Source organism: Rhinolophus sinicus, chromosome X (genome assembly GCF_036562045.2).
Source record: "Rhinolophus sinicus isolate RSC01 chromosome X, ASM3656204v1, whole genome shotgun sequence".
In the NCBI taxonomy this organism is placed as follows: Eukaryota; Metazoa; Chordata; class Mammalia; order Chiroptera; family Rhinolophidae; genus Rhinolophus; species Rhinolophus sinicus.
Window position 1 is genome coordinate 5,926,720 of NC_133768.1, and position 72,089 is coordinate 5,998,808.

The 72,089-nt window shown below is 48.5% G+C and overlaps 1 protein-coding gene across 1 annotated transcript; it reads left to right on the forward strand.

The window, feature by feature from the left end:
- Window positions 1-14,075: 14,075 nt before the first annotated feature.
- On the forward strand, window positions 14,076-41,448 carry MXRA5 (matrix remodeling associated 5). Its single transcript, XM_074323617.1, has 7 exons — window positions 14,076-14,791; window positions 17,347-17,562; window positions 23,087-23,216; window positions 23,647-24,037; window positions 26,724-31,700; window positions 34,964-35,864; window positions 38,423-41,448. The coding sequence occupies exons 1-7, from the start codon at window positions 14,745-14,747 to the stop codon at window positions 40,329-40,331; spliced, it is 8,571 nt and encodes a 2,856-aa protein (XP_074179718.1). The 5' UTR covers window positions 14,076-14,744; the 3' UTR covers window positions 40,332-41,448.
- Window positions 41,449-72,089: the final 30,641 nt, after the last annotated feature.

Sequence of the window (72,089 nt, forward strand, 5' to 3'; positions counted from 1 at the left end):
CTCTCCGAGAAGGACTTTGCACTCATTTAATAACTGACAACTCTTCCTGTCTCATCCCTCGGTCCCTTCTGGGACAGCTTTCCTTTAAGTGCAAGACTGTTACATTCAGCAAACAGAGGATGTCTCCCCCACCCCCTCACCGTGTGATGTTGTAAGAAGTGACCGTTAAGAGGAGGGAGTTTTTATCATGCCACAAAGGCAGTCTCCCCGAAGCCCCCACCCGCACCCCATCCAGGGCTGGCTCCATGTGACGCTAATGAGTGTCAGACATACATTTACACTGAGGCTGCTGCAGGTCAGTCAAGGGTTTTGGAGATCAAAGGAGAAATCCCCACGCAGTGACACTGGGACAGCTTAATGCTTTGAGCAACTCCTGTTAGGGATTCAGGGCATGGATCTGAACTCCAGCTTTCATGAGTGTATTAGTTTCCCGGTCCTGGAGGCTGGAACCTGAGGTCCAGGTGTCCCAGGGCTGGTCCCCCCGAGGCCTCTCTCCTGGGCGTGTGGACGGCCGTCTGCTCCCCGTGTCCTCACACGGCCGTCCCTCTGTGTGTGTCTGTGTCCTCAGCTCTTCTTCTTATGAGGACACAGTCCTGTTGGAGCAGGGCCCACCCTAGTGGCCTCGTGTTACCTTAGTCCCCTCTTTACAGACCTGTCTCCAAATGATAGTTTACTTAAGAGTGAATGAAAGACCTGTTGAGTTTTTACACAGCAGTGGGACAAGATTTCTCCAACTTAATAAGTTGAAAAGGGTTAATAGAAGGTGAAAATGGACTTTCGTTTCACCCTATGGTTATGGACTGAATTGTGTCCCCACAAACTCATATGTTGAGGTTCTCACTCCCAGGACCTCAGAATGAGGCCGTACTTGGAGATGGGTCTTCAATGATTGGGGTTATAGAAACTCTTAAGTCCTGAGCCCTTTTGAAACACGGAGATTGGAACGTGAAAAGGAAATCTTTTTAGAGCATCCACGTAAAGTGCAGTGTGTCCTCTGAGTATTGACACTTCTGGAAAACCCACCCCACCACCAATACATGGTGAGATGTTTACTGTAGACAAAACAACCCAGCAGGTACATACGAGAAAACAGACACACACACACTTGGTGCTTGTGGAGGTCTGTCATTGTAGGTTGCAGATGAAATATCACAGCAAGGAAAGAGTGTTCTGCGCTTCCAAAGAAGGCATTTTAGGTTAGCTCAGTGCATTGGCTGGAGGTGAGATACGGCGGGGGTGCTCTGGTGTCTTACGTTTGCAGCTGGCGTTTCTACAAAGGTTCCTCACTGGTCTAATCAGCAAATTAACTCCATGTCTAGACAGTGAGTTACGCCTGGCCGGGGTCAGCTCCGCTGATGCAGATAGCACGGGCTGCCGTCCTCTAGCCAAGGCCTCTGAGAACCGCGTACTGTTGTGCAGACAGCAAGGAGGACGGGTTCCGTCACAAGAATGGCCCCTTTGAATTCTGAGGGGCATGTTGCATATATTCAATGAAGGACCTCCCACGCATTATTTACCTAAAACACAGCTTGTTGAGATCATTTTTGGCAAGACCAATGCATCATAATAAATCATTATTTCCCAGTCTTCATATTGTTGGCAATTTTTTTTTTTTTTTTTGGCCTGGGTTATTCTACAATTCCCCAAGGCACATTTTCCTATCCTAACGGCCCTCCTTCCCTCCGCACACGAATCTTCAATGATCTCATGGCTTCAGCACGTTGTCAGGAGGTAACATGTCTGGAACGGTAAGAAGTTGAAGAGAGCGCGTTGTCCAATGGGCAAAAACTAAAGGTGATGAAACATCATCGTGAAGAAACAAAAGGATGTGAACTCATCACGATAACACCTATCAAACGCTCGCTGCATGCTAATTGTTGCACAGCCATTATCTTCTGCACCCAGTGAGTCACGACTCTTAGGATTCATTACCCAAGTGGAGGCTGCAGTCTGGACCCATGGTTTGGCCGGTGTCTCTGCCTTCTTACTCACCGGTCCACACAGCAGAGCATTTCAGGGCTCAGCAGAATCATGACATGTGGGTTTTTCGTTTTTTCCTTCTTCTTCTTTTCACATCAGGGATCTTGGAGTTCTTTCAACATATAAATAAATGGGGATTTTTTTGTGTGTGAAACAGAAAACTTTTTGCTGGATTATTCTTTTTTTTTTTTTGCGTTTTCTAATCGCCCTCCAAGCCGAGGAGTATAACTGAAGTGACGATGCCCTCCAAGTAGGTATCGCTTCTTGCGGGTGAGGAGGTACCAGAGCCCTTCTGATTTTGTTCCAACACCAGCCTGGACTGAGGCCATCAGACGGACCAGATCTTAGCTCTCCACTCACCTTTCAATGGAGGGCGTCCCTCAAGGTATAGTTCACTGGTGGTTTCTGGAAGGTGCCAAAGGATGTCTCTCAATGGGAAATTTCTCAACGACACAATCTCTGTAAATCTGTTCCTCATGTTCTCCAGAAGCCCTGGTCACTGCAGAAAGAGACATCTTTTGTTTCCAGAACTACAGAGTTTTGGATAGCCCTGCGCTGCAGAGTGAGAGACGAGGCAGGCTGAAGCCCTCTGCTCTCTCTCGCCTTTCACCCCTGGCTGTTTCACGCCCCCCTTCAGGCTGAGCTCATTTGCAGCTTCAGATATGGTTGGTTCCTATGGCTTTTCAGGAAATTGCTTTTGAAAACAAACAAACAAACACATTTTGATGAGGTTGAGTGGGTGTGTTGGAAATGTAGATGGCAGTACAAAGAATGGTGGTGTCCTCCAAATGCACAGTAGGATTTTGCGTCTTGCGTACGCTGGAACCCAGTGTCACCTTGACCAGATGCTTCTGTTGTCACCACCTGTCTGTTCCTCTTGTCTCTTCCTCCACCTCATGGCCTCGTAATTCGATCAAGGATGAAGAATGGCCTCTTCCCATTTGGGAAGCCACATCAACACCCAAGGACAAATGACAGGAGTGTGTGCTTGAATTCCCTCCACTCTTGCTTTGGGAACATGAGCAGAATGTCATTCAGTCCTAAAAACCACTCGATCTCATTCCCCTCTTTGGAGAACCCAGGCGTCGGTGTCCATGTGCAGTTTGCCATTCAGACTGCATGTTAGAGTTACCCGGGGAGTTCAAAGGCAAATTCAGTGCCAGGCTCTGCTCCTAGAGATTCCAGCCTAACGAGTCCGCTACTCAAAGTGTGGTCCGTGGACCCACAGTGACAGCCAGCCTCACCTGGGCTTTGGACCCCACACGAGAGACGCTGAACCAGAGCCTGCATTGTAACAAGACTCCTGGGTGATTCATCCCCACGTTAAACTTGAGAAGCTCTGGTCTGGGAGAATCTCTCAGATCCTTATATTATGGTTTTTCTTACAGCAAGGCATTATGCATATTGCCACGTATACTAAAATTAGACAGTACCAATTTTCTATTAAGATGTTCTTACCAGGCACATCACCCATGAAACACGTACACCCCAGAACACACTTCTCATGCCTACGCAGCACACCTATGCTTTTAATTATTATTATTATATTTTTAGATTTCTTTAATAGATACTTGCTCTTGCAACCCTTTAATTTCATGTAGGAGAAATTATGCACCAAAGAGGAACCTGAAACCTCTTCCAAGTAAACAGTGTTGAGAAAGAACCCTTTTGATGGCGCATCAAATCTCTTTTTCTGAACCCAAACTAAACCCCAGAAGACTGTCTACTCCAATTCCAGGGCACCATGTGGAATCGTAGAACAAATTATACGTTGAGAATTAGCAACCACAAATTCCCCGGTGATCAGTAACTGGGAGAATGAGCATAACATACAAAGAATAAAGAAGAAGAAGGAAAAAAAAAGGAGACATTTTTCCGGCTAAGGCTTTATTTTTTAATTTGGAACTTGGCTTCCTTCTGCCGCTTGTCTTCCAAGATGTGGACAAACTTAATGAATGGCCACTTGCCACCTGCTTCATTCAATTTAAAACGCCTCTGATCATATGATTTTTCAAACCGCCACTTTTCGCCCCCTATTTTTGATCTACCTGCTCAGTGACAGTGAAAATGTGCATTTGCTCTAAGTGGCTGCAGTTTTCAAGGTCTTTGCCAAAATGATATACGTAGATACAGTTGCTTCTCTTTACTAAGTTTTTAGCGTTTTTCCTTTAGCCACTGACACTCTATAGATCATGGTTTATCTTCCTTTCCAAAATCTGCCTTCTGTGTGTAATGAATAGTCACCATTTACATTATTTAGTGACAATGCGTTATGTTTTGCATTTACCGTATATTCTATTATAGCAAAATAATCGCAGATTTTTTCCCCCTGTGCTGTGGTCTCTATAAGAATTGTTCAAATAAAAATGTCTAAAAATACCAATTGTTTTCCCTTTTGGATGAAGTTGGATTGAAGATCCAAAGGGTTTCTATATCATCAAAGATTACTTCTGACTCCAGCGCCAAGACGAACAAGTATGAGTCTTTTGAACTGATGTCACTTCTTTTCCAAATGCTCGCCATATAATGGTTTGCAAATGCCAAGAACATACTTTAAAAACACCCAGAAGGCACGTGGCTGAAAATGATCAAAGGAGGGTAGGATGAATATTTCAGTATCACATATGGAGATGAATTTTAAAAATACATTTGGTCCACATTTCTACTTTGAAAGAAAAGCCTCTATTTCCTGTGAGTTCAATGGTTCATCTTTGCCTGATAGCATCCTGACCTGGAGAAAGGAGTACAAAAGGGCTGATGAACAAGATGCAGCAAGCAGGCTTGACCGTGGATGGATATTAGAGGTAAGCAGGGAAATTCTCCCACCAAAAGAAACAGTTATCACCATCACCATAACCATCATCACCACCATCATCACCACCATCACCACCATCACCATCATCATCACCATCATCACCACCATCACCGTCATCACCACCATCACCATCACCACCATCACCACCATCACAATCACCACCATCACCACCATCACCACCATCACCACCATCATCACCATCACCACCATCACCACCATCACCACCATCACCACCACCACCACCACCACCATCAGCATCACCACCACCATCATCATCACAATCACCACCATCACCATCATCATCACCACCATCACCATCACCACCACCATCATCACCATCACCACCACCATCACCATCACCATCACCACCATCACCATCACCATCATCACCACCATCACCACCATCACCATCACCACCATCACCATCACCATCACCATCATCACCACCATCATCACCATCACCATCACCACCATCACCATCACCATCATCACCACCATCACCACCACCATCACCACCATCACCATCACCATCATCACCACCATCACCATCACCATCACCACCATCACCACCATCACAATCACCACCATCACCGTCACCATCACCATTATCACCATCACCACCATCATCACCATCACCATCACCACCATCACCACCACCGTCACCATCACCGCCATCATCATCATCACCACCATCACCATCACTATCATCATCATTTTATTGATGCTAAAAGGTCAGATGTTTAAACTAATATCAACTCATTTATCTTTTTACTTCTCTAGATTCAAATAGCCAGTGGTAGGGTTGCCAGATTTAGCAAATAAAAATACAGGATATTTTTATATTGTGTAGTGGAAGGGACGTTTCAGATTACCAATGAGGTTTTTGGTTTTTTTGTTTTTTTTCTCTAAATTTGACCCACTAAACATGTAGGACAGACTTACACTAAAAAGAAACGTTCATCAGAAAATGTAATTGAACTGAAGTCTGGTCTTTAATCAGGAACCCTAGCATGTACAGGGAATGCTGCACCTTCGATGCGTCAGACACGAGGGGAGTGCTGTGTGGTTCTTCCTGAGAGGAAGGTTGGGCAGCCGTCTGCACACATGGAGCTCCAGTAAGGAGGTGTTGCCTTGGGGACCACGTGCTACGAAGAAGGAGGTAGGCAATCAGTCAGGCTCTGCCTGATTCGTGATGTGGCCCTGAGCAAAACCTTGCTGCTGGAGCCATCCCAGCACACGATTGCCTCATCCCCTGGCTAAGGACACAGTGACCACAGAGTGACTTCATTAGGAGAGGCTGATGTCTGTTTGGTGGTTCCTAAGAAGAAAGGCATATGGACTGGTTTATTCCGAGATGTCTTGTAATCTCCTTTCTCCTGGCCACTTAGCACTCATGGCCCTTTCCTTCTGTCATCTGTTCTTGCCTCACCAACACGTGGCCTTCATTGGTCTTGGCTATTCAGTAAAACAAAGTTAAGCAAAAAACAAGGCCTGCATTCTTGCAACAACTCTTTCTTTTCTTTCTTTCTTCTTCTAAGGAGGGCGCAGCTCACAGTGGCCCATGCAGGAATCGACCCGGCAACCTTGGTGTTATTAGCACCACGCGGTAACCAACTGAGCTAACCGGCCGCCCTGCAAATGTTCTTGCTGAGTTTTCTTAGGCTTCTCTTTGATTTTTGCCATCTCCTGTGTCTTCCCTTCTCTCACAAATCTAAGAATACCAATGGAATGTAGACCCTCATTGGTTTCGAGTGGAGAGTTGGATAAATCAATGTACGGGGACTTAATATGAAACTGGGTCACCTCCTCCCCTAATGTAGAGAAGCCCTGATTTCCACGGAGCCTGGACGTCCAGTGAGGAGAAACTTTTCCCTCCCTCATTGCTGTTTGCAGCACTTGGCTGGCACCTGGTTTTGCATTATATTTCCATGGATTTCTATCTATCCATCCGTCCATCGCACTGAGGTCACGTTCTAACGGGAGATTGTTTCCAAAAGTAAATTGGCACAAACAGACAGGAGGACGTCATTTTGGAGAGACAGAAGCACGTAAGCTCCTCTGAGAAGGAGGTCTCTGAATAAACCATTCAGCATCAGACAAAGACGTTTCTAAGCAGAGGGGCCAGCAGTTGCAAAGGGCCTGAGGTGGCTTCATCTTGTAGCGTACGCTGAACGTCAGTGTTTACGTGTGTGAGCCTCCTAGTGTGGCTGTAACAAATGGTCATTCATTGAGTGGCTTCAGCAACATGCATCTGTCCTCTTTCTATGCTGCATATCAAAGTCTTAAAATTAAGGGGAGGGCAGGGCTTCTAAAGCCTCCTTGCAATCCTGAGCTCACATTGCTCCAGCCTCTGTTTCTCTCAACACGTCTCTTTTTTGTAGCATTGAGCACCCCTCCACTCTCCTCCCTTTCAAAAGGAGCACCGTCCACCTGGTTACACCAGCTATCCTGATTCCCTCCACCACCAGCTCATGCCACGTCTGCTCTACACCTGACGGGCAGAGATTTCTGAGCAGCTCTGGAAGCTTTCACAGATATCTACCGTGGACTCCATGTGGGTGGGTCGTGAGAAATACCTGCCCAGATCAAACGCTGCACTGTGACATCCATTTCTATCCCCTGAGGGGGAAACACGGCACTGTCTCCTACCTGGGCTCACCTGGGCAGCCGTGAGCATGGGTTGCTGTGCTGTGAAAGGACATAGGAAAGGAGACGTGGTGCAAGCAGTTAACCACGGCACACACGAGCCCACATTTGCTCCAAAGAGGATAAATGTAACAGATGAAGGGCTGCCATGTAGAAGCACCAGGGGTCTCCCACATGTCCCTTCGGGAGGTACCCAGGACCCAAGGCGATTAGAGAGAGACAGACTCAGGGGGTAACAGCGCTGGCTGAATGTGGGGAGCACCTGCCTCAAGCTCCCGTTACTGGGGGCTGTAAAGTAATTTAATCTGAGCAAGGATGGCATGAGCTTCATTTTGCCATCGGGGAGCTGATACCATTCAAGTGGGGAACGTATAACCCAGCAGGGAAATGCCCCCGCTGAATTGAAAGCACAGTGTTGTCTCTTATTTCGGTCATCTCTTAAATGACACTTCTCTACTAAGCACATCAGCGTCACTTTTTTCTTTTTATATTATAGTGCCCCTCAGGACCAAAGCTAGGAAGGGATCCATTGCATCTGACTTCCGGATCTACACGCACTTTCCCTCCATCAAAATTATACTCACTAGTGCCACCGTATTGGTTTTTGTTTGTTTGTTTGTTTTGTGTGTTTTTTGTTTGTTTGTTTGTTTGTTTTGGGGTTTTTTTTTCAAATAATGTAGCTATTTAGGTTAGTTCACGGAGTGCTGTTTCCTTATGTGGAAACTTCAGAAGAAAAGATATAACTTTCCAGGTGTTTCATTGCTGTTTTGGCCCCAGGGTTAAATTTGATGTAGGAACATGTTACTTGCTTTTTACTTGTTGAGCAGTCCCGAAATGTTTCTTCTTTCTTGGAAGCTGTTACATAACATCCTCGCATGGGTGTCACTTAAGGATACAGGATATTTGGCTAAGTCAGCTCTTCTTAGATACCGAGGCAGGACACCTGGGGAGACTGAGGGTGGTGCCTTTAGAACATTTTACCATCATATTTCAGCGTCCTAATTCAAGTACGCTTGGCACTTTCTTTTTTCTGGGACTGGAAGAAGCAGGGTCTGAAATTATGTGGTCAAATTCATCTTTCTAAGCCAGTTACACAATCTGAGTTGCAGTCAGTGCCTTCACAAGCACTTTTTAAACAGGAAGTTGGAGTGTCAAGTCCCTAAGTGGACGCTATGAGAATTGCATTTATGTTGTCGTGTTGCCCACGTGACCCTCAGATAACAAGCAAGATTGCCATTGGCAGGGTTGATAATTCAGGGTAAAATTGATAAAATTGGGGCCGGGGGAGAAGAAAACTTATGACAAAGTTTCACCTCATTGGACTTGCCAAAGATTTCTTGTATATGACTCCAAAGGCAGAGGCAACAAAAGAAAAAACAGTCAAAGTGGACCTCTTGAAAAATAAGAAATTTTGAGCAGCAAAAGACAAGATCCACAGAGTAAAAATGCAACTTGTACCGTGGCGGGAAATATTTGCAAATCGTGAATCAGATAAAGGGTTACTATCCATAGTCTATCGGGTTCTTATAAAACTTAACAACTATACCAAAAAAACCCAATTTCACAAATAAGCAAAGGACTTGAATAGACCTTTCTCCAAAGACAACGTAAGAAGGGCCGATAAGACTTGATGTCACTAATTATCAGGGAAATGCACATCAAAACCACAGTGAGATACCACCTCACACTATATTTAAAATAAGAGAGAGAGAAAATAATGAGGGTTGGTGAAGATGTGAAAAAATTGGAATCCTTGTGTCTTGTTGGTGGGAATGTAAAATGGTACAAACGCTGTGGAAAACAGTATAAAATTCCTCAAAAAAACAACAATAGAGCTACCATGTGACCTAGGAATTCTACTTTTGGGCATGTACCCAAAGCAATGGAAAGCAGGGTCTCATTTTTTCTTTTTTATATGGAAATGCATTTTATTATTATTTTATTTTAGAAGAAATCATCAGACTCAAAGTTTCATATGGGCCTTTGGATAAGGCTGTTTTGTTTTTTAAATCAAATTAATAGAAATGGGTTCCATATTAATATATTGAGTGGTAATAATAGACAAAATTTCAGAGGAGGTTCTGTGCCGAGAAAAAATGTACCATAAACAGGCCCTTATTAATACTGTTTTTAGTATCTGTCTCTCTACTTTTTCATACATGATGGATTGGAAAGATGTACGCATATGTACGTGAAACGACTGAAACATCAGAACGGGACCTTATCTGGAAACAGGGTCTGTGCAGATGGGACTGAGTGAGGGGTCTGAGGTGAGGTCGTCCTGGATCGGGGGGCCCTGAACCCAATGACAGTGTCCTCATCAGAGACAGAAGAGGAGGGACACAGACACAGAGGAGACACCATGTGGAGATGGAGGCAGAGATGGGAGGGAGGCGGCCACCAGCCCAGGGACGCCTAGAGCCCCCAGGAGCTGGAAGGGGCAGGAGGGACCGTCCCCTGGGGCTTCCGGAGGGAGTGTGGCCCTGGGACACCTTGAGGGCAGACTCCTGGCCTCCAGGACTTGGGGACAATCAATGTCTAGTTTTAAGCAACCTGATTTGTGGTGATTTCTTACAACAGCCCCAGGACACCCATACAAGCAATACCAATGTTTGGAGGGAGTTTCTCCTTCATATTTGCTTTGCATTGTTTCTTCTTGGCCTTTTCTTCTGGAGTTTCCTTTTGCCCCCAGTCTTCCTCACCCTTTCGAATCACGCGTTCCTTCTGGTGCACTCACAAATGAATGACATTTATACCTGTAAACACTGTGTCCCAAAGCATGTGGACACTTCCCGAGTGGAGATTGGCTGTCGGAGAATGTCTCCTGCTCACAAACAGATGCCTGAATTCACAACCAGGCAAATCTCCGTGGTTCTCTTCCCTGACATGCAGGGAGAGCAGAAGGTTCCCGGGCACATAGATTTACTGACTTCAGGTCTCTCCACAAATCATCTTTTGTCCATTCGTGAGGCCACTCCTTCCAATCCAGGAAACAGGCATGTCACCGAAGAATCAATGACTTTACCTGAGGTCCTGAATGCATCCACAGGTAAAACGGAGCCCCCCCACTTATTGCCTTATGAGACCCACGGAAGGGCTGGGGCTCACCCGCCTTCGGCGCTCAGAAACATCTCTTAATGACATGCTTTCGTTCCAGGCTCTATGGCAGCTTCCCGGGAAAAGCCCTGGAAGCCACTGGGGTTTCATTCCTGGAGTCAGCTTGACGGGAGGAAGTGGAGTCAGCATGAATGCAGACCAAATGCCCTGCACGGTCCAAAAAAAGAACACACACAATCAAAGGTCTTGACGCTCTAGGGAATGCCGATGCTTCCTCCTTTGCAGGCGATCTTTCTGAACTAAATAGTCTCATGTTGAAGTGGAGACCTCTGGCAGTTTTTATTTTGCAAAGAGAGACGGGTCTCGGTGTATGCTGCTGAGTCAGCATCCAGCGTTGAGGTCTTTGAAGGGGTGCATACATGGGTTACTATCCATAGTCTATCGAGCTCTTATAAAACTTCCACGTCCATCTCCCTGTCTGCCTGTCACTGGCCCGTGTGGCACCGAGAGAGGACGGTGCTGAAAATCCACGCTCTCATCCCCCAGCAGTTGTTTTTTTCCCCAAGCGGAATGTGGAAAGTACCCAAAGTACAGGAGCACGTGTCTGACACCCCTCGTACAGGGTGGTGATGGATACATAGCTTCCCTTTTGCCCCGAAATCCCTTCCAGCGTGTCCCCCACGATGGGTCACACTAACCTCATGACTTGTCATGCTGGCTGACAGGCGGGGCAGCGTTTTCTCCAGCCTATTTTTGCAGAAATGATTCAACTGTTCTTGGGAGATCTGAAGAGTTTCTTCAACAAGGACCTCTTTTTTTTTTTTTTTAATGCTGTTCCATTTAAAAAAATATGCTGTTGAGAAAATCTGGAAGCATTTTAGGGCACACAACCGAGCAGGAGACGTCTACTGACTGTGGTGTGTGTGTGTGTGTGTGTGTGTGAACAAACCCAAACAAAAATACCCCGTCGTTTTCAGCAAGATTGACGGCAGCCTGTGCTGTCACTGAAGGGTGACATAGACAGACAGGCCTTAAGTTTCACATGGAAAATTCCTAGAAGGCTCTTTCTGCTCACATAAAGATATGGCCTCACAAGCTCTTGTCCACCCCCGGGATTTCCCAGCTGTGCAAGTAGACACTTCCTGTATAGCCTCTCTGTGCGTGTGTGTGTGTGTGTGTGTGTGTGTGCACGCACCACGCGTTTGTCTCCAGTCATCCTAGAGTATTTTGGGGCCACCGTCCGCTGGTGATGCAGGCTGGGCAGCAGCGGGGATGGAAGTCAGCACGAGTCAGAAATAACATGTGCAATCCCTGGTAAGCAGAGAGCCATGCAATTGCCTACAAGTCTGCTTTACAATAGCAAACTCTCCCCCTGAAGAATCAGAAAGCCTAAGACCTTCAGCCCAGGCAAGAAACAGCCAACATATCTGCAGAGATCCTGCCTTGGGGTAAAATTATATACAAGGATGAAAGACACAAGCATGCCGTCGAAATGAATGGCTGTTGGTTCGCGAGGGGTTGTACATTGCATCCTGTTGTCACGACAGCTCTGAGAGGCGGTGTCATTGTCCTTATTTTGTGTCTGGGAACGCACACATCGCCTTTAAAAGGCCAGCAAAAGGCCGCACACCCTCAGTGGCTGCTGGGGTATCTCAGTAGACAGGAGCTGTAAACCGTACCATTGGGCTCGTAAAAAATACATTGGTGTGTAGATCTGAGACCACAAGTAGGCGAGAGTTCAAGACGAAGTGTATTGTCTTCGCTGGGGGGGCTGCTGTAACAAAACAGCACACATGGGGGGACGGGGTTAGACCACAGACATTTAGTCCTCAGAGTCCCGAGACCAGGGCAGCAGCAGAGTGAGTGACAACTGTCCTCCCGGTCCAGGACGGCCGTCTTTTCCCTGTGTACTCACGAGGTGGAGACAGACTTCTGCTCTCGCATCTCCTTATAAGGACACTGACCAGCTGCATGAGGGTCTCGTGGCATTGGGTCCCCAGGAGGAGTCCAACCTCCTGTCAGGCCACCATCACCTCTCTGCTCAAAGCACGTTAGTAGGTACCTACAGAGTCGTGCTGTCTCCTTGGCCTGGCCGTCATTCTCTCAACCTTCCTCAAGCACAGCTACAGGAGCTGGGAGCAAACAGCGGAATTCCATTCAACCAACATGGATTTAAAGCCTTCCCTAGGCAGACGCAAACTCGGTTGGTGCTTCTGGGGATTCGACCACAAGTAAAACAGGGTCTGCTAACCCTGGTGGGGCTAACCAGCCAGGAGGCGGGCGATGCGAGCAGGACAAGTGTCAAAACAAAAGCACTACACACACCAAAATATTGATTTTTTTCCCCCTAAATTCCCAAATCACTGAGCAGCCATAATGCTGTATACGTGGATGTGTCATAGAAGCGAGGGCCTGTGAGTTAAATTTACGCATTTCTTAGTAGACTTGAACTTCATTTGTTCATTCAGTCATGCATTTAACTGAGCACCTAGAGTACGCTAAGCACCCTGGGATGGGCTGGGGTGACACTGGACGGTCATGTGCCACCCAGGACAATGTCAGGACCTGTTTTGATGGGGATGGCAGCTTTGGTGGCCCCCTGGAGGTTGAGTAAAGAAGGAATTGAGGGAATCAAGTGGTTGGCAGAGGCTGAGACAGGAGTTCTCACTACTGCAGTGAGACAAAGGGGGGCTGTGGGGTCCCACAATCCTTAGGAATCAGAAGTCCCTAAGCTGGTCACCAGTTGACTTCAAAGTCCTGAAGGAGAGGCATGCGGGGAGGATGAGCTCCCAGTTTAGTTGAGTTGGTGCATGACTGACACTGCTATTAAGGAGGGTTAGGAGATGGTCTGGGAACAGCCTTTGTTTTGTTTTTGTTTTTTGTTTTGTTTTAATCGATGGGCTTTGGGCTTTCCAAGAAAGTGAAGACCTGAATCACGACCTCCTGGAAATATGTCAACACATGATTGAGAAGCAAAGTTATAGAAGAAGTGAATTGACCCATGAATGAACCCACATCTATGGAGACTGTCCCCTGGGGGCAGCACCCTGGGCGGGGCGATGAGCTATTGCTGGAGGCTTCCTAGGAGAAACCGAGGCACACCTTACTCCATGCATGGGAAGGAACTCGTCTCCAAGCAGGTCTGAGGCCACCTCCTAACAGCCCTGCCAGAGGCCTGAGCGTGCAATATGCTCAGTCAGGACCCCAGCACACTCCTCTCCTGCATGGATGCTGCTGCTTGGGCAGCCCTGTTCTTCCTCTTCACAGTCGCTCTGTCCTTTGGTCCCAGGTGGGTTCAGCTGACGTCTGTCCCCACCTGACCGCTTCCTACCTTTGGTGGGTCTGATTCCTTCTGGAGGCCAGATGACCTACTTCTCTTCCCTCCCTTTCTGGGTTAGCAAAGCACCATCCTCTCCAGCCTCTGTTTCTTGCCTTCTGCAGGTCGTTGGTTCCCATTTCCCCCAGCTAGTACCATGAGGCTCCCCAGTTCCCTGTGGTGGCCCGGCTCCCTCAGGCTCCCCAAAATCCCCTGCTCCCGCAGGCTCCCCAAGCGGGAGGAGAGCCGTTCCACCTTTTTGGCAGGAAGACTCTGGCAGCCGGAGGGAAGCAGGCGGCCAGGAGCCACAGCAGAGGCGGGAGGGCGTGTCCGTGGGTCTCACGTTGCAGCAGGGCCCGCAGCTCGGGGGACGCTGGCGGGGCGCAGCCGGCCCCTGCCTGCACACGGGCTCCGAGGCGCTGCCAGAGGACACTGAGTCCCGCCTAGAGGACTGCAAGCCCTGCTCCTTCTGTTTCCCCGAAAGGAAAGAAACCGTCTCCAGCTCTGCTGGGAGGAGAGCTGGGAGCGCGGACTCTGCAGCTCGCAGCGCTTCCTGCTTCCCCTCTCCACTCGGGTCCCAGGACTTTCCGACCAGCAATAAAACGGTGCGAGTTTGGCGCCTGCCCTCCTTCCAGCGGGAGTGGGCGAGGCGTGCCCACCCGGGACGAGGCGCGATGAACAGACGAGAGGAGGGCTGAGCGCAGAGCGGCGCGGCCAGGGTCCCTTGGCTCCGGCCCGCGCGCGTCTCCCGGGGTGGGGCAGGGTGGGGGTGGGCCGAGGCGTGGACTCTGGAAGCCTCTCGGCGACGGGAATAAAAGGGCGCCGGCTCGCCGTGCCGCGCTGGGAAGCCGTGTCACCTCGCCCCCGGCTCCGGGAAGGGTATGGCCCCGGCGGACCCCCGGCGGTGACTCGTGCGTCCCGGCCTCGCGGATGCTCCGTGCGCACAGCTCCCGTGTGTCGCGGCTTCCGAAGAGCAGGTGAGGTCGGAGGACGGCCTGGGCGGCCGGGGGAGACGGAGGGCGCGGGCTCTGTCTGCACTGAGTGAAGAGAATTGGGGAACAACCAAGGGAAAGACCGATGGGGGGAGGGCGAGGTAACGAGGCACAGTGAACTGTTCCTGGCACGACTTTAAGCGGCCGAGGGGCCACTTAAGATCCAGAAGAGAAGCTGAGGAAGGCTGGCGGGAGGGTGCGTGAGTAGGTCTCAGGAACGTCCGACTCTTCCTCGCTCCTTCGCTCCGTCTCCCTAGCGACTTGTCACCCACCCACCCCTGGTTCCCAGGGAGCCACCTACTGGAACCCCTAGTGAAACCGACTGCGCCCCGGCGTTGGCGGGGGAAGCACAGTGGCGGGGCCTCCTCCCCCGACCCTGAGGCTCCGGTGCTAACAGTCTCCTCCCTCCTCCTGCTCGTCCCCTGGAAAGGGGGAGACCCCAGGCCCCGCCGGCGGCTGCGCGGTGTGGAGCTGGAGAAGTCATCACGTTAGCCAACAGGCGTTCGGCGTCCCACTCCCAGGCAGCAGGGATCCGCGGGGCCACCCGAGCCACGTTCGGGCAAAGCTCTTATTTCACCCGGGCGCGTCCGAGCGGGCGCTGGAAGCCGGCCAGGGACGCCAGGCAGCTCGGGGTTGTGCGCCCCCGGCGCGCACTGCCTCGCACCCCCGCCCAGCTTTCCGGGGTTTGCCAGCCCGCTCCCCGCAGCCTTGCAAACTCAGGGCGGTTTCCCGAGCCGGCCCGGGACTAGGGTTCCCTGGGGCGCGCGCGTGCTTTCGGTGCCCGGGGAGGACCTGGGCAGGGCGGGGCGAGAGCCTGGAAAGGAGGCGTTGGGACACCGAGGCCAGGTCCGCCTGGGGCACAGGGCGCCGGCCGCGGTGCCCTTGGCAGAAGCCCAAGTCGAGCGCGCAGGCGGGGGCGGGGAGGCCCCTCTCTGCAAAGCAGCGGGAGCGCTTCGTTCCAGAGCGCGGAGGTGCAGCCTGAACTTGCTTTTTGCAAAGCTGCTTGCACGGCCAGCTCCTCAGGAGCGGCTGAAAGGCGAGACGCGCACGGGTTTAGGAAAACATGTATATATGTAAAGGACGAGAAAGCTGCGGAGTTTGTCCCCACCCCGCGTGACCGATGTGGAGTTTTCACCAGTCGTGAGCGCTCGCCCGCCGCAGAGACGAATGGACAGGCGTGTTTCTCTCCTGTACCCTTTACTTTCCATGGGTATGACTGGTGTTCAATAAACTTCATTCCAGAGATGACAGAAGTATGAGACGAAGTCATGCCCGGTGCATGAAAATGCAATCACGGGCATTCTAAGTGGGGCAGCTGATGCAATTCTAATATCCATCTGAACTGCTTTCTTTTTCTTTCTTTCTTTCTTTCTTTCTTTCTTTCTTTCTTTCTTTCTTTCTTTCTTTCTTTCTTTCTTTCTTTCTTTCTTTCTTTCTTCTTTCACTCCCTCCCACCCTCCCTCAATTTTCTTTCTTTCTCTCTCTCTCTCTCTCTCTCTCTCTCTCTCTCTCTCTCTCTCTGTCTCTTCCTCCCTCTATTTCTTTCCTTCTGTTTTTTTTTGTTTTTTTTTCACCTCTCTGACCTTTTTTGCTTCCCTGAACATATTTCATCAGGCAATCCTTTTCCTGTTTATCTAATGGCAGATTTTACAGAAATTTCCCCCAAAGTTCCTCCCTGGAAACAAGGAAGCTGCACCATCATCAACCTTTGGTTCTGCCCAGAAAAAAAAAAAAAAAAAAAAAGATAATAAACAAACCCACAAATAATGGAATAAATTTGGCTTTAATGAATGCCCCCTTAAGAAGACATAATTAAAACTTTAAATAGTGTCATTAAAAGAAGGAACGAGTCCTAATAACAATGACCTTCTTGGAAGTGTTTTATTCAAATACATACCGTATATAATGGCTCGGAATGAACGTTGATGGCAGACATATAACAATTATTTTTATTGTTACCTTTATTTTTATAGAAACATAGTGGCCCTCCTCTCTCTCTCTCAATGTCTCTCTGTCTCTCTCTGTCTGTCAGTCTCTCTGTCAGTCTCTCTCTCTCTCTCAATCTCTCTCTGTCTCTGTCTCTGTCTCTCTCTCTCTGTCTCTCTCTCTGTCTCTCTGTCTCTCTCTGTCTCTCTCTGTCTCTCTGTCAGTCTCTGTCTCTGTCTCTGTCTCTCTCTCAGTCTCTCTCTCAATCTCTCTGTCTCTGTCAGTCTCTCTCTCTCTCTCTCTCCTCCCCCCACCCCCACTCCGTATTCCACACCCTCTCTCACAACATAGTGAGATTTCCAAATCCTAGCATCAAAATCAGGAATTAAGGCGATGTCCTATAGTAACGATTAAAGCTAACGGCTAAAGGTCACCTACATATGTTTCGTGGGGTTTTTTTTTTTGCCTTCAATATTTGAAAGGTCGCTAGTGTGTATCCTTTGAAGCCTTGGGATGCTGACAACCGAGACGCACAGTTCAGACCCCGTTGGCTGGACACGAAGAAGCGCCACCTGACAGTCAGCGCATCTCCTTTTGTGCTTGTCCCCACGCAGGTGTCCAGGGACCACGAGCGCCAGCAAGATGCCACCGCCGGCGCCCTGCGGAGCCCTCTCCGTGGTGCTGATCCTGCTCTGGGCACATCCACGCACGGGTCTCGCCTGTCCTCACCCTTGCTCCTGCTACGTCCCCAGCGAGGTCCACTGCACGTTCCGCTCCTTGGCTTCCGTGCCAGCTGGGATTTCTAAACATGTGGAAAGAATCAATCTGGGGTTTGTACCGCATTCTTCCTGCACGTTTCCGCCTGTTTGCCTGTGTGTGTATGTGCTTCTGCCTGTGGGTAGGTGCATCCGTGGAACTGCAAATGTCTTTCTTTTCGGGTCGCTCTGTCAAGCCCTGTGAGGTTCTCTGTGGGCAGAATCGAGGTGGTGACTTTTAACTCTGCTAAATACACTCCCTTTGGGCGATTCTCTGAACGTATCCGTCCTCTGTCATCGTTGTCGTAAAGTTTAATAAGGAAGCCTCATGAGCCACTTCAATTGTCCAGAAATGTCCCTCGACAACAGTTCTTTAATATGTCGCACATAGGAATTCACACAACACACACGTAAATATATGGCTATCATTTAAGTAGATGTCAGAAACTATTCAAGAATAATAAAAAGGACAAGTGGGACATCTGACGTTTTGTAAGCTATCTGGATGAACTACTGTGACTTTGAAAAAATAAAAGAGTTCTTTAGGATTTCACCTATTTAAATAATACAGCCAGGATGCCGGAAAAAATGTGTACAAGTGGACACTTTGGTCAACGTGGCTCAAGCAGTAGTTCGCCGTCATCAGAAGTGTTTGGACGCTGACGGGAACCACTTTGAGCACCTCTTGTCATTGCAGAAGTCACACGTGATGTGTATTCATTTTTTGTTATCAGTATATATTGAACATTACAATTTTAATAGTTTTCATTTCTTAAAATGTGTACACATTTTTGGGGGGCACCCTTTGTATTTTAAGAGATATTTTAATGCAGCATTCTGGATAGAACTTTTGTATTTTAAAATTTCATTTTATACACCGAAATGTTTTGTGTACATAAATGTTAGGTGTTATGAGCTGCAGGTACTCGAGGGCAACTTTAGCTGTAAATGACCATTTGGATTTCTTTAAAAAATATGTTAGCGATATTCTACCATCGAGAAAACAAGAAAAGTAATTTCGGGGTTGATGACTATCTACTGAGGAGACATATTGGTACCATAAGATGGTCAAGCTTGAAACAATGAGCAAAGACTTTACACCTTAGCACGCAGAGTCTTCAAATAGTCTCGCTTTTGTGACTCTATAGTGCAAGAGCAGAATGAGACAATGGGAAGTTAGGACAATAAAACAAACTTCCCTAGGCCAAGGCCCAGACCATTACATCGTTTTCTCAGTAAAACCTTAGGAACAATTTATGACTTGACTGTCTGAAAATCCAACCACAGTGATAATACCTCCGTGGGGAAAATCATTTGGGTTTGCCAGGAGAGGGAATATTAATAGATAATCTGGTTTCCTTTTTACAATCTTACAATTTAGTACGACTTGTTTTTAGCATAGTGTCCCTCTGAACCACTTAATACCTCGAACCTGACCCCTTTATGGGGCATAGAGTTGGGGTTTCTAGTAGACAGGCCCTAAAGGAGCCCCCTGGAAAGTGTGACAATTCACCTGTTGTTATTTGGGGGTCAAGGCCATCAGTTTGGGAATGGGGTGGGGAAGATACTCCATGCATCCTCCCGAAAAGGTCCACTGTGTGATGGCTTTAAACTTGCAACACCCAGAGACGACTTCTTGTCAAGCTGTTTGCATCTCATGTACCCAGAGACGCTGTCCCACTCGTCTGTACATTGAAGTATTTTTGTAAGTGTGGAAGGTAACTAACCTTTCAATTAGAACATCGTTTCTGGTGGTTTCGTTTTGGGCAACTCCTGGTAAACACAGGAATTATGACGCCCTGAAAGCTTTGCCACGAGAATGAAAGAAAGGTAGCCAGTGCTTCTTTTTCCTACTGATGCCAGTGATATCGGAGATGATTTTGCGTAATAGTCAAGATAAAAGAAAAAATAGCTAAGGAATAGCTTCACTGTCTATAGATGGAATATATTGCTTCCATCTGGCTTCATTTGCAACGTGAATGAATATGCCACATTTGTAAGTCATGCTTAAAATACCACAGTGCTGTTCTTGAAAACTAGTCTCGAAGTAGGTTGGGGGGCGGGAAAGAAAGAACAGCGATATGTGATACAGATAGAAATCGGGGTCTAATTTGTCTTTCAGCAGCCTGGAAAGAGCATAAAACTCTGAAGGAAGGAGGGATTATTGACAGAGCACTTATGCAATTTTTCATTCCCACACAGATGTTTTAAGGGTTCCCAGTCTGCATTGAAAGACACGTCTCCTGTTTCCTGTTTGCTTTTCCAAAAAGCTCCCTTCCAAGTATTTTTGAGCAAACAAAATAAAACCGTCCACTTAGTGTCTGATCTGTAGACCTTTAAATAGTTTGCTGCTTATTTCAAACACTAACTTTGATGACATATTTCTGGAATTTCCAAAATGCCTATACAAGTCTTTTTTTTTTAGTTAAAGTTCATTGAGGTGACAGTGGGTAGTAATGTTACATAGGTTTCAAGTGTACGATTCTGTATTACATCATCTATAAATCACATTGTGTGTTCACCACCCAGAGTCAGTTCTCCTTCCATCACCATATATTTGATCCCCCTTTACCCTCATCTCTCACCCCCCACACTCCTTACCCTCTGGTAACCACTAAACTATTGTCTGTGTCTAAGAGTTTCTGTTTCTTTTCTTTTCTTTTAGCCTTTTATTTATGTATGTATGTATGTATTTATTTATTTTTATTTGGGGGAAGGGGAACAGGACTTTATTGCGCAACAGTGTGCACTTCCAGGACTTTTTTTAATTGGGGAACAGTGGTGTGTTTTTCCCAGGACTCTCATTAGCTCCATCCAAGTCAAGTTGTTGTCCTTTCAGTCTTAGTTGTGGAGGGCGCAGCTCAGCTCCAGGTCCAGTTGCCATTGCTAGTTGCAGGGGGCACAGCCCACCATCCCTTGCGGGAGTCGAACCGGCAACCTTGTGGTTGAGAGGACGCGCTCCAACCAACTGAGCCATCTGGGAGGCAGCTCAGCTCAAGGTGCTGTGTTCAATCTTAGTTGCAGGGAGTGCAACCCACCATCCCTTGCGGGAGTCGAGGAGTCAAACCTGCAACCTTGTGGTGGAGAGCCCGCGCTCCAACCACCTGAGCCACTGGGCCGGCCAGAGTTTTCGTTTTTTTGTTTGTCTTGTTCCTTTGTTGCTTTCAGTTTTCTTTGCTTTGTGATAATAACCCGTATCCGTGAAGCAGCTTTGCAAATGTTTCTGATTTAAAAGAAAACATTTCACTTGGTTGGTTACGTAGTCAGTTACTATCAACCAACAGGTGAAGGAGACCCTTTGAAGAGGCAGATAGATTGCAGAGCTGGGCTCCCCCCTCCCCGGCGCCCTTCCAATCCCTCAGCAGCTTCTCTTTCCCGAGTGCCACGTTAACTTCCCATCTCTCTGTGTGTTCCCTCTCCTTCACCCCCCCACCCTGGCATCCACTGTGCAGCTGGATGTCAAATCGGGAGTGAGAATTTCTGGAGGCTAAGATAGGAAACACCGATGAGCGTAGCACACCCTTGGACTAGCGTGTGCCAAGGAACATCAGACTCTTCCTGACCCGGTTTAGCAATTTAGCCTTTGACCTCTTCCTCCCCTGTGTCAAGGCCCACCTGCCCTTTCTGGTCTCTCTACTCTTCGCTGGCTTTGGGGTTTTCTCAGGTGATCTTCACTCCATTAGTCAGTTGGCCAATTCTCCTGAATGTGCACAGTTTGGGTCTGTGTCTCAGCCTTCAGCTTCACCTTGGAGTCTCACAAATATCGTCAACATCACATGGCAACTATAACTGAATCATTCCCCACACACACACCTCTCTCTCTCAGTGTCGCCCATCTTGGCAAATGGCACCACCCACCTATTTGCTCACATCTGGGCAGAAGCCAGTCCTCCAGTTGTTTCTCCGTCTGTAATTCCGTCACTCAGCCTTGCCTGTTGGTTCTTCCTCCAAGCACAGCTGGAACGTTTCCCTGGACCCTTATCTCCACCGTCCCCACCTTGGTCATGGATATCAGTGCCCCTCCCCGGTATTTACCTGGTCTCCTGCTTCTGGGCTTGTCCACCCCCCACCCATTGTCCCTGGAGGCACCAGCATTGTTGTTTTAACCTGTAACTCTGCTCACATCACCTACTTTCTTAAAACCCTCCAATGGCTTCCCATTGAACCTGGAACAACTGACTTCTCATGTCTCCCAGCTCCTATATTACCTGGTCCCTGCCGATCCCACCTACTTCACCTGATACCATAACTTTCCCTACTGTTTCCGGACAAACCTTGGGCTCCAGAAATTGGGTGGGGGAAGGGTTATATGTTGATATCCATTCCCTTTGTGTGTTCACCATCCCCGATGGATTTCCTTGTAGATCCTAAGCAATGGTTAACCAATGAGGCAGACTGTCAGCCCACACACTGTGTTATAGTGTGTGTCAACTGTAATTGGAGAATGCATTAAAAAAAAATCTTAAAAAATATTTATTTTAAAAAAAGAGCTTATAAAATCACACCTGGCTGGCATCGCCTGCATGAAGCTGTGAGTGCCCCATCTGAGTTCCCTGCACACCTGTTTCCTTTTATTTAGGTGACAAGGAGAAATAGTCGATAATGTCAGGCTAGGTGTGTTAAGTTTTAGCCAAAGCACTGATGTGTGCGGTAAGTGCCCTACGGGTTCTACATTCATTTTATCGTTGGTTCTCCAGGGGTTAACTTGGGGGCCTCTTTCTGCCATTACAATGTAGCAATGGGGGCTTTCCAGTCAAGGGAGCATCTTTACCCATGTTGACACAGAAACAAAGCCCCACACATGCCAGAATGTTTACAGATAACGTACGTAATCTATCAGAAGGGACCCCCTGTGCCTTGTAAAACACGGCTGTGCACGTTTGGCCGTCAGCTCTGTAATCTGGTCCTTTACCTCAGAGCCCTCTCCGTCCCTTATGAGACGCACAGCTGCTTCCTTCTGATGCTGTCTGCTTCCTTCCAATGTCGGGGGCCACGTGTCGTTTGTTAGTACTGGTACCACACCGTGCGGTTGGCAACGAGAGGCCATTCCGACCGCTTGCTGTAAGAGGCTGGGCCTTGCTGAACAGCCTCTGACTGGATCAGCGTATCCCACGTCGGAATTCCCAACGAGCACGCCTTCGTTAAACGAGGGTAGGGACAAATGCGTCAGGGTTCTTGTGACACATATGGACAAGGACACAAAGACAGGCCTGTGCTTTGGGAACAGCACCAGTAAGGACCTCAGAATCCATCTCTGCTAAGTTGCTGCTTGGCGGGCTGGGGACTCTTTCCCATGTGGGATTTATGTGTTCACGGTTTCTTACTCCCGTTGTCCATCCACCATCCACCATCCATCCATCCATCCATCCACCATCCATCCATCATCCATCCATCCATCCATCCATCCATCCACCATCCACCATCCATCCACCATCCATCCATCATCCATCCATCCATCCATCCATCATCCATCCATCCATCATCCATCCATCCATCCATCCATCCACCATCCACCATCCATCCATCATCCATCCATCCATCATCCATCCATCCATCCATCCAGCCATTATTTACATATGTATGTATTTATGTATTTTAGGTTTAATAGTATACAAGCTCTGTCCGAAACCTCCTTCGCGGGACTGACCAGGTTGGAGCTGCTCATGATTCACGGCAACAACATACCCAGCATCCCCGACGGGGCATTGAAGGACCTCAGCTCTCTTCAGGTAAAGCTGGGCACGTCACAGCACCCCCAGTCCCGCCTCTGGGACCCATCCTGGCGTCCTGGCTAGCGGAAGGAAATTCTGTTATGCTCCCTCATGATAAAGAACATTGCCAGGTTTGTTTGTTTTTTCCCCAAGAAAAAACAAGCTTCATGCCATCACTTTCCTGCCCTCTGTTCTGCTTTCTGTTCCTGGTTGTGGCTTTTAAGTAATGATCATGATTTTCACTAGCAGTCCCCCCCACCCCCCCTTGTTGTCTTCGTAGGTTTTCTTTTTTTTTTTTAATTAAAGTTTATTGGGGTGACAATGGTTAGTAAAGTCACATAGGTTTCAGGTGTACAATTCTGTATTACATCATCTACATATCACATTGTGTGCTCACCACCCAGAGTCCGTCCTCCTTCCGTCACCATATATTTGATCCCATTCATAGGTTTTCAAGTTCAGCTACAATAAGCTGCGTGTGATCACAGGACAGACCCTGAAGGGCCTCTGGAGCTTAATGAGGCTGCACATGGACCACAACAAAATCGAGTTTATCCACCCACAAGCGTTCAAGGGCTTGACGTCCCTGAGGCTCCTCCACTTAGAGGGGAACATGCTCCACCATCTCCACGCCGGGACCTTCTCCACGTTCACCTTTCTGGACTACTTCAGACTGTCCAACATCAGGCACCTGTACTTAGCAGAGAACCAGATCCGAGCTCTTCCCGCGGGAATGCTGCAGAACATGCCGCTCCTGGAGAACCTGTACCTGCAGGGGAACCCATGGTCCTGTGACTGTGACATGACATGGTTTCTGCAATGGGATGCAAAATCCAAAGGTAAGAAGGGGAGAGTGTCAACGTGTGTCCTCGTTACTCACCTTTCCGGAGACGTCACCTTCTCCGACCTTCTCACATGGCTCCATGTTGAATCGGGTGAAATTGCATCACCACATCAGGAGGGCGGGACACTTACACGTCCACGGTTACAGCTGAAATGTTCCGGCACCTCCACTCCGTGATTCAAATGCATTTCTATCCTTTAGTAGAATGGAACGTCACGGTCACCTGATGGGTTATGCTCAGTTGATGACGGTTGTCGTACAATGGATGTCTGGAGTGTTATGCTCAGCGGGGCTGCAGCTAGATGTGGGTCTTTCTGTGATTCCTTGTCCTGTGAGGAAACACACAAGGGTGCTTGGAAAAAAGAAGGCTGGGGGGTGACTGAGATTATTCTTTTATGGAAGTGGAGAGAGATGTCCTACTGATTCAAACAATGACAACGAGAAAAGGACCGATGTGTAGAAGTCCTAAGAAAGTAGCTGCTGAATCAAAATGAGGAAGTGGTTTGTTTTTCTTTCAGTTTTCCTTTCTTTACCCCCTCCCCCGAGCCCTGCCTTGGAACCCATCCTCAGATGCCACTGGGTTTACCATATCCTGGGTCTCGTGCTCGTCTCCGTGGTCACAGCCACCAGCCTGGGTCCAGCTCCTTCCTTGTCACTCAGGAAGACACTGGAGCACTGTCTGTAGGTCTTCCTGCAGCTTTGCTCACACCCTTTCAACCATCCTCCACAGAACTTGTCAGCACACATTTTCAGAATAAGCACCTGGCCACGCCCCACGCCTGCTTAAGTCCCGCAATCATTTCCCATTGCTTTTAGGATACAAAGCATGTATCCTAAAGGCCTTGCCAATGGTTCCTACACAATGGTGCTTCCTTGCTCTGCCCCCCGTCCTGCAACGTGCTGGCCCCACAGCTTCCCGTATTGACCCAGTTCCAGCTGCACTGCCCCTTCCAAACCTATTTCCAACCTAGTGTCATCGGGGTCACTCCACCTCCTGCCGAGAACACTTTTCTGCTAGACGTTCAAGAGGCTGGCTTCTTCTCAGCACCCAAATCTTTGCTAACAGGTCACCTGCTCTGAAGGGTCTCGTTGTCCTTAGTTTCTGCAAGACCCTCAGCCCGTGGCAATCGAGGAACTTCCCGCACACACACACCGTCTGTCACAACTTGATGTGAGGGCTTTCGGTTGCCAGGTGGCTTTCTTCCAAGGACTGAGTGAGGAACCCAGTGCTTCCCTCTATGGCTCTCCTCAAGTAGGTCCCAGATTTGCTTACGTGGGCAATGGAAGGGGAAAGAGACACATACCCGCTTCGTCATAGTTTCAACTAGAAAAGACACACGTCACCCGCAGTCATATGTCATTGACAGGAACTAGTCCCCAAACAGGGAATGAGAGGGAATGCATTGCTTACTCATTTGCCAGCAGCAGCGCTGCTGTACGGAAGTGGAATGGTGAAGTGTTTCTGGGCAGAGAGCCTTCTCGGCCATAACGGACATGTATGTGTGTACCTTTGTGTGCAGGTGTACGCATGTACGCTTGTTGTCTGTGTACGTGTACGTGTGTGGGGTGTGTGTGTGTGTGGTGTATTCAAGGAGGTGTGTGAAACAATCATACTTGCATGTTGAGGCGTTTACTCTGAAAGTTACATCCAACGCTGTATTCAGGGAGGCAAAAGGACATAGCGTGAAACCAGTGAAAAGGTTTATACTCCTCCAAATCATAGGTGATAATGGTTTGTATGGAGTATTCCCAGTGGGAAACAGAAAGAAGTGGGCAGAGGCCCAGAGGACGGTGCAAAAACATTCCTAGCCTTCCAGGATCCCCATGGGGAGAGTCTGAGGCACCACGTCCTGATATAAAACAAGGCATGAGAGGGCGAGGTGTGGAGCAGGGAGAAAGCATAATATGGTTCCGTATGTGGAGGTGCTTTTGTAACATCTAAATAGACATGTCAAGTAGGGAATTAGGTGTGGACCTCGTAGGGATGTGTTTGCAGTGGAGAAACACATGTGGAAGTCATCAATGCCTAATGCATGGTAATTGAAACCACACATGTGGGCAACGTCATCGCTGGTGGGGAAGAACAAGTAGGAAAAGGGCTTAGACCGAGCTAAGGAACACGCCATCACTAATGCATCGGGCAGAGAAGCGGGAAACAGGAAGAGACGGGATGGTGGCCAGAGGCGGAGGAGAAAATTCTGGAGGATTTCATGTCTAGAATGTGGATCCATAAAGCAAACACTGCCCGAGACAAAAGAAACTGTAGAAAGAGGGAAAACAATGATTAAAAAGTAGATAGGATGCGATTCATGCCAAAAGTTGGTCCTTTACCCTGGAAACACCTTCATGAATTATTTTACGTAGATTCTCTTGGACCTTCACAGAAAGCAACATGTGGAATGTGTGTGAGCAGAATTTTTCACGGAAGACATGTTCGCAAAGTACTCATTACTCATTGTCAAGCAAGTTATAAAACCCTGGTGAGTTGCCACACACTGTGTGCATTAAATTGAACTCAGGTCAGAAGTGACGTCACAGAGGCAAAGCATTGGGTCACCATGGAAAGGCACCCAGGTGGGAACCGGGCGCAGGAAGCCTTTATCCTCTGGCCGCGTGCCAGGCATGCCGTTCCGTACGTAGGTCACTAACTTGTAGCATGTTTGTTCGCTTCTCTGTTGCAGGGATTCTGAAGTGTAAGAAGGACAAAGCCTACGAAGGTGGTCAGTCATGTGCCATGTGCTCCAGCCCCGAGAAACTACACCGACAAGAGCTTCACAAGCTCAAGGACATTCCTTGTGTGAAGCCTTCCATAGAGTCCCCTCTGAGGTCCCACAAGAGCAGCAGCAGGGAGGACGAGCAGGAATCAGAGGACGACGGTGACAGCCAGCTCTCCCTGGAGGCCTTCCAGCTCCCCGCCTGGAACATCTCCCTGAATATGACCGACGAGCACGGGAACGTGGTGAGCCTGGTGTGTGCCATCAAGAAGCCGACGGATGTGTACAAAATTCACCTGAACCAGACGGAGTCTCAGGAGGTGGAGATCAACGCCACCGTGGCCTTGGACTTTGAGTGTGCGATGACGCGGGAAAACTATGAAAAACTGTGGAAACTGATTGCCTATTACAGCGAGGTTCCCGTGAGGCTGCACCGAGAAGCCATGCTCAGCCACGACCCCAGCGTCGGCTACCAATACAGGCAAGACGCTGATGACGGCACGCTCTACTACACGGGCGTCAGAGCCCACATTCGGGCAGAGCCGGCGTGGGTCATGCAGCCGTCCATAGACCTGCAACTGAACCGACGACAGAGCACGGCCAAAACGGTGCTGCTGTCCTACTCTTCGCAGCATTCCTTGACCGTGTCCAGCAAAGACGCGGAGCAGTCTCGGAGCAGGAGCTGGGTCATGATCGAGCCCAGTGGAGCTGTGCAAAGGGCTCAGACTGTCTTGGAAGGGGCTCCGTGCCAGCTGAGCTGCAACGTGAAGGCTTCCGAGAGTCCATCCATCTTCTGGGTGCTTCCGGATGGCTCTGTCCTGAAAGCACCCACGGAGGACCAGGACGGCAAATTCTCCATCCTCACCAGCGGCTGGCTGAAGATCAAAGCAACGGAACAGTCGGACTCTGGTTTGTACCAGTGCATTGCTCAGGTGCGGGATGAGATGGACCGAATGGTATACAGGGTCCTTGTACAGCCACCTGTCACGCAGCCCCCTGATGGACACACAGTGACAATTCAGAGGAACCCAGGGGAGCCAGTGATATTGCCTTGCAATGCACTGGCAATACCTGAAGCCCAGCTCTCCTGGATTCTTCCAAACAAAAGGATCGTTAATGATCTGACTAACACATCACACGCGTACATGCTGGCCAATGGGACTCTGTCCATCCCCAAGGTCCAAGCCAGTGACAGTGGTTATTACAGGTGTGTGGCTGTCAACCAGCAAGGGGCGGACGACTTCACTGTGGCCGTCACGGTGAGTAAGAAAGGATCTGGCAGGTCATCAAAAAGAGGTCGACGCCCCGGCGGGAAGACTCCTTCCAGGCTGAGAGGAGATATTGTAGAGGATGAAGGGGGCTCCGGCGTAGAAGACGGAGACAACACTTCAAGGCGAGTTCTCCATCCGAAGGATCATGACATGTTCATCCAGACAAAGGACGACGCCATCCCCGGAGGGAAGAAAACCAAGAAAGGGAGAAGAAAACTGAAGCCCTGGAAGAATTCTGAGAAAGAACCGGAGACAACCGTCGCAGAAGGCCGCAGAGTGTTCGAGTCCCGACGAAAAATAAACATGGCCAACAAACAGATTAATCCAGAGCACTGGGCAGACATTTTAGCCAGAGTACGCGGGAAAAATCTCCCCAAGGGCACGGAAATCCCTGGGGTCACTGAAAGCACCACTCCTGCATCGGTGAGCCTAGAGGCGACCCCCGTTTTGCCTGCCGTCCCCCCTCCCTCAGTGTCACTGGAACAGGCCATAATCAGTGCCGAAGAGTCCTCTGCAGATGTGTCTTTATTTGGTGAGGAAGAGCAGGTTTCCAGCACCATTTCCTCAACCAGGTTGGGACTGGAACATGGCCACGATGGAGTCATTCCTGCCGAAGCCAAAGTGACAGGCACAGACCTGGAGGAACTAACGGATGATGAGTTTTCCGACAAGGCTGAGGATACAGTTGCAACCGAAATTGACTCAACGTGGGCGACAACCACGACACTGATGTCTGGGCCTTATACGTCGTCTCCTACGCTACAGACCTTGGACACAGTCTACGCAGAGCCCACCAGCGAAATCACAGCCACAGAGGAGGGCGGGCTCGCAGTACACATGGGAGCCGTGCCAGAACCCACATCACCAGACGACCAGTCACCTTTGGACGAGTCAGAGACTCTGCCATCCGTTTACCCACAAGTGGAAACCCATTCACCACCCGATGAAGATAAGATGAAAGAACTGACCCCCAGGCATTTTCCTCCAACCCCGACCCTGTTGGCTGTGGACTCCAGGACATCGAGGCCATTTGAAACTGTCACTTTTGGGGAGCCAGACGTCCCAGCCCAAACACATCGACAAGAAAAAACAGGCAGCCCCCAGCGTGTGAACAACAGTTTCAGTACTCAGGGCAACTCACCGATTAAAAAGAGCAGAGAGGAGAATTCTTTGTCGCTGCGGGAAGGAGCTATGGCAGAGAGAGACCGCGCGGACTCCGGAAATCCTGGGAGGAAGAGGCAGCGCGGGAAGTCGGGCACTCTGCTCGACTCTTCCCCGAGAGCGAGGGGCAGCGTGGCTCCCTCCCAGGGTCCCCGGGAAACCACCCTGGTGGTTCTGTTTGACAAGGACACCACGATGACAACGATGCCAACCCAGAAGGCCACTTCACCATCAGTGCCGCCCACTCACCCTTCTCGAAAGAGACCCAACGGGAGGAGGAGGTTTCGTCCCCACAAATTCCGACTCCGGCATAAACAGACTCCACCCACCACATTTGCTCCAACGGAGACTTTCTCTGACCCACCGACTCGAGCCCCTGAAGTGAAGACTGCAAGCAAAGTGGAGAGTGCACCCATTCCTACCTCTTGGGGTGAGAGCACAGTTGGGGTCCCCAAACAGTTAGAAATGGGGAGGCATGCAGAACCGGTAACCAAGGGGACCCCACGAAGGAAACACGGCAAGAGGCCGAACAAGCATGGTTACTCCACATCTACAGTGAGCTCTGCCACATCTGCGTCCAAGCCCAGCCCTTCCTCAGAAAATCAGCATAAAAATACTGTTACCCCCCGTCCAGAGACTTTACTTTTATCGACAAACGTTTCTTTGCAAACTGGAGAACCACGTCTCATGACTAGAGTGGAAGATTCTACGACAACTGCCACAAACATGCATTTATCTCGCGACGCATTCCAAGAGACAATTCCAGGCACAGAGAAGCCTGCGTCCGCTGGAAGAGAAATGAAGAATAACAGTGTCACCGATATGAATGATGATAAAACTGATGGTTTCGCCCCTGGTGAGTCCGTCATTAAGGTCGAATCAACTTCTGGCTCCGAGGTCTCCACTGTGGGAGAATTGAAGGAAGCATCCCCTCCTTCCAGCTTTCCAGGAGCTGAAAGCAGGAATCCCCCAACCACAGCCCAGCCGGGAAGGCCACACACAGACACAGCTCTCACTAGCTCTCCGGAAACCCTGACAGACACATCTTTTTTCAACAAGTGGAAGGACCTCGATTTTCCCTCTACGGTGTCACCTTCTGTGGCAGCCTCTACACTCTTCCAACAGGAAAAACATGTTGCTCCAACGACGCTCTTGGACATGAACGTAGCGTTATCTTCAAGTCGGGCAGGAACCGTCAGTGCCCAGGATCCTCAAGAAACCACTCCCGCCGTTACCCTTTCCGAAGTCAGACCACCCGGCCAAGACCCCACCCCGGCCCCCATGGGAGAGCCAGCGTCCCCATCCTCCCACACGACCTTCGTGTCTTTGCTACAAACCTCCACAAAACCCACGCCTCTTGCTTCAAGGGTACCTCCAACCCCAGTCGAGTCCAAGGAAAACATTTTATTCAATTACGTGGGGGTCCCAGAAACCAAAACCCCGCCAGCCCACAATGAGGGCACTCGGCGTATTTGGAGGCCAAATGAATTATCCACCCCGTCTCCCGACGAGGATGGGTTTACGTTAACGCCAAAGAAGGAGTTAGGAAGGGAAGCATTTGATGGTAAGGCCCAAAACATTCTCCCACGTGGCCCAGACCGTCACCACCAGGCAGGGAGAGTCCAAGTTTTCCACCAACCGGCCAGAGTTCCCGCTTCACCTGTGCCACCAAGAGGGACTGTACGGCCACCACCTGTGACCACACAACATGCCCTTAGATACTTTGTAACTGTCCAGCCCCCTCGCCACTTGACCAACAAACCGGAAATAACGGCATACCCTCCTCTCAGGGGTTTGCCTGAGAGTCACCACGTCACGACTCCCAAGTTCGCAAGCACAAGCACTGCTGGGGCTCCGTGGCGTACGTCCCAAGCTGGCGTTCCTAGCACGTTTCCCGACCCAGGAGCTGACCGATGGCACGGCAATGCCAAAGTATTTGGAAATAACTACATCCCGGACCTACGAGACCCTGGTGGCAGGCTTCCAAGTTCCAGAGGTCCTCAGTATTCGAATGGAAGGTTCCCTTTCTTTTTCAACAGGACCCTGTCTTTCCCCCAGTTGGGAGTTACTCTGAAGCCGCAGACACCCACCTCTCCTGCCCCAGTGATGGGAGAGAGAAAGGTCAACCCCGGTCCTTACACGAGGATACACTCTCAGAGTATCAGTCATGGAGACTTGGGTCCCCCAGCACCTCCACTCGTGCAACGGCCCCGGAGCACGGCACTGCCTTCAACAAACATGCAGAACATGCCTCTCGTCCACTCCACCCGGAGCTCTGTCTCCTTCGTGACCGCTTCTGGACAGCCTTCCAGAAGCTTCCATCAGAGCGGCTCCAAGTTCTTCTCTGCCGGAGGACCACCTGCCTCCAAATTCTGGACCCTTGGGGAAAAGCCCCAAATTATCACTAAGTCCCCGCAGACCGTGTCTGTCACTGCGGAGACCGACGTCATGTTCCCGTGTGAGGCAACGGGGAAGCCCAAGCCGTTCGTTACTTGGACAAAGGTTTCCACAGGTAGGGGAGTTAAGCATTTTTATCAGGGCTCTTGTAGCATTTTTATCAGGGCTCATGTAGCAGGAGTCACTTGAGTCTGTGACCTCAGGCCGAACCAGAGACTCTGGGAAGGGGACAGGCAGGTAGGGTAGGAGGGAACCCCTGAGAACCTAGGACATGCCCATCCCTTTACAGGGACAGGAAGTAAGGAGCTGAACTGATGTGAGATCTGAATGCAGCCACGGAAACGTAATAAATAGGTCCTTTGCATGGGAAATAAGGTGGGCTTAGCAGCACTTCACAAAGGAGCCCCTGACTTCCCCCAATGAGGTCCACTACAGAAGTTTTCCACTACCCCTGTGGGGTGCAGTGGGGGGGCACGGGAAGGTGGGGGGCAGTGTGAACAGTCCCCTGGTCCTTCCACTGCCTTGCAAAAGTAAGGCCACCAGGTGTCGCTTTGATTTGAACCTGGAGATGCAGTTGTATTTATTCGGTACGGCTGCCATCACCAATACCCCGAAAGGGATGCCTTAGACAACAGATGTTTATTCTTTCCCAGTTCTGGATGCTGGAGTCCGAGATCCAGGTGTCCCAGGGCCGGTCCCCCCTGAGGCCTCTCTCCTGGGCGTGTGGACGGCAGTCTGCTCCCCGTGTCCTCACATGGCCGTCCCTCTGTGTGTGTCTGTGTCCTCATCTCTTCTTATAAGGACACAGTCCTATTGGATCAGGGCCCACCCTAGTGACCTCATGTTACCTTACTCCCCCTTTTAAAGCCCCGTCTCCAACACGGTCACATTCTGAGGTCCTGGGGGTGAGGACTCCGACATGTGAATTTTTGTGGGGACACAGTTTACCCCTAGCGATGGTCTATATGATGAGCTGTACTTGGAATCCGCACATGCCCACAGCACAGCCTGCTGCACAGAAGTGACCGTGTGCATTGCTGGGCAGAGACATGCTTTCCAGGTAACAGAAGAAAGTGAATCTGAGAAGCACAGCCGCCACGGAGTGCCCTTCCCTGTCCCCTTTCTCTTTCCTCCTCTCAACACAGCTGCGTCTTCAGGCCTGGATTCTGATCAGAGGGGTTTCTTGTTTTTTTGTCTCCGTTGTGATAACAGAGCCGTGATTTATGCTAAGAGCACTTGGGAGACTCATGCTGTCTTTGCTCACGTTGAGCTCACAAGTGTTGGAAGCTTGCCAAACGTTAGGTGCTTGGAGCGACGGAGCGTAGGGAAATTGGCTTCTTTGATCAGCTCAGCATTTGATGTCGTATGTTGCGTAATGATTTACGAAGGGGTTTTGCTCGAAGTAGCAAATGGCAGCACCATGGGTTTGTCCTAATGAGAGGAGAGTGTCTTTGATGGAAGGTACATCCCTCGACGGGGAAAATCCATTGATCCTGTGGATCTCGCATGTCCTGTGCCACTTCATAGCATCCGTGGACCAGACGCCCTCCATGCACATCCACACACATTCTTCCATATGTCCAGGAAGCAGCTTCCACTGCCGGCTGCTTCTTCGTTAGCTCGCTCCAGTTTCTAGAACGCTCTTTGGCACAACGTGCCACAATGACATCTTCTCATGTCCACTGAGTGCTGCAGTCGAGAGTCGTGGAGTTGCACAATGCCTCTAGTTTTTTGAGCCTTTCCTGCTGGATCAACCCAATTAGCTCCTGAGGTGAGGGCACCGTATATCTGCCCAGTGGATCAGCAGGTGGACTTCTCAGCTGCAGCATCTGGAAGGCAGGCCGGTGACGCCGGCATCAACCAGTACCTATTCTGTGGGGCTCGGGTGGCTGGGCCCAGCTCTGGAGCCGGGAGCTGCGGTCTGGCAGCGTCGATAGGCCGTTGTTTCAGTGTTCTCTACTGGAGTGTTCTCTACTGGAGTACACCATCCGTGACAATTCGCATGCAGGTCTCTTAGGAGGTGTGTGACCTTGGCAAAGTAATGAGTCGTGTTCGGGGGTGAGGGCTGAGGGGACCTTCCAGCATTCAAAGCTCCCTCTAAAGGAAGGACTCCCGTCTTACACAAAATGATTAGAGGAAGAGGCAGAGTTGTGTGTCAGCCGGGACCCAGGAACCCAGCAGCGTGCGACAGGAAAGGATAATTAAAAATCAGGGTTTCCTTGTTTTTAAGTATAAGACTTATTATTATTCAGGTATGGCGAGGTCACCAGAACAGGGACAATTACCACTGAAAAGATAGTTGGTTCCTAAGGAGGATCACGGCATGAGACACAGGTGTCCCCGGGGCAGCAGCAGGGTTGGTGAGAAGGCAGAGGGGCAGGGGAAACCGAGGCAGGAGATCTTACTGCAGTTTCTGCTGGAAGGAACAGATGAGGCAGAGTGAGCAGACAGAGGACGGGCTGGCTTGAACCCTTTCAGCAGGTTCTGTGGCATAAGGGCTGCCCCTAGTTGTCTGGTACCTGCCCTGAGGTGACAAAGCCAGGGTGGTGTGGGGGTGACCTTCCATGTGACTGCTCTGCAAACGAGGTGGTGAGTGTGGGCTCTGGACGGTGCTCTTGTACATGAAAGGAACACTCGAGCGCCAATTGGTGGCCGGACCTAGGGATTGGCCGGCCCCGAGCAGGACAGTCTCTCCAGGGTCAGCAAGGTCCCCAGATGTCACAGCGTCAGAAATGCCTGGTTCACACAGAGGCTGACTGGGGCAGAACACGAAGAAGACAGGCTATGAAACATGGTGAGCATAGAGAGTGCGGAAGAAAAGAAGCAGGTGTCCCCGATGTGGGGAGGGCATGTGAGGAGCCACCGGGGAGCACGACCTGATGCCCAGCTGCACCGGACTGTAGAGAGGAAAACGCTCCATCTGGCTCTCTTGTCGGACTGAGGAGTCTGGCTGCACAGAGCTGGCTGATGGCTGCAAGCCTGGGGCGTCCCTGCAGCCAACCTGGGGACCCAGAAGGACAGCACCCATGCAGCGAGGCAGGGGCTGTTTGGACGGAGTTTGTGGCTGCAGGACCTGCAGGGAATGAGGTGGCCACCTTGCATGGGCCTGGGGCTCATGGAGGGTTCCAGAAAATTCGATGAAACCCATTGTGGCTGCCCTTTACTTGAAGGTGGCATGCGTCCCGATTCTTGGATGGGTGTTAAGAGTCCGGAAGAACAGTGGAGCCCAACGTTCCCTCGCCCATTCTGCAGGCGGGGATGGGTCTCTGCTTTGGCTCCTTCCCACCTAACTGAGAGAATTTGGTTAGGTCCCTGTTCGGTCCTTATCGAAAGGGCCCCCTTCTCTGTCACCTGACCGTCCCTGTTTTCGATTGCCAGGTGCTCTCATGACCCCTAACACCAGAGTTCAGCGCTTTGAGGTCCTCAAGAACGGCACGTTCGTCATCCGGAAGGTGCAGCTGCAAGACCGCGGGCAGTATATGTGCGTGGCCAAAAACCTGCACGGCGTGGACAGGATGGCGGTGGCTCTCTCGGTGACCGTGCAGCAGCCCCAGATCCTGGCCTCCCACTACCAGGACGTGACCGTCTACCTGGGAGACACGATTGCCATGGAGTGTCTGGCCAAGGGAACCCCCGTCCCCCAAATCTCCTGGATCTTCCCGGACAGGAGGGTCTGGCAGACCGTGTCCCCCGTGGAGGGCAGGGTCACACTGCACGAAAACCGCACCCTGTCCATCAAGGAGGCCTCCTTCGCCGACCGCGGCGTCTACAAGTGCGTGGCGAGCAACGCGGCGGGCGCCGACAGCCTGGCCATCCGCCTGCACGTGGCCGCGCTGCCCCCGGTCATCCAGCAGGAGAAGCTGGAGAACATCTCGCTGCCTCCGGGGCTCAGCATCCACATCCACTGCAGCGCCAAGGCCGCGCCCCTGCCCAGCGTGCGCTGGGTGCTGTGGGACGGGACGCAGATCCGCCCGTCCCAGTTCATCAACGGCAACTTGTTCGTCTTCCCCAACGGGACGCTCTACATCCGCAACCTGGCGCCCAAGGACAGCGGGCGCTACGAGTGCGTGGCGGCCAACGTGGTGGGCTCGGCGCGCAGGACCATCCAGCTGACCGTGCAGCGCGCGGCGGCCAACGCGCGCATCACCGGCACCTCCCCGCAGAGGACCAACGTGCACTACGGCGGGACCCTCCGGCTGGACTGCAGCGCCTCCGGGGACCCCTGGCCTCGCATCCTCTGGAGATTGCCCTCCAAGCGGATGATTGACGCGCTCTTGAGGTACGTGCGTCCCTGGCTGGACACCAACCCCTGGGCTTCCGATGCTGGGGACACTCTGTCTGTGTGTCTGTCTATCTATCATCTATCTATCTATCCATCCATCCATCCATCCATCCATCCATCCATCATCCATCCATCCATCCATCATCCATCCATCATCCATCCATCATCCATCCATCCATCCATCCATCATCCATCATCCATCCATCCATCCATCCATCCATCCATCCATCTATCATCTATCTATCTATCTATCTATCTATCTATCTATCTATCTATCTATCTATCTATCATCTATCTATCTATCCATCCATCCATCCATCATCTATCTATCATCTATCTGTCTGCTGTCTGTCTGTCTGTCTGTCTATGTCTCTATTAACTCTGTCTGATAGATACGTTTCCAACTAGACACATGAGCCCCAGGAGACAATCATGGTGCCTGGAGACATGTGTTTTGCTTGGCACAGCTGGGGGTGGGGGTGCCCCTGCCCAGCGGCTGCAGACCAGAGGTGCCCCCCACACCCCACAGGGCCATGCGCCGGAGGCTTCCACCACAGAGAGTCATCCGGCCCCAAATCCAAAAGAGTCAGTGTCTCTCTAACAAGCATTTCAAGCTACAGGGGAAAGGGACCATGATTGCAAGACGGATTCAAGGGAATGTGAGAGGTGCCCTGGTGGAGGAACCCTGGCTTGTGATGTGCCTTCAGCATCCCCAACCCTGCAGCTCGGGCAGGACCGCACGTCCGTGAGGGACCCTCTCCAGGATGTGAGCGAAGCCCAGTCACGGGTCCTACACAGCTGCATCTCACCCACGTCTTCCCGGTGCAGGAAAAGAGGGACAGTGCTGTCCCCCCTGTGTGTATGTTCTCTTTAGAAGGCTGGGTGGTGCCTGCAGGATCTGTCACTGTCAATCCTGAATTCCACACACCCAGTTTTCCCAGGCACGTCTTCCAGCCGGGCAGATGTGCCGTCTGTGCACAAGTGTTTCCAGTTGGTTTTGGCACAGCTGCAGCCACACGAACTGCAAAAGAATATCGTTCCCGTATGAATGTGAACCACGCCACTAGGACCTCCCTATAAATCACGAGTCCCCATCTCCGTGGCTCCATTATTACTAAATTCTGACTCTCTTCCTAGTTAAGTGTAATTAAACAACCCACGTGACTTTCACAGCACAGCAGCTCTTGGCCCTGCCTATACCCATTAGGCTGTTTAAAAACACAGATATTGGAGTCTCCATTGACGTGTGGGCACGTCGAGTTTTCAGACTTCCTCAGCTGATTCTCATTACGACTGGAGCTAGCAATCACTTTCACAGAAGTTTCAAAATGTGTACAGACATGTGCTACTATACACATGTTCGGATCCAAACTCCAAAGACATATTAAAATATCTTTGCCTATCTCCTCTCATCCTACCAATTTATGTTGGTGACATTGTCACCACGGCCAACAAAACACTGTACTTAATCATTGTTTGTAGCTGCTTTTCTTAACAATAATGAGGTTGAAGTGAGTCCTAGGCAGACTTTACTTATTTTTTAAATATCTACAACACGGTCCCAGACACCCCATTAGAAGAATAAGGTGTGTTTAGGAAATATTTAGGGATTAAATTGAAGCCCCCACCCCCAACTCATGCCAGCGTTATAATTTATGTGTCACTGAGATTGACAGGCTGGACACTTTTAAAGTAGGAGCCTGCCAAATATTTTTCACCCCGTTACTCAAAACATGAGTCCCGAATTGCTCAAGAACACACTAATATTTATAAAAATGTCATGTGCACGGTGAAGATATTTCTATTATTCTTTCCGTGTTGCTCCTTTGAAACCAAAAGCCTTTTATAAATATTAACTCAGGGGTGTGTGAACTTGGGTCCGACTCTGACCATTTCACGTAGAGGGATGGACACTGGTGAGTGTCACCCAGCTTTGGTTTCAGATTCTAGGGAAGGAGACTCTGCACCAATATTGTCATGTTCCTAAGAATCGGCTTTTAGCATTGAAACTCTGGGTGTCACCACCGTTACATAATCCACAATATTGCCATTTTGCTGCTTCTTGTTTCATCATGGGACACAATATTGTAAAATACCATCAACAGTGAAAATAGTGTCCAGTGAATTTTTTTTTGCAGAAAGGACTTCATCTCTCTATAAGGATAACTGAGATTCACTCTGTCCGTGACGGTAGCATTTTACCTGATTTTATCATTATAACACACTCTTCACGGGCCACCATGCAAATACTTGATCCCCACACACCCACACTAACAGGGCTAAAATCCTTCGCTGCATTTAACGTCCTCCAATCAGTAGCCAGGCCACCCCAAGGTCAGACTGAACCGGGGAGTTCTCCTGTGCAGTAAATAAGCCATTTCCTCATGTGGACACAGTCCTGTGGCGGCTGCAGAAACCATCTGACATTTGGCAGGAGCAGTCACGTGTGCCGATTGTTCTCAGAGCCACATGTTTCTGCTTCATCCCAGGGACCTCCACCCAGGGGGTGGCATTTAGGAGACGGGCATCTTACGCCTTTTCTTTTTCTCCGTCAGCTTCGACACCAGGGTCAAGGTGTTTGCCAACGGGACCCTGGTGGTGAAATCCGTCACCGACAAAGACGCCGGGGATTACCTGTGCGTCGCTCGGAACAAGGTTGGCGACGACTTCGTGGTGCTCAAGGTCAACGTGGTCATGAAGCCGGCCAAGATCGAGCACAAAGAGGAGAATGACCACAGGGTCTTTTACGGGAGCGACCTGAAAGTGGACTGCGTGGCCACCGGCCTTCCCAACCCCGAGATCTTCTGGAGTCTTCCGGACGGGAGCCTGGTCAACTCCTTCATGCAGTCCGATGACAGCGGCGGACGTACCAAGCGCTACGTGGTGTTCAACAACGGGACCCTCTACTTCAACGAAGTGGGGATGCGTGAGGAAGGGGACTACACCTGCTTTGCCGAGAATCAGGTGGGGAAGGATGAGATGACCGTGCGTGTCAAGGTGGTGACGGAGCCCGCCGCCATCCGGAACAAGACATACTCCGTGGTCCACGTCCCCTATGGGGATGTGGTCACCGTGGCCTGTGAGGCGAAAGGGGAGCCCACGCCCAGGGTGACGTGGCTATCTCCAACCAACAGGCTGATCCCCACCTCCTCCGAGAAATACCAGATCTACCAGGACGGCACGCTCCTCATCCAGAAAGCCCAGCGCTCAGACAGCGGCAACTACACCTGCGTGGTCAGGAACAGCGCTGGGGAGGACAGGAAAATAGTCTGGATTCACGTCAATGTCCAGTCGCCCAAGATCAATGGGAACCCGGACGCCATCACCACGGTTCGGGAGATAGCGGCTGGAGGCAGTCGGAAGCTCATCGACTGCCTGGCAGAGGGCGTCCCCACCCCCAGAGTGTTATGGGCCTTTCCGGAGGGCGTGGTTCTGCCGGCCCCCTACTACGGGAACCGGGTCACCATCCATCGCAATGGCACGCTGGACATCAAGAGTCTGCGGAAAAGCGACTCGGTGCAGCTGGCTTGCATTGGCCGCAACGAGGGCGGGGAAGCCAGGCTGATCGTCCAGCTCACCGTCCTGGAGCCCGTGGAGAAGCCCAGTTTCCATGACCCAGTCAATGAGAAGATCACCGCCATGGCCGGCCACACCATCAGTCTCAACTGCTCAGCCGTGGGGACCCCGGCCCCCACCCTGCTCTGGGTGCTCCCCAATGGCACGGAGCTGCAGAGTGGCCAACAGGCGCACAGGTTTTACCACAAGAGTGACGGCATGCTGCACATCAGCGGTCTGTCGTCTGCAGATGCCGGGGCTTACCGCTGCGTGGCCCGGAACGCCGCCGGTCACACCGAGAGGCTGGTGTCCCTGAAGGTGGGGCTGAAGCCCGAAACGAACCAGCAGTATCACAACCTGGTGAGCATCATCAACGGGGAAACGCTGCATCTGCACTGCCTCCCTCCCGGGGGGCGGCAGGCACACTTCTCGTGGACGCTCCCCAATGGCATGACTCTGCAGGACCCCCAAGCACGGGGGCGCGTCTCCATTTGGGAAAACGGCACCCTGACTGTGCGAGAGGCCTCGGTGTTTGACAGGGGCACCTACGTGTGCAAGGCAGACAATGCGTTTGGCTCCTCCGTCATGAATTTCCCCGTAATCATCATAGCGTATCCCCCCAGGATCACCAGTGAGCCAACACCTGTCATCTACACCCGGCCCGGGAATACCATTAAGATGAACTGCATGGTCATGGGGGTCCCCAAAGCCGAGATCAGCTGGGAGCTGCCAGACCGATCACAGCTGACCGCCGGCTCGCAGGCCCGTCTGTACGGAAATAGATTCCTTCACCCCCAGGGGTCATTAACCATCCAGCAGGCCACACACAGAGACTCGGGGTTCTACAAGTGCACTGCGAAAAACATCCTGGGCACGGACTCAAAAACAACCTATATCCACGTTTACTGAAACCCCGGCTGGAGAGCGTGGACTCCACGGTCATTGCTTAGGAACTGAGGACAAAGCCACATCTGTACCGAAAGCCCTGGGGGAGAGAGTCCGAGCTCTGAAAGGCATTGTCAGGGGCCATGGGGGACCCCACTTGGGTTTGGGGTTCATGTTGACTTTGACCTATGCTTGTTGGCAAAAGGAAGCGACACAGACGGGGAAGGAGGGCTCAGCCTCTCCGGGGACTTGCTTTCCTGTTTACAGGACTCCGTGTGCTCTCACCCGCACGTCACGGGCCCTGTGCCGCACACGCCACTCCGATGCTTTCATGAGTGTCTATAGCAAAGCTAGCAAAGGAGCAGTCACTGAAAATAAGCCACAGAGATGAGTAGCACCCTGTTATCCAATTGAAGATGCCTCCTCTACTTAACCCTGTGCAGATGTGCCATGATAGATCATTCTAGAATGAGTACCCGCCTGTCAGTTACTTCCTCTGTCACTTCAAAACTCCAGTTGGCCCACTACGGGCTTAGAACCAGAGTGATTTATTATTATTTTTTTAATGTACGACTTTCATACACTACAGCTACCATTTTATATGAAAGAACTCTTTCTGCCTGGAACTCACTTTTTATATAGTGTTTTATATATATATATTATATATTTTTTTTCTTTCTCATTAGACGATGAGGCTAGAAAGAGAAAGAAATACTTTCTGTCTCATTAAAAGTAATAAATTATTGGTCTTTACAAGACTTGGATACATTACAGCAGGCATGGAAATGCAATTAAAAGGATTCCTACCCAACTGCCGTTAAATTCAGTCACTACTATTAGATTACCTTTCCCGGGAACCTCGCAGTGGGGGAGGCTGGATATTGGATTTCCTCGTTTATAAAGTTTATCTTAAGAGCTGCAGTTGGGGGGGTGGAGGGAGAGGAGAGGAGAGGAAAGAGAGAGCTAAGCCGTGACCCCACAGAATGAACCCAAAGCCTTTCAGGAAAACCTGAAAACGCTTCTCCCCCCGTCAGTTTGTGCCCACGGGACGTAGGAGACCTGATATTTCCATGACTGCTCTACTGTATTTTTAAGGTCAATATAATGTACATTGGATAATAAAGTGATATTTTCCAAATAACTGGGCAGTGATGACAGTGATATTTTCAAGAACAAAAGCACCCCATGAGAGAAGTGGCCTTGAAATCAGAGTGGTCGAGGAACTGCTTTGATCCATCGCTTTGCAATTGTCCTATTCACTACAACTGCTTCCCAGGCAAGGAAACTGGGTCAAAGGACTGACCCGACAGCCCAGAAGGTGGGGTGGGGCCCCTCCTCAGTCCCCTGTGGTGACAGTTCCCCTAGGAAGGGAGGCGATTGCAGGACGGAGAAGTGGTGCCTCAGACACCTTTCCGGAAATTTTCTACAGGAAACAGACATCTGGGGTGCATGAACGCATGCTTCACAGTTATGCAGCACTGTCATTCATTGGCTTCACCCTGAGAGGAAGGGGAAAAAGGAAACTCAAGATAAATATTTGGGGAGAGCATGACTGTCAGGGCTGAGAGAAATACAGTGCTGCCAATCTTTAAAGAATGTCAGGCATGGAAACAGTCTCTGTGGGAAGCCCACAGACTCTTTCCCTCGTTAATCCATGTATCTGCTTGTTTATATCTGCACCGCCTTTGTTTACTGTGTGCCGGGTACCAGCCTGGGCTCTGGGAACACCCAGATGTCTAGGAAACGTGTCCTGGTTGCAGTGTTCACATGCCGTACATAGGCCCTTCAGCTAGTGCAGGCTGTCTCGGATTTAACACGAGTGACGTCTGGGGCTGGACCACTCTCTGTGATGAAGACTGTCTTGTGCACGGCAGGCTGTTGAGCTGCAGACCTAGGGAATACCTACTAGACGGCAGCAGCACCTTCCACTCCAGGTGTGACAACCCAAAATGGCTCCAGGTGTCACAAAATGTCCCCCTTGTGGGGATGGGGTGCAGAATCACCCATGGTTGAGAGCCACTGCCATAGATAAGGATAAATGGATGGATGGATGGATGGATGGATGGATGGATGGATGGATGGATGGATGAATGGATGGGTGATGGATGGATGGATGGATGGATGGATGGATGGATGGATGATGGATGGATGGATGAATGGATGGGTGATGGATGGATGGATGGATGGATGGATGGATGGATGATGGATGGATGGATGGATGGATGATGGATGGATGGTGGATGGATGGATGGATGGATGGATGATGGATGGATGGTGGATGGATGGATGGATGGATGGATGGATGGATGGATGATGGATGGATGGATGGATGGATGGAGAGAGAGAGGATAGATAGATGATAGATAGATAGATAGATAGATACATAGATACATAGATACATAGATAGATGGATAGATGATCGATGGATAGATAGGTATAGAGAGATGATAGATAGATAATAAATATAGATAGATCAATACAGACAGCTGAGTAGATAATAGATACACAGAGTCTTTCGCGCTTAGGCAGGTCTCAGCCTCACACTACTGACATTTATGTCTGGATGACTGATGCGGGGAGTCCTGGGCCCTGTTGGACACTGACCAGCGTCCCTGGTCTCCACCCGCCAAATGCCAGGAGCACCCCTTCTTCCCTAGTTGTGAAAACCAGAAATGTCTCCAGATGTTGCCAAGTCCTTCCTGGCGAACAGAATCCTCCCTGGTTAGAAATCACTGTGCCAGATAAATAAATGCCACAAGGAATTTTAAGAAACATCTTGGTTCGGACTGCCTTCCTCAGGATATGGAGGCAGAAACTGAGACCCAGGGAGGTAGGGCCATGCAGGGATAGGAAATCGTCTGCTGCGTATACCTGACCGCAATGTCATCTGGAAAAGAACAAGTACACCATCCCCCTGACCATCATTCTGGGTCCACATAGGGTTATAGACGGGTAATAAACTTCCGTGGGCGGACTGAGCATACATTCTTGCGGACTTGTTCTGTCCTGCTATAAGCAGATGCTGGTTATTGTCTTCTCATAGGACCTCCACCAAATGTACAAGTCACGTTACTAGAAGGCTGAGACAGGCAGAAGCATTAATGGTGGTTCAGGGAGCGCTTGAGTTCCAGGCGACTCAAAGACCACAGGAGATGGAAGGCGAAGGGAGGTATTGATGACTGACAAGGCATTTTTATGGGCTAAGAAAGAGGGATGGCTGCACAGAATGTGACGGGCAGTAGGGAAAGACTGCCCCCCCCTTTCCCAGTGGCAAAAACATTGCAAAGCAAGTTACAGCCTCAAGCAAGGAGACCTGGTGTGTAATGGCAGATAAAATGTAATAGGCATATTTGGACTAGAGTCTAATGTGTTTCATTTTGGGTTGAAATGTTAAGATATTGTCGTTGGTTGAATAGCGTCCTCCAAAAAATTCACCTCCACTGGGAAGCTCAGAAGGAGACCTTATTTGTAAACAGGGTCTTTGCAGATGGGACTGAGTAATGAGATCGTCCTGGATTAGGGGGCCCTGAATCCAATGACAGTTTCCTTATAAGGGACAGAAGAGGAGGGACACAGACACAGAGGGGACGCCACGTGGAGACGGAGGCAGCCACCAGCCCAGGGACGCCTGGGGACCCCAGGAGCTGGAAGAGGTAGGAGGGACCGTCCCCTGGGGCCTCTGGAGGGAGCGTGGCCCTGTCACAATGCTGTATTTCTTTCCTGTGACTGTCATATAAATGACCACACACCAGGTAGCTTAAAACAACAGGAAGTCATCTTCCTCCAGCCCTGGAGACCAGCACTCTGAAATCAAGGTGTCTGAGGGTCGTCGGAGGCTTTCTAGCAGAGGTTCAGTTACTGTAGGGTGTTGTCTGCAGACAGAAAGGAAGGGCTACGAAGCCCAATGGCTGCTGAGCTTTATGGGAGTGACATGCAGCCCGTGAACTTTTACTATGACTCATCCTCAATTTGTCCCCTCTTATGCACAGTTTTCATTCTCAAACGCCTCCCAACGTGTGGTAAAATCCCATGACACAAAACAGACTCAGGTTGGTGGTGTGCTGGATAAAGTGTGCTGGATGATGAAGAAATAGAGCTTCTTTCTCTTCTGCTGATGTAGGGGAGTTGTGGGGAGTCCAGTGGCCTGAAGAAATGTGGTACAAAGCCCTGAAATGCCTGGCAAAACCTCAAGAGTGGCTTTGGGAGCTGGAAATGATAAAAGATCAGCAGTGCCTCCTGCCATGTGACAGACGGGCTTAGCTCTCCTCAAGCCTCAAACACCCCTATTGAATGATGGTGGGAGGCTGCTTCCCCCACTGAAACTACATTTCCCAGGCTCCTTTGCAGCAAGGTGGGGTCATGTGACTAAATCTCACCAATGATGTGTGTCCCTTGTGGACTGCGGGGATAAAGCAGCAGAAATGCCTTTTCCAGCTCTGTCTTCCCAGCCCCTCATTGAATGAAGAGATTACAAGGCACTAGGGATGGGAGGAGGGGCACAAGATGGGAAGAACCTGAGTTCCTGAATCTCCATAGACGGGGGAGGAGGGTTGCCAGGTGGGGGCGTTTTCTGATGTGACAGTCCCCTATTGTCTCACCTCCTACGGCCACTGTAGCTCTTAAGAAGTAGAAAATAATGCTTATGCTGCAAGTCTGAGGTTTAGTTCACCCACAGCCCAATCTCACATTAGACATTCCGCCCTCTGTTTCACCCATAGCACAGTCCTACCTAAGACACGAGACCATAAAACGGTGATGCTTAAATGAGGAAATCGCAGTTAAGGGGCGTCTCACGGAAATGTAAAAGCATAGTTATCATCCTCTTCATCATCACCTCTTAATGGAATGATAATGTAACTCAAATCTGTACGGGTGGCAATTTTCAAAATCTTTCATACACCCTGTGATGTAAAATGTACACGACTTTAAATGAAATCCGAGTCTGACAATTAAGTTCGTGAACATGTGGCAACAATGCTGCCAACTGTTTTTGATACCAGAGGGGATAATTCACTATGAATTTGTACAAACTGGACAACAGGTAACCAAGTTGACTATTTGGAAGTGCTGAAAAGGCTGCGTGAAAAAGTTAGACGACCTGAACTTTCCGCCAACAATTAATGGCTCTTGCATCACGACAATGCACCAGCTCACACGGCACTGTCTGTGAGGGAGTTTTTAGCCAGTAAACAAATAACTGTATTGGAACACCCTCCCTACTCACCTGATCTGGCCCCCAATGACTTCTTTCTTTACCTGAAGATAAAGGAAATATTGAAAGGAAGACATTTTGATGACATTCAGGACACCAAGGGTAATATGATGACAGCTCTGATGGCCATTCCAGAAAAAGAGTTCCAACATTGCTTTGAAGGGTGGACTAGGCACTGGCGTCAGTGCATAGCTTCCCAAGGGGAGTCCTTCAAAGGTGACCGTAGTGATATTCAGCAATGAGGGATGTGGCACTTTTTCTAGGATGAGTTTGCGAACTTAATTGTCTTACCTCATATTTCTTCTTTATTCAAGATCAAGGAACTAGAGCTCCCGGTATCCAGAGCCAACCCCAGTTCTCGCATCTGTGAGTGTCATTGAAAGACTGCCTGCAGCGCAGACTGATATTTAAGTTGGATTATTAAACATGGCACGTACTAAAATTTTCTACAATGATCCAGTCAAGACATCCAGACTCCGAGGCCCTCGCTTTCATTAAAGAGGGAGACAAAGTAAAGTATATTTTAATTTTTGGAAAGTCATAAAGAGGTTTGGGAGTAGGGATGGATTCTGAGTGAAAATGTAATTCAACATTCTGTTGTGAAAAAGAAAAGCAGACATGCTGCTTTTGGAAATAAGGAAACAAGGCTGTTTTTCATTCATGTCCTGCGACGTGAACTTCAAAACAATAGTTAAAAAACAAACAAACGGAAAACCTAAGAGATTCCATATATGATATGAAGACTCCTGAAGCCCCTGTTTATTATTGTATGTTGCACAACCTTTTTGTGAAATGCTTCAAAATAATTCAATGGTACGTTTTCTGGGCCTAGATGAGGCGTTGGAGTTTCGACTCTTCCTCAGGATATGACTCTGAAAATAACTTATGTGTAAAAGCTGCTCTCTATTTTTCTTTCTGGACGATGCTTAGGAGCTTGGCTTTATTTTAAATAAACAGTGAAAGGAAGAGATTCAAAATGCAGTTTTCAAACAACCGGGCGAGGATCCACTCCAGTTTCATTTTCTTACTGTTGATTCTGGAAAATGAGACTTTCGGCAAGCCAGGGTTTAAACGAATAATTAAAAAAAATAATAACCACTGAGGTTTTTTTTTTTTTTTTTTTTCCTACAGAAAAGACTGCATTTAGAACATTTCAGAGTGGGGGGAAATAATCTTTTTTGACATCCTTCCAGCAGAAACCAGAGAAGTGTGCAAAAGCCACCCACCGTGAGGGCAGCCTGCTGCAGGGGGCAGAAAGAACTGGCCACAAACAGCAGATAGGGGCCATTTGGGAGAAAACGACCACATAAAGCTTCCGCCAGACTGAGTTTTGGTAAAAGCCTTTATTTCATATTATGAATGTTACAAATAATAAAACAGAGAAATAAAGAAAGAAATGTGAATAGATGAAAATTATTTGCAATCCCATTACTGAAAGACAAATATTCTGAACGTGGTCAGATTTTGGTAGGTATGTGCACAAACATACATACATATATATGTATATATATAAAATATATATGGTGCTAAAAATGTATACACATTTTAAGAAAATAAAAAAACTATTAAAACTGTAATACTCACTATATACTGATAACAAAAGATGAATACAAGTCCCGTGTCACTTCTGCAGTTACAAGAGGTGCTCAAAGTGGTTCCCATCAGCGTCCAGACACTTCTGATGACGGCGAACTCCTGCTTGAGCCACGTTGACCAAAGTGTCTACTTGTATACATTTTTTTGGAAACCCCAGTATATATGAAATTTCAGTTCTGTTTATAAACCAAACCATATGGCTTAAAGTCCATTTATTTTCTGCATAACAGCATGCGATTTGCATAGGATTGCCTAACAATATATGATTTGCATATTCCAATGAGTCGGGTTATTACCCCATCATGTGGAAGTGCTATAATGTGTTTAATCTTCTCTTGGTGGACATCAAGCTTTCCCGCCCCCCAGTTTTTGGCCATCTCTGCAAAGAATCTCCCATAAATCTCTGAAATTCCAAGATGCCCCATGGCTACGCTGAGGGGTGTGAAGATATTTAAGGGTTTTGCCAAACATTTGGAAAGCGCTCTGTTCAAAGGGTTTCCAGTTTTTATTGCCACCAGAATGGTGTATGACAGTCTTATGTCCCCACACTTTATGCCCAAGGGTGGCTCCCATCGTAACAACTAATTTGTTAACTTAATGTTTCTTTCTGTCCTTTCATGTTGTTTAGTTAATAGCCAAACGACATATTTTGGGCATTTCATGAAGGAATTATTTATTAGCTTGTCCCCACATTTCCATTGAGCTGTTTAGACTTTGTTTTTTGAGTAATAAAAATAATTTACATAATAAGGCATTAACACATCGTAAATATAACAAATGTACCAGAAGGCATTAAAACGTGTCCTAAAAAGTATAGCACATACTTCTTTTTTTACAGTCATCATTGTTTTTTCTTCAATTTTATAGGACTGCAATTTTTGGAAGCACAGAGGTTTTAAAATTGTAGCTGTATCTCTCATTTTTTAATTCTTTCACTCCTTTCTTATGTGTGCAAAGCTCTTCCTCACTCTCATTCTGAGATTAGATATTTCCCTACATGCTTATATAAAGTTTTTCATTTTTAAATACTGAAACTTAACAACGTTTGAACTCGCGTGTACGGTACAAGGTGAAAACTTAACTTTCATCACCCTGAATATTAATCCAATTATCTTAATATCATGTCTTAGTCTCTTTCCTCAGCTAATGTCCCAAGTTCCACTTACATGAAATACCTGGGTGGGTTTCTGTTCTGGCCTATTGTAGGGTGTTTTATAACATAGGTTAATATGATAGTGCAGCTTTCTTAACCTTTTCCGTATTATCACATATATTTTTACCCATTTGTTGCCTTTAGATACATTTTATTTTCTAAAATTTCATAACAAAAAGTCATTGAGATTTCAATTGGAGTTTTTTAATATCTGCACCCGTTTTTTAGCCTTTAGGCTTTATAATAGTGTCCGCCCAAGCAAGAAATTGAGTTGGACGTCTGTGTCCATAAGTTTCTGTATCTATCAGCAATGGTCTCATCTTTTCTCCCTACAGATCACCAACACTTTTGCTAAATCTTCTCATAAATGTCTTTTCCTTCTTCTCTACATCATTTTTAGCCGAGCTACTTAACCATATTGTCTGTGAAACAACTATAGTGTATTCTCTGCTTCACTAGCTACATCCCTGATTTGTTTTTCTCTCTCTACCCTACTGGCTACAGGCTCCAAAGCAGTGGCGGGCAACTTGCCCAATTCTCACAAAAGAAAAGTGTGTCTGGAGGAGGCTTTCTTAAGGGCCTCTCAGAGCTCTGCTTCTAGCAGGTGTGCTACAAAGAGCTATTCTACTCAAGGAAATCTGCACCAGGCAACATAAGGCAAACGTTCATCACCCTTAAGCATCATGTGACTGGCTCTAAATTACTAAGTGTGATCTTTTGCTGAAAAGAGGTGTTGACCGGGATCAAAGGCCTTCCCCACTCAACTGTGTGCTGGGGCAGCTCATCTCGGCTCTGCAAAGCCAACTCAAACATCCAGAAATTCTGTGGGCCATCTAGTCAGTGATGGGTGGCTTGAAATCAACTGTGGAGGAGTATTTACACCACAGAAATTGGCAAAGACTACAAATCATGGAGACAGAGAGACAGAGATGGGGACATAGAGAGACAGAGAGGGACAGAGGAAAACACAGAGAGAGAGAAACAGAGAGAGAGGAAAGAGACAGAGAGAGAGACAAGAAGAGATGAGAGAGAGACAGAGAGACAGAGAGAGAAAGAGAGAGGGGACTTAATTTTGGGAGCTGGTTTGCTCAGCACAGCACTTATTTATAGAGACTACCTCATTCATGTATGCATTTCATAAAAACATTTGAGCGTATTTTATGTGCCAAACAATGTGAGAAGAATACATGTCGGGCCACACCTGCAATTTCATTCCCCTGAGGAAACGGTGCGTCTGCTTTGACCTTGTGATTTTCCAACTCTCAACCTACCCCGTAAATATATAAACAACAGTTTCCTACCTGGAGTTACATATATCAGATACAGAGAGTCCACTTGTTGTTTGTTTTTTTTTTTTAAACAGCTCTCCCCAACAAAAAGAATAGAGTTCAGTAAACACACCCACGCTACAGAACTGAATAATACAGACTCCCTCATATGAGAGACATCTGAGAGATCAAAGGAACAGCATAGGACATTTATAGTGGAATAGACAAGAGATTTCAGAACGCACCATCTCTCGTAGGCTTCTCTCTGTCGAGGCTTCCCAGGTTCACTTTCTCACAAGTCAACCTACCATCAGCTCTGGTCCTTTGGTTTCCAGATAAATTACTGTCTCTGTGTAACACGAGGCTCGACGGAGAAGAAAAGTAATGAGATTCACATGGTTCGAGATGAAAACACCCTAAAAGCGTAAAACTTGGAATAATTCATAATTTCTCACTTCCCACCCAAATTCCGCATGTGTGTGTGTTTAGGTTCTTGGAAACGTTTTTGTTTTCCCTGGTTCTCTGTCTGGTGCTTATAAGCAGCGCAAGGTCACAACATGGTTCACTCTACCAAGTGCTGCTTCTGTTAGCTTCACGGACGGAAGTGCCATTTTGATTGCGCTTGTTGGTAAACCACCGAATGAAAGATCACCGCAACATACTCAGGAATGGGTTGCTTTTTGAGAGCCTCCCTTTGTTCTTGGTTGCAGAGATCCAAGGATGGCCCACCTGGCATGGAACTCTTAACATGACATGACGAGGACATTCGATGTCATTACGTACATGTCAGCTTCATCCATTCCCATCTTTCCATATTTAGTGAAGACCTACTATTTAAAATGATTCACAGTTCGGTGGAGAAAATGAGACAGACGTCGCCATGACACAGTACACCATCTACGACCATCTACCAAACGCTCATTAGCAGGGTCGTTGAGAGAGTTGTAAGGAGGCCATGAAGCTGGATGAGAAAGGGTTCTTAGAAGAAGGGTCAGTTTGGGCCAATGCCGGTAACATGGAAGAGTCATCTGCAGAGAAGCAGCTTAAACTAGGTACAGGATGTGGAGCCTGGTGCTTTGGGAAACAGGGACTGGTTCAACTGCGCTTAGAGATGGGGTCATGGAGTGCGGGGGACAGACAACACTCGAGAAGCTCGGGAACTAGTGGAGACTTGGATTGACTCCCAATGGGAAACATTAACTGGGCTCTAGGAACAATTAAGTCGGAGGACGTTGTCGTGATGTAAACAAGAATGAATGGAGGTTTGATTTAAGGTGGTCTGAACGAAAACAGAAAGGAGGAAAAGAGAGCTGAGCCATGTCAGACAAGAAGCGTCTCTAGAACGTGGTGATTGCGTGCAAAAGATGAAACAGCGATACCAAAAAGGATTTCAGACCTGGGTGACTGAGAGTCATACATCTCCTTCGACAAGAGTGGGGGTGTTGAAGGTACCAGCCCAATAGTTAGAAATAACGAGACGTCCGTTCTGCATGACCGTATTCAGAAACAATTACATTTTTTTAATGTTGTGTATCCCATGATTCTAAAGTTGGACCTTTTTGACGGTTAGATATGCCTTTATATGCTCTGAGCTCATGACACAAAAAGAAGGATGGTGTCAGGGCAAAAATCCCAGCTGACACAAACAGCATGGGGAGCGTTGGGGTGACGTGTGGGAGGTAAACTGAGGATTTTGATTTAAAGTTCCCACCATTATAACCCCCAGCATGTGCTAGATGCAGATTCGTGAAAAGTTAATGAGCCTCCCATAAAAGCTCTGTTACTTGGTCCAAGGAAGGGCCACAAAGTGCCAACAATTAAAATCAACCTGTTGCAATAAAGCCCAGTGAAATGTACCCTGAGGACCGTGGACCAGTGGCAGGGTCCCAGCTGGCCTGCCCAGCTACGTCCTTGAACGTTGAGGACCCAGGGTGATTTATTGCAGCTGGTGACATCCCAGCCCACCACACAAACGCCCAGACACACAGCCTTCTCCCCAGGTATCAGCGAGAAAAAATATGGCAGAGCTGTGACGATAACTTCAACATGCAACCTTTATCCTCTGCACATGACAGCCAGTCAGACTTTCCTCGGCCACTGCTCCCAACCCCAGGAGCCAGTGAGAGAAAACACATAGGAGACAGGAAAGAAAAGGTCGTTGACCCTTCACCGCCACCCAGTCTGCCGGGATAAATAAAGCCCTCTGGCCCCGTCCAAGCTTGGGGAACAGCTCCAGTGCTCAGGGTGGAGCGCACGCAACCTCACGCTTCCAGCAAAAACGCACTCGGGCTCTTTCCACATGCCTCCAGAGTGAGTCACGCTGGAGCTCAAACAGCAGGGAAAGGAGCAGGCAAGGAAGGGACGGCAGGGGCTCTGCTTGCGTGCAGTGCCGAGTTTGGTGGACTTTTACTCTCTGTTTTTGGGGACGGTCACCTCGGTAGCTTAAAGGAAGAGTCGCACAGAACCAGAAGCACTGCCTACGACGTCAGTTCTGGAAAATCCTCGGTTACCATTTTCCTGGTTTATGACGAGGAGATTGAAATCACGTGGGATAATGGACAGACGCTGGGGTAGTAAACGAAAGCCGTGCAACGGAGCGTGAAGACACAAAGCCGGGATAAAGGAGACATTCCTTTATCCTGTGACGAAAGGGATACACCGGCATTCTTAAGACCAACACCAGTGAGAGTTACATGCGGATTTACTTGCAAATACCTGTCTTCGTGAAATTAAGACTGCAGCGTACCCTGTCAACACGAAAGAGATGTTAGAAACCTAGCCGGACGCTGTCATGTTTCCTAACAAATGAAACAATCGGTGTGTCCCTGGACGGTGGAGAAGCTAAGGGTTTGTTCAGTGGCAAATTGTGTAATGTGTAAGGGGCAGTCTGCCAAAAAGCGGGCCACGAAATGGATTGCTTTTGGTCAGAGGGGATTAACAAACGACAGGCAGATCTCGGAGTTACTGCAAGTTCTGTTCCAAAGCACCGCAATAAACGGCAGGTCGCAATGAAGGGCGGCACACAAAGATTTTTGGTTTTCCAGCACGCGTAAGAGTTATGTTTACACTACACCGTAGTCTAGGAAGTGTGAAATAACATTGTGTCTAAAAAAACACACACACACACAATGAGTGTAATAGTTTATGGCTGAAAAATGCTAACCATCGTCTGAGCCTTTAGCCCGCCGTAATTTTTTGCTGGTGGAGGAACTTGCTTTCAATTGGTAAAAAAGTACAGTGTCTGCAAAGCACAACACACTGAAGTGCAACAAGAGGAGGTATGCCTGTGCTAGAATAATTGGCGAGCACCGGTTGAATGTTTGCAATACACCACCCCCTCTCCCACCCAAAACCTCAGGATTCAATGGAGAGGCTGGTGCACTTGCTTCTCCTTCCAGTTCTGACAGAGATGGAAATAGTCCTGCGTGAGGCATGCATTTTTCCTTCTGGACTAAATGCCCCTTCTGTGTCCCTTCCTCCCTTCTGACCTTCTCAGCAGCCCAGGTGCCCCACGTGTGGCCCAAGACCAGCAGCCACAGCATCACCTGAGAACAGGTCCAAAATGCAGAATCCCTGGCCCTACCCTGAACCTGCCCCATCAGGAACTGAATTTCCACACAATCCCCAAGGATTGCTGTGTACCCCAAAGTCGGAAACACACTGGTCTAGAGCATTCACCCTTCCTGGGCCAATCTTCTCACAGCCAATCTTCAGAGTCTTTTGTGGCAGAGGGGGAAGCTCCTTTCTGCGTGATGCAAAGCGGGCTTCTCCAGCAGGCAGCTTCTTTCTGTGCACGACACTCATTTGCATATATTATGAGCACAAGTTGCTACTCCTTCACCTCAACATGTTGTGTCCAGTAAGCATAGTGATTCCCCCATAATTAGCTAACATGCGCTGTTCAGAAGCCCAGTCCCCAATGGTTGGCCCTATCCATCCTTTTAGCATACGTGGTCTGACAATTAAGTTTGTGAACTTGTTGCAATGATGTTGCTGACCTTTTTTTGATATCAGAGAGATTATTCGTTATGAATTTGTACCAACTGGACAAACAGCTAACCAAGCTTACTATTTGGAAGTGCTGAAAAGGCTGCGTGAAAAAGTTAGACGACCTGAAGTTTCCGCCAACAATTCATGGCTCTTGCATCACGACAATGCACCAGCTCACACGGCACTGTCTGTGAGGGAGTTTTTAGCCAGGAAACAAATACCTGTATTGGAACACCCTCCCTACTCACCTGATCTGGCCCCCAGTGACTTCTTTCTTTACCCAAAGATAAAGGAAATACTGAAAGGAAGACATTTTGATGACATTCAGGACATCAAGGGTAATACGACGACAGCTCTGATGGCCATTCCAGAAAAAGAGTCCCAACATTGCTTTGAAGGGTGGACTAGGCGCTGGCATCAGGGCATAGCTTCCCAAGGGGAGTCATTCGGAGGTGACCATAGTGATATTCAGCAATGAGGCATGTAGCTCTTTTTCTAGGGTGAGTTTACGACCTTAATTGTCTGACTTTCTATCTCTCTGAAGGATAAAATTTCAGGTTCTTCACAATTTGTGACTATAGTCCCTCCAGAAATGCTAGGCCGAGTGTCTTCAAGGTGAGTACCTGGGCTAGGGGGTGTGATTATACAAATGGGCAGTACACCATGTTGCTTGCGCCCAGTAACCGTACATGGGTGTCATTTTGACCCATTCTGTGGCCTTGTATCAGTGCCCACCTAGATTTCTTCGTGAGCAAGTTCCCAGGGATACTGATGGTGCTGTCCCAGGAACCCCACTTTGAGAGCCATCAAAGCAGAAAAGAGAAGCTGACACCTGGGAAACTCCATGGCCCAACCATCAGGTTGGGACACAGAACAATGTAGAAGGAACTTGTAACTCTTTCCTAAGATCACAAGGAAATGCCAGCTCTTCCGACCAAAGCCAAGCGCTAACTGTTGTCCCTTAGACAAGGCGGTTAATGCCCTTGTCTTTTTCAGATGCTCCTGGAAGGTGCAGACCAGGTGGAAAGACCCCCGCCTGCGGAAGGCTGAGGACGCATGCCGCTTGCGTTCTGACACCTGCCTATCTAAGTGACGTCTGCACGTGCATCTTACATGTGCCCCCAGTCGGTTCCAGAGCCGCAGATGGAAAGCTTGCAGACAGCTTGCCAGTGCTCAGTGAGCCTGGGTTTTATGTGCACGACAGGCTTGGTGGGTCTTTAACGACAACCAGACACAGTAGAGGCATCTTCTGCACCCCAGATGCGAGCAGCCTTCCTCCCTCAATCGTCTGTGTAGATGGAGCAACTTCAGTAGCCCACAGGGTCCCATGGCTTGGTGTGCAGACACCCACTCGCTCTGAATTCCACGTGGGAACAGGCTGCCTGTGTCCCCTTCAGCTGGGTTCCCAGATGCCACGGGGCTGCAGGAACCTACGATGCTTGTCAGGACAGCTCAGTAGCAGCTCATCTGACCTAGGGGTTCCACGCTTGGCGTCACCAAGGATTGAAAACCTTCCCCATCTTTCCAATGTGTGGGAAGAAGAAGGCCAGAATTCGGCCACGTACCCAGGAAAGAAAACGAAAACCCTACCATCTTCTCCACGGGACTGCTTTCTTGAGCAAATCTTGGCTTGAATGGGTACAGAAAGGCTTCCCTCCTTAAATGGCATTTCATAGTTTCAAATCATCAGAGCGTCTTCAGCCTTACCCCCAGTTAAATGAGTCTCTATGAAAATATGTGCTTAGCACACAAGAGGACACAGAAAAAGCCACAAATCTTTCCATTTTGGTTTCTTCAACTATGAAGGACTCTCTCTCTCCTGGGAAGGTGATTCTCTCTCTCTCTCTCTCTCTCTCTCTCTCTCTCTCTCTCTCTCTCTCTCTCTCTCTGTCTCTCTCTGCTCATTAAGGATTTACAGTTCCAGAATGTTATTCCCACTTCTCGTAGCGACTCTGCTTTGCCCACACATACCGCCATTAATTATGGAAAATGTGCCTGAACTGAAATGTTGACTGGCGGTCCTGCGGAGCCACACAGGCGCTTCTCATAAACACTCCAGCGTTGGCTCACTTCCCCCTGGGTTGCCTCTTTTCCTAATCAGCAGGGTGAGTGCCTGCGTGTCCCTGACTCTGCACGTCCCCACATGCACAGCTGCTCTGTGATATTTATTTGCAACATCCAATTTAACCTCTTCTTCTGCTCGAACGATAAACACCAGGGCTAACTCAGGAAGACGGCGGGGGTGGCAGGCTGTGACACGCAGGGTGCTGTCAGCGCGCTTCAGAGGCTGATTGGCCAGCAAAGGACCTGTGATGCTGCAGTGACTGAGGGCAGCTACAGAGGTAGAGTGGGAAGGTGGAAGGCCGTGTTGGAATGAAAGGTCCTTCAGGGGTTCAGTGGGTCACGGTGTGTTGGAAAGGGCGTTCGTAGATAGAGCATCATCTTGCTGTGGCTTTAGCGTCATGCTATAATGATGTTATAATTGGCAGAACTGGGTGCTCCCCTAGCAAAGCCACGCGACAACCGATTAAAGGTGCTGCCGTGAGTGTTGGAAAGAATCACAAGGCAAGTAAATCTATAGAGAACAGGGATGTCTGTAACTGAGCTTCTGGCACGGTGAGCCTGCCGTGTTCACCAACCAGACTGGGCCATGAAGGAACAGTCGCCTTGTTATGGGTTGGCCTATAATTCATGTTGACACGTCACTGGGCTGCTCAAGCAGGGAGCAGGGACAATTTCATGTCCAACACGAACACTCTAGTTACAAACGTGGGATCCTCACACTGGACCCCTTCTCTCATCCAGGATGAAGTCAAGAGTGAAAGTTACTGGCGTGGCCCAGAAAGACCTCGTTAAAAAACAGTTCCACTCTATGGTGTCAGTATTTCATGCCCCATAGAATGGTTTTCGCAAAGAGGCAGCTTACGTGTACGTTCTTTACCAAGGAGCTGGCGTAATGAATGGGAACCTTTATGACTGCAAAGTCTTAAGCATTCTGCTTCATGTGCGTGTCTATTAGGCTGGAAATGAGGCACTTTGCTTGATTATCCAATCTGTCCATTTGCTTTCGGGCAGAAGACTCAGTTCAGCACAAAAGCCTGACAGCAAGTAAAGGAAGGTACCATGTGGCAGCTCCACACAAGCTCCTTGTCGGAGTTCAGGCCCAGGGAGGCCTGTGGCTGGGAGCTCTGAGGAGGCATTTCCGTCCTGACAAAGACAGAGCTCTGCTGCAAAGACACCTGCCACTGAGAAAACGTTTGGCCACCACCACACTCTTGCTCAAGCTGCGTAGAACCCTCCACACTCTGCCTGAAGCCTCCCTGCGACCTGATATTTTGAGGGAGGACAATTCTGTGTCCTCGTAGAGCTGGTCGACCTGCTGTTTGCAGGACTCCAGGACTCGGGGTATCACGTCACCAATCCAGCCGAAGTCGAGGTTCTTTGCACTCAGCAAAGTCTGCTCTCTATGTCTGTGATATGGGAAACGACAGTGCCTTGGGAAGGATATTTCCATTTGGCCTTGATGGATCGTTAAGTCACTAAAGCAGCTTCTTGATTCTTCTTGGCTCCTTCTTTCTTCGCTTTTTTTGCATTCCCTTCTCCATCATTCTGTTACACCTACCAAACTATGCATGAAGCCTTGTCATGAGGGAGAATCCGCTGAGACTCTCTATCTAGGTCCCTTCCAAATTCCTGGGAGACACACACACACACACACACACACACACACACACACACACACAGAGTCCATACTCCTTATGCATGGATTCCATACTCATGAATTCATTTATCCTCTAAAATGTCCTTGTGACCCCAAAATCAACTCTGGTGTTTTCACCGTCATTTGTGGACATGTGCAGACGAGTGAAAGTTTCAATGGCCACATTCCCAGCAGACATGTAAAGAAAAGACTGTCCCTCTGTCTTCTTTTTTCAGCTCTCACACCCCAAACAACCCCCAAAATGTGTCCTTTTTGTCATCTGTTCAGTGCCATATTTGTCACATTTTTGTGCCCCCTGTCGGTGACGTCGCTGTTGAAAACGGCCCAACGTGTAGTGCAGTGCTGAAACGCTGTCTACTGTCCCTAAGGATTAAGGCCTGATGAGCCTTCAGGAGAAAATGCGTGTGTTAGACAAGCTTCCATCAGACATGAGTCTCAATGTGAGTGAATTGCAATGTAGACTCAATAAGTATGTTTAGGCAGAAACACGCATATGACAGGGTAGGTATCTCGATCGGGTGATGAAAATGTGACCAGAAGCTTGTGGGAACCTGACCCCTAATCCCCCTGTGAGCGATGGCTCAGGGGTCACTAATTCAGAGATGGCTATGACCTCACAGAACATAACCACTGTGAATAATCAGAGTAGATGTTCTTTCTCGTATGTTCTCATTTCTGTCTCATACGTATTTCTCATATACATTCTCACATTTTTTCATCTATATTTCTTCTGTATTCTCTTATATATTCTCCAATGTATTTTCACATATTGCATATGTATTTTCTAATATTTAATTCCCATATATTCTCATATATATTTCATGTATATTTTCTGGTACATATTCTCATATACTCCCAAATATGTTCTCATGTATTTTCCTATATATTTTCTCACCTTGAATTCAAGCAACTGAATTTTTGTCTCTCCTTCAGAGCTTGATGGTGTGTCAATTTTACATATTTTTTTTTGCATATAGTTTCCTTAACTTCTGCTAAGTTAGAGGCAAAGGTTACACCGACGTTATCAGCTAGGAGGCCGGGAGAATGTCAACAAAGATTTCATATTGACGTGAATAGACTTAGAATGAGTGAGAAAATCTAACTCATCACTATGACCCAACCTTACCCCACTCTTGTATTGGAATTTAATGAGTAGCTATGTCTGTCTCTTAGGCTAAGAGACGGACACATACACACATCTCCCCTTGAGATGTGATGACTGTACCATCATCTGCTTCTGAGTCTTTGCAGAAGATGACACAGGAGGGAGACCAGTGGTTTGACATGGGCTCATGAGGACGTGAGTGGAATTTTAGAATACATCCCTACTAGTGAAATGAGCATGCCTGCATAATACCATGAGTGATATATACTGGGTTTCTAAAATCAAACACTTCTTTCTGAAAACATATTTATGATGGAAGGAGAACTGACTCTGGGTGATGAACACACAATGGGATTTATAGATGATGTAACACAGAATTGTACACCTGAAATCTATGTAATTTTACTAACAATTGTCACCCCAATAAATTTAATAAAATAAACAAAAAACAAAAACAAAAACAAAAAAAAACATATTTAATTTTTTTTTTTACTTTTTAAGTATTAAGGATTAATTCAAAAGCAAATATCCTATATGGTTACAGAGTTTCAGTTTTGCAAGATGAAATGAGTTCTGGAGGTTGCGCAATGGAAATGTACTTAACACTACCAAACTGTACCCTTAAAAATGGTTGAGGACGTACGTTTTATGTTGTGTGTGTTTTACTGCAATTTTTAAAAATGTGGTGCTAAAAAAATGTGGCACGTTGTAAAAAAACAAACAAACAAAAGCCCTCCTTCTTGATAATAATTGATAAGCTGATACTATATACATGTTCCTCTCCTGATAATAGCAGACACATAATGCTGCCTGCATTTTGTTCTTAATATCACTTACCAGATGCTGTAAATCCCGCCCCCCCCCTTTTTTTTTGGTGCAGTGAGAAGCGTAGGAAAAACCACGTGTGTCTGTCTCTCAGAGCCGAGGAGGCGCTGATCACAGCAGATTCATATCACACTCCAGACACAGCAGAAAGAGACACCTGGATCTCATTTACCTGTCCACAGAGATGCTGTATTTCAGAGACGCCAGTGGACGCCCATTTGTACAAACCGTATTCATTTCTTGTAGCCTAGCAGAGGAAATCAAAGAAACGTCCTTTCTGATAAGACGGCTTTAAAATACACGCCCCCAGACAAGCAACTTTTTTTCATCTCCGTAGTGATTGCACCACAAAGGAACACTCTCGACATGCAAGGTGATGTTAAAGTGTGGTGCCTGCCTGTTTTCATTTAATTCTTACCATCAACGTTGAGGTAGGTATTGTGGCTCCCTCCGCTTTACAGTTCAGGAGACTGGAATAACAAGCCCAGAATCACACAGTTAGGAAATGTGCCGTCAGAATTCCAGCCCATGGAGCTTGTCTCCAGAGAGTCTGACAACTCTTAGCAGCACCCCGATTTTCACATCCATAGGGGGAAAAACAGCCTCCTCTTGGAGTTTCCATGGGGTTCACAACCACACACTTCTTCACAGATTAGCTCATTTCACACATGTGCAACCTGAAATTAAGTACTGTGAACCCATCCTACCTATTTCTGCCTTGCTGGCGTTAAGCTTCAATCCACCCGACAAATATGGGGCCAACGGCAAAATACAAACGCAGATGGGATCCCACTTTTGAGATTCAGCCTGTTCCCCAATTCCTTGAGGTCTCATCTTTCAAAATCAAAACCACCAGGAGCAACTATTTCACAGAGTAGTTGGTGTGGAGTATTTATTTTTTATTTATTAAATTTAGTGGGGTGATATTCGTTAGTAAAATTATAAAGGTTTCAAGAGTACATTTGTGTAAAACAGCATCTGTATATCGCATTGCGTGCTCACCACTCAGAGTCAGTTCTCCTTCCATCACCATATATTTGATCCCCCTTTACCCTCATCTCCCACCCCCCACCCCCTTACCCTCTGGTAACCACTAAATTATTTTCTGTTTGTTGCTTTGTCCTGTTTGTAGCTTTCCATTTTATGTCCCACATATGAGTGAAATTATATAGTTCTTGACTTTTTCTGACTTATTTCGCTTAGCATAATAATCTCAAGATCCATCCATGTTGTCACAAATGGCAGTCTTTCATCTTTTCTTACAGCAGAATAGTATTCCATCGTGTATATATACCACAACTTCTTTATCCAATCATCTACAAAGGACACTTTAGTTGTTTCCGTGTCTTGGCCCACGTAAATAAAGCTGCAATGAACATCAGAGTACATACAGAAAGTGCCAAAAAAATGTATACACATCTTAAGAAAGGTGTCACTTTGGTCAACGTTGCTCAAGCAGTAGTTCACCGTCATCAGAAGTGTCTGGACGCTGATGGGAACCACTTTGAGCACCTCTTGTCATTGCAGACGTCACACGGGACTTGTATTCACCTTTTGTTATCAATATATATTGAGTATTATAATTTTAATACAGTGTTTTCCTTTCTTAAAATGTGTATACTTTTTTCGGCACCCTCTGTATATCTTTATGGATACATGTTTTCAGATTTTGAGGGTAGTTTTTTTTAAAGGCATATAAAATACTTATCACATTGGCTGTCACATAACATAAAATAACCAAACACAACCCAAATTCAAAGGCAAGGAACTGACTCACAGCACAGAGTTAGTGATATGTAATTTATAAATGTTCATAATCCCAGGCTTTATGGATAGTCTGTGGTGGCTTTCAAAGCCGTTCGCTATCCACAGATTCAATATTCACAAAAAACACCTACAGACCAAAGTTTATGTGCAATCACCACGTCAATACTCCTGGTGCTTTCACTGTCACTGGCAGAAAGGCACAGAGTGGAAAAAAAATAAAAGTGAGTCTCCTGACACACACATCCCCAGCTGGGAGTGAAGAGGGTGGCTCAGCTCTCACTCTGTAAACACATGTCCTTTACGCAGTCTACCAAGTGCCATGTTTTCTCTCATTTTGATGCTTTCTGTTCCTGACGTTGCTGTTTCATGTGGCCCCAAGCATAGCACTGAAGAGCTGTCTACCAACCCTAAGCACAAGAAAGCTAGAGTGAACCTTACAGAGAAAATATTAATACGTATATTACACGCACTTCATTCAGGCAACAGTTACAGTCCTGCTGGTAGGACTTCAATGCTAATGACGCAACAATATCTATTCAATAAGGTGTCTTTAGATAGAGACACACAAAATAAGGTTAGACTAGTGACTAGAGCCTGCGGAAACCCAGTCTGTGTCTCTCTCAGAATTTGCTATTTCCGCATTTGCAGTGACTTTGTAGAACAGAACCACTGTGAAAACAAGAATTAACTGTAATCTGAATTTTTCTTTCTCCTGGATGGTGACCTCCATCAACCCAGAAGCTGTGGGATTTGCTCGTCTCTGCATGACTGGTGCCAGGCTGGGTGCTGAGCTCCTAACAGGCATTGGATAAACATGGGATCCATAAGTCAAATTAATGATGTACATGCAGGCGGGCTCGTTATTTAATTCCGTCTACCCCCAATGCAAAAGGTGTTGCATTTGTTAAGAAACTGGGACATGGAGAAATAAAATGCATAACATTTCTGCACTAAATCGTGGCTGTAATGTAATGTGAAATCACTATTGTGGAAAAAGAATGGCAATTTATACCCCAACATCACAGTGGAAGGTGCGTTAGGAGACCAATCGTGTTCTTCATGTTGACTTTGACCCAAAGCCTGTTTTACATATAAGAGTGAATGACAACGGCACAACCTAAAATATGCAGACACCTCCTGTGTTCGTTTTCTGAGGCTGTTGTGAGAACAAATGATCACAAAACTGGGTGAGTTAAGGATTCCATCCTCTCTCAATTCTGGAAACCACAAGTCCAAAATCAAGGCGTCAGCAGGGATGTACTTCTGGAGACTCAGGGGGGAAACGCATTTCTGTCTGTCCCACCTCCTAGCACCTTGGCTTGTGGCCACATCACTCCAATATCTGCCTTCAGGGGCCAAAATGCATCCTCTGCTGTCTGTCTTATCCTCACAGCATATTAGATATGAACACTTGTCATTAAATTTGGAGCCACCTGGATGGTCATCAACCCAGGATTGTCTCCTCATTTCAAGATGCTTAATTTAACTACATCTGCAGAGACAGTTTTGCTGTAAACACTCACACCCACACACTCAATAAACTTATCTTTTAGGGACCATCATTCAACCCCCACTGAGGCAGAGAGCTGCAGAATTGGAATAATTTAGCAGATGACATTTTTCTTTTTTTGAGACGTAATTGACATATACCAATATATTACTTTCAGGTGGGCAACATAACGGTTTGACATCTGTATATACACATAACATCTCTGATTCAACACAACTGCAGACAGAACAGCCACAGAAATCCCCAGAGAAGCAAAACAAAATAAACCCAAATGTATCTCGTGGGCAACTCGGGAGGACTGGAATGCAATGACATACCCAATTGCTACCCTAGCATGTTCCCAGAAGCCAGTTAAAACGGCATTAATTCTGCAACCGTTCCTTCCATGACAGTTTGTTACAGAGAAAAAGACAACTTTGCATTCGCTTGAAACTCTATACAAAACACACGTGGGAGCTTTTCTTATCATCTCGGCCTTGCAATTGTGGCTGACAGACAGGGAACGTACATCGCATCAGTTTTTTCAAAGATAATAAATGGACAAAACCAGCTAACACAAAGTGAAGACAACTCAGAAGGCTCTAGAAGAAAAAATTTAAAAAAGGGAAACTCTGGATTGGTCCTCCGCTGTGGGGAGTACATTTAGGAAGCGTGTATGCTTAGCAGTTCCTCACGGTCCGTGTTTGTCAAACAACATGTTTACATGTTTGGATGACATGAATTAAAATGAATGGCAACTTCCGAAGTCTACAGGAGGCGTCTGTGACGCCCTGAAGAATTTGGCTGACTTGGTGCCAAACACATTCATTCCTTGATGGGACAGACATTGATGGGACAGACATTCATGGAGCATCTGAGATCGACCACCATCGTGCTGGGTGACTCTGACAGGCGTGGATGCAAAGCTCTGTGCCCAAATCAGCTGAATCTTGATGCTGTGTTCCAGCAAAGGTGTAGGGGTTCATGTATCTTCTGTCCCCCAGGAAATGGGTCAAGGTGGAGTCACGACAAAGAACCGGGCCTGGGCAATGTCCCAAGACCAAGGACACCCAAACACACCCGCTCAGGGAATGTGGCACGACGCCCACAGCCCTGCAGCCTCTGGGCAGGCCAGTGGCAGTGCTGGGGAAGCTGCCGTGACACGTCTGCCTTTTCGGGGGGGTGGGGGGGATCTTCTCCTGAAAAGTGTCCAGATTTGGCAAAAGTTCTCCCCATTCTCCACCTTGGGGAGACTTAGGGCTTCTTCTACAAACAGGGCACTCATGCATTTTTCAGGCTCTGATATTTATATCCATGGTCATGGGTTTGAACTATATTATACTCTGGAAAAACATGTCAGGCAACCAATACATACACCTGCAGCAAATCGTTTAGCCGCCCATGTGTCACCCCAACTTTCCAGTGGCCTCGTGTCAGGGGCGTGACATTTCCTGATGCTATTGTTGTGTTTGGTTTTAATATAAGGGTGTTTGTGAAGGAAAAAAATAGTGCTACAGGTAAGATGATGGCCTTAGACAGCATTGCAAACACTCCCTGGTGAGCGGACAGTATGTTAGGGTTCCCAGTGTGAGGAAAGGGAACGGAAACATGAGCAGCAAGATCCTGTAGCACGTCAGCATGTCTTGCGAGAGCATCAGAGGAAAGCACTGAGGAAGAACTGAATCCCACGGGATGGATGGGCTCTAATCGGAAGACGGTCGTCTTGTCACCCAAAAGCCAACCACCCACCCAGCACATGGCAGCGTGCGTCCACCTGGAAGCTCATTTCTGCCCACGTTGGTGAAGAAACATCGTGACTGTAGTCGGGTGGCCCCAGAAAGAGCCGTCCACATCCTAACACCAGGCACTTGTGAAGGGGAACTAACTCAGAAATGGGGTCGTTGCAGATGCCAAAATTCAGGATCTGAGATGAGTTCATCGTGGAGTAGGGTGGCCCGAAACCCACAGACAGCATCCTTATAAGAAACACAAAAATAAAGAAGAAGCAACATGAAGACGGAGGCAGAGATGGGAGGGATGCAGCCACCAGCCCAGGGACGCCTGGAGCCAAAACTAAAATATACAAATACAATCACGTGTCTAAAGGCATGTTTTCCCCCAGCTTTTGAAGCGTGATGGCTGTGGCATCCTTTGTGGGACCCAACCCAAAATGCTGGTCGCCCTTGTCCTGGAAACAGAACTCCTTACACGACATCAGACGGGAAAGGCGGGCATGTTGTGCAAATTTACCAAGTTTTGCCTCCCCCGCTTTTCAAAGGAAAAGTAGGAGCAGGGACAATACAGGTTTTGACAGTGTTCACGGATGTTTATCTGGGCTCTCACGTTACTGGTGAGGACCACTGACAAGGCTTTGTCTTTACGAGCTGAAGTTTTTACCATGTGATCGACACACTGCCTGGCTCCTTCTTTCCAGAAAAGTCTACAGTCCTGAGATTCTGCAGAAAGAGAAAGCTGGTGTCATCACACCCAATGCTGTCAGATGTCTTCACCAGAAGGATAAAATCCCACAGCCCGAGGTGGCAAAATGCCGGTGCAATGCCGTGGAAGGGAAAACAGTGAAAGACAGAAGCAATGCCAAAAGGGCAGCCATATATATGGTAGAGGACACTGGAGCCTTTGGTGCCGGAATCCTTTCCAGCACCGGTTCTGGGGTCTTCAGCACCACGTCCCACATCAAAGGATTTGAAATGTTTTTCTCTTTTTTAACGGATCCCAAAACGAGCTGGGAGAAGGCTGGGAGGGTCCCACTGTCCATTCTGACTTTCTTTGATTCTTTCCATCTATGTGCACGAGTGTGAATGCACACAGCCTCTAGGGACTCAGGTGTAACCAAAACCTGCACAGGTGTCCACGAGAAGCGACCTGGAACGTATCAGCCACACACGCCCTCCAGGGTGGAAAACCAGAGGCACCAGCCTGGCCTCAGCGAAGACCAAGCCCCGAGACTGTCAAAATCAATATTAGCAGGAAGCCCACATACAAATTTAATTGGGGACCCACAGACCAAACACAGGAGGTTGACGTGTTTACCAAACCCACCTGGACAAGCCGAGGGTCACATTCCCTCGGCAGAGAGAATATTTGGGCAACAAGACGTCATTCCGGAGTGAGGTCTTGTCAAGCCACCAAGAAACAAGGCCATGGCCCTCGGTGGCTCAGTGATTCAGTGGCTCAGTGATTCCCCCAAAACACTCTGAAACTCTGTTAAAATAATTTTGGTGTCCTCGGAGCGAAATCCTTCGCGTAGCAGAGTCTACAGGCTTCTGTTGATGTGGCTATACATTGCGAGCATTAAAGCGTTTTGAGTGCTTTCTACGTAACGGGTACAGAAGATTCAAAATGTTTTGTTTCTCTCCTGGAGAGCTGGGTTGAATCTTTGCGCCGATCTCGAAGCTGTGAGAGATTCACATTATGAATGACTCGTGTGGTGTGGTCGATTTTATCAGGGATTCATTTATTCGTTCATTCGTCAGCGCTTACCCGGGGTTCCCCGCGTGGACCCCGTCACCAGGGCACTGGAAAGCAATGCAGGTATGTCCCTGACCTCACAGACTTTCCGCACCAGGGCATTTCAGGAAATCATAGACCATTTATATTTAAATGTATAAGTTCCACCAAGGAAAAAAAAAAAAGGCCTCTAATTTGGAAAGATTGTGTGTTTCCCTTTGCAGGAAATTTACTTCCTGCAGTTCTGCTTGCTTCTTTGCCTCTTCTTCTAGTTACTTCTGCTCCTGGCTCGTATTGATAACATAGGACCCTACCAACAAGAGTGGGGGACGTCTCACATAAGTGGGGTCACACACGGGGTGGCCTCATGTGCCTGGCGTCTCTCCCTGAGAATTCAAGGTCCACCCACGTTGCAGCGAGTGTCAGCGCCTCCCTGCTTTTCATGGCTGAGTAACATTCCAGCGTGTGGATGGACCCCACTTTGTTTTCCCATTCGTCCGTCAGTGCACGCTTAGGTTGCTTCCCACCTTTCGGCAATTGTGACTCACGCTGCTATGGGTTGGGGGGGATGAAAAAGTTCTGGGACGAGATGGTGGGATGGTTGCAAACTATTGTGAATGGACTCAATGCCAGTGAGTTGTACAGTTTGAAATGACTGCGATAGTAAATTTTATGTTGCGTGGTTTAAAAAAAGGGAAGGTGGGGAAATTGTATTTGCCTTTTAGATGGAGATAATAAGAGACAAAAGAATGGACAGAAAAAGCATTCCCTCCCTTACGCGATGTTAATCTTTCTCTCTCTTTTCCCCATCCCTCTGTCTCTGCCGCTCTTTGTTCCTGCTTCCCTCAACTTGAAGAGTCTCTGGTCTTATTCCTCACGTTTGTATCCAGCCTCAGAGGCCTGCTTATGGCCTCTCTCAATGCCCTTAGTATTATCTTTTTAAATTCGTTTTAGGTTGTGTAAATGGCCTTTTCCCAACTCGATTGGGAGACTGAAGCGTGGGGCCCCTTTCTTCTCCTCTTCGCCACCTCTGCGTTTTCACATGCACATATTGCGGCAGGTCGCTCTTTTGCTTGAAGGCGAGGACAATAACATTCAATCAGAAACATCAGCCATCGGATTGGAAATGTCTTTCCACTGAGGTGTTAAGCAAAAATAAGCATGACTTCACTGCCATGAGCAGCGAAATGAAGCAAGCCAATAGCTAAATTGAGCCAAAAAGCAGGGAGGAAAAACTGCTGTAATTCCCACTGAGTCAGATACGCGCCGTCCACGCTTGCCGTGGTCACTCCATCCTGGCCGTGGGCTGGCCACGTCCCACTGCACAGCTGTGCGCGGTCACAGCCTCCGGGTCACGGAAACCTCGCACACACACTTCCTTCCCTTCTGTGCCTTCGTGGAAAGCAGATGGAGGTTGAAACGTGCGTAGCATAAAGGCAGCTTCAGCGCCAGTGAACGGATGCAAGCTTTAGCCTTGGATAAAACCTAAAGCACAAGAACGTGGGTTCATGACGCGCTAACGCCACGTCACTGCCTGGGTCACAACAGTCGGTTCAGTCCGTGCGTATTTTTTATCCGTCTAGGACTGGGCAGTGGAAAGCACACAGTACAGGAGCTCTCAGCCTGCAGTTCTATTTTCTAACTCAAGTCTTACTACTCAGCGTCAAAGACAAACCACACCTAGTGTGTTACGTAGCCATTTGGCATTCGTATTTTGTACGCGTGCCTCGTACGCAGTGTTTTACAGGCATATATACACGTATACTTATATATTACTTATGTTTATAAGGACAGGTACAAGTGTATAACATATACTCATATTTTTATATCTAAAACGTCAGTAGAAGTGTCTACATATAAATATGCTACTGTTTCTATCAATCCCAATTTATGCAGGAATTTGTCTTTCCAGATAAAACTGAAACCCCACCCAAGAAAGACGTGCATCTCCACATAAGCAAAACAGGGCTAAATCATGCAAAAGTCTCCATGGGATGTCCTCGTGCCAACCACAGCTCTTCGCGGCCTGGAACCACGTTTTCATAACAGCTAAGCCTTAAGCGATTAAAATTGACATAACCTCGAAATGCATAGCTGGATCTCAACTCCTTCTGGACCCTGGGTTTTCTCTGGGTGTCTCTGAGCTGATGCTTATTCTACATGTGGCCAGATGTTCGTCCTGGCAGCCGGGGCAGGAAACACAAGGTGGGTTGGGTTTGGAGGCTGGCCACGGCGCTGGGAGAGAGCCAGCCTGCATGATGTCACCTGTCTTTCTAGATAGGAACAAGGTACATGCACTTCGCTGCGTTCTCCCAGGATTTTTTTTTCCCTCCCTCAAGCGTCGGTGTAAGGAAGTGACCATCTCCGATTATCTTACCATAGCACAGCGGGATTTAATAGTGGGGCTATTTCTGTTGGCTCTGATTCAAGAGGTTTATTTATTGAGACGGCCAAACAATTTCCTATAAAGTTATTTCAGCTGGGAGGCAAGCCCACAACGCGAAATCAAGACATGATTCCGAGGCAGCCGCATAGACTCAGGCTGAGGTTTCTGTGCAGGTATGAAGGGAGGCCATCTGCCAGCCACGGGGCCAAGGACGTCACTCGTCCAATCTATTTTCACGACATCATGATTGGAGAAGAAACACGCTGATGAATGTTGCAGCTGTGGTCGCATGGGTCTTCACGCTTCACTCAAAGTCCCATTGTTTGAGCAGCTGGTTTTGTCGGGATGCTGGTCAATGTGTGTGTGTGTTTGGGGGCGGAGGGGGGGCTCCAGTCCTGCAGCTCATTGTATTAGTCACACATCCCACATGCACATGGCATCACTCTTTTGCTCCCTCTCGAATCAGTCATGCAACCATGACCCTTTCATTTCCTCCAGGGACGAACGGGGGACCAAGGAAATGAATGAACTCCCACGAGACCTCACCATGTGCATTGGGCTTTGCTGCAAGTTTGGGGACTGAGGGACAGACCTGTAGCAAACATGCACGGACAGTTGACTATGAAACAGTCGGTTCCCTCACGTTGCTTGTAGCTTCCCTGCTACTTATTGGTGGTCTGTCACTGGGGCCACCACCCTGCAGTGTCCCCTGGCATGAAATTCCTGGCTATTCCTCCGCTACGTCTTCCTCCCACGCAGGAGCAAAGCAAAATGAAGCGAAACCAATGCAAAACAGGACTGCGGGGTGTCCCACTCTGTTCTTCCATCTGTGTCCCCTTCACAGTCTCATCTTTTCATGGCTCCATCATCCCCCAGACAGGGTTTCTCAACCTCAGCACAACTCTTCTTGTGGGTTGGCTAATTCCTTCTTTATTTTCAAAAGTTATTCTTTAATTACGGTTGACATACAATATTGTATTAGTGTCAGGAATATGACATAGTGTTTAGACACGTCTATAACTTACAAAGTGAACCCCCATAAGTCTAGTCCCCACCTGGCACCATATACAGGTATCACCATATTATTGAGTAGATTCCCTGTGCTGTCCTTTACGTCCCCGTGACTGTTTTGTCACTGCCAATTTGTACTTCTTAGCTCCTTCCCCTGTTTCACCCAGACCCCCAAGCCCCTTCCCATCTGGCGACCACCCATTTGTTCCGTGTGTCTATAATGGTGGTGTGTCCTGTTCACTGACGGATGTTGAACGGCCTCCATGCCCCCACCCTTTAAAGACCAGTGGGTACATTGTGCTGGTTACCCTGGTCCCAAAGTGTAACCGGACATTTCCAAATGTCCCCTGCGAGACACATTTGCCCCTGGGTTGTGGACCATTCCCATAGGTAGGTAGACAGAGAGACAAATGGAGGGATGGATAGCAAATGCACAGATGCAGAGACAGCTAGAAATAGAGACACTGTCTCCTGCTAGGTCAGGCTTTCTCAGCTCAGCACCGTTGCCCTTGGGGTGGACCATTGTCTGTGCTGGGTCGTCCGCACACTACGCCATGGGTCTGACCGTCATCCCTGGTGCCCGCTTACCAGATGCCAGTGGCACCCCCCCCTTTCCCAGTATGACAACTCAAATGTCCCCAGACATTGCCAAGTGTCCCCTGAGGGGTCATCACTTCTGCTTGGGACTTATTGTCTGAACCTCACAGAACGCTTTACTAGCCACAGACAGCGTCTGTCCGACCATTTCTATTCTGTTTCTCAAACTGTAACCTGAAGTTTCAACCCTTTAGGTGGAATTGGGGTTGTAGGATGTCCTCGGCAGTAGCAAGCGCCCTCCACGACGAACTAGGGTGAGCTGCCCCTCTTTCTGAAACGGTTCCACGTCCCTTACCGTGATTCCGTGTAACCACAAACACGTCTGAACGAGCCTTGCCTTTGAACGTGTGTCGCCAAGGGAATTGCAACCCTTTCCCTCACCGCATTCCACCCAACCCGCAAGCGCGGCACAGCTGTGCAGCCCTGATCAAAGGTCCTGACGATTTTTGAGCTAATTGTATGCGTCCTCTGTTTGCGCGCCAAAGAACACGCTTCCAGGACAGCTAAGCCACCCCGGGAACAGATGTTACGCTGAACGCTGAGACTGAGTGCGTGTCTGCCAGGAGGGAAACAGCCCACGGCAGCTGCCTCAGTCGCACGGCTCAGCCCCGGTGGCCATACCTACACCACACGCGTGGGCACATGACACGCTGTCCTCAGAGGATGCATTCCTTCTGGTAGGATGGACCTAAAATGTATGTGATTTAGCCAAACATCAGTGAGCCAGCTCTTAGGGTCCAGGCCATGAGGCAAAAGATGGTTTACGTACTTGGGTCGTTTCACAATATGGCTTCCTGTGGGTTATATTTAGGCTGTGCCATATGATTAAAATATCGTTCTGGTTGTTTATTTCTCTGCGTTAATAGATCCCCCAGCTGTCTAATAATATACGCCCAGCATCAGGGAGAGGCCAGAACTGCCGTGCGTGCTGTCGCCACGTTAATCTCATGAAAAGATCACTTTGATCACCTTAATTACCGTCAATTACCATCGACAGGATGAAAACAAAACAACATAAGCAGTTATTCAGAACCCACCCGAGTGGCCCTAAAGCATCTTCTTTGAATGACCCTCAGTTTGCTCTCCCACAAAGGTGACCCCAGCAAAGCTCATGTACCCATGACAAGGTTCAGCCTGTGGACCAGCCCTGCGGCCACCAACGAGCCAGACTAGCAAACTCACGCTGTCCTCGTTCTCCAGAAGCCCAGTGGGCTCTGTTGTGTTCTGGCAGGTTCTTCTTTTTCGCTAAAGTCTCAGGGAACGGACGTGGCCTCCTGGGATTGTCTTAGCACAGCACAGCAGAATTTAATATCGAGGCTATTTTTATTGGCGCCTCACCAGCAGCGTTTATTTATCAAAGTGTCAGGACAGTTTCCTAGAAGGTTATTTCAGCTGGAAGGCAAGTCTGCAGTATGTCATCCTGCTGTTGCCTCTGTCCGGAGGTCACCAAGGGGCATGTGGCTGGGAAGTCCTATGAAGGCTCAGGGAGCTTCTGGATTGTTCAGAAGGGACAGCCAGGGGACCCGAGTGGGGAGCTCGTGGGTGGAGGAGTGGGAACCACCTTTGTGGAGGGTCTGGAAGGCAAACCAAAGCCAGTGTCGCAGTGTCAGCCTAACACATGTTAGAACGCGAACATCATTCACTGTCCCAGTGTCCTCGTTCAAAAACTCAAGCCAGGGGGTACAATTATCAAAGCCACAAGAACCAACTCCCGTACCGACAACTCAGTTCACCTACAGACAGCCTGCCAACCCACAGCTCTCGGGAGGCAGGGACATTTGGGCCTGGCAGGGTCACCTTGTGTCAAGTTGGAAGACGCACACGCATGGTTATTGGTCAGAACCAACAAGGCTTGGCCGGACTCTGTCCTCACTCATGGCAGGGCAAGCTGGGCCGTCGCCTCTTCTCTGCCGGGAGTCAGCTTGGCTCCTTCGGGATTGGAGCCTTTCCCATCACCTCTTCCGTCTGTCCACACCCCACTGTTCCCAACTTTCAGAACAAACCACCTACAAGGTCTGACAATGAAGTTTGCAAATTTGCTGCAATGACTTTGCTAATCTTTTTTGATATCAGAGGGATTATTCCTTATGAATTTGTACCAACTGGACAGTTAACCCAGTTTACTATTTGGAAGTGCTGAAAAGGCTGCATGAAAAAGTGAGACGCCCTGAACTTTTCGCCAACAATTCATGGC

What these genes read in the sequence shown, in the direction of transcription:
- MXRA5 (XM_074323617.1), top strand. Translation starts at nt 14,745, where the DNA reads ATGCTCCGTGCGCACAGCTCCCGTGTGTCGCGGCTTCCGAAGAGCAG. An exon ending in TCGCGGCTTCCGAAGAGCAG is followed by an intron (nt 14,792 to 17,346) that starts GTGAGGTCGGAG and finishes GTCCCCACGCAG; the next exon opens with GTGTCCAGGGACCACGAGCG. An exon ending in ATGATTGACGCGCTCTTGAG is followed by an intron (nt 35,865 to 38,422) that starts GTACGTGCGTCC and finishes TTTCTCCGTCAG; the next exon opens with CTTCGACACCAGGGTCAAGG.